The sequence below is a fragment of the Cibotium barometz genome, chromosome 61 (genome assembly GCF_041138505.1).
Source record: "Cibotium barometz isolate CiBa-2024 chromosome 61, ASM4113850v1, whole genome shotgun sequence".
Lineage (NCBI taxonomy): Eukaryota > Viridiplantae > Streptophyta > Polypodiopsida > Cyatheales > Cibotiaceae > Cibotium > Cibotium barometz.
The window spans coordinates 28,811,039-28,883,127 of NC_141106.1; the positions used below are offsets into that span (position 1 = coordinate 28,811,039).

General features: G+C 43.3%; 1 protein-coding gene across 1 annotated transcript; it reads left to right on the forward strand.

Annotated features, from left to right (window-relative positions):
- The first annotated feature begins 2,259 nt into the window (after nucleotides 1–2,259).
- Nucleotides 2,260–30,381, forward strand: LOC147604728 (uncharacterized). The gene is made up of 8 exons (XM_086794597.1): nucleotides 2,260–3,786; nucleotides 4,081–5,501; nucleotides 5,618–5,906; nucleotides 7,710–7,958; nucleotides 19,384–19,551; nucleotides 19,662–19,844; nucleotides 19,967–20,080; nucleotides 29,795–30,381. Exons 1-8 carry the CDS (start codon nucleotides 2,917–2,919, stop codon nucleotides 30,185–30,187), a joined length of 3,687 nt encoding a protein of 1,228 aa, XP_086650723.1. The 5' UTR covers nucleotides 2,260–2,916; the 3' UTR covers nucleotides 30,188–30,381.
- The last annotated feature ends 41,708 nt before the right edge of the window (nucleotides 30,382–72,089 follow it).

The window sequence follows — 72,089 nt, forward strand, 5'->3', positions numbered from 1 at the left end:
CCTCACTAGGAGGTTTTGTCCCCCGTGCGAATATACACCCTCTTATCTACTCATTTTGGGGTGTGTACTTATCTTTTGTATTTGGCACACATTTGTTCATTCTAATCTAGTGAGTTTGTGTGCTCTCAAGCTTCTCTATCTTGTGTGTGTACATTATTGCAACCCTAACCCTAATCCCAACATGAAAAGTTCAAGACACACTCTCCTTGGCCTCTTCTTCTTATTGCCAAGGTACCCTCACCATATATCTCACTACAACACTTGTATAAGAAATAGATGAATACTAGAATGCGATGAGAGTTAAACCACTTACAAGTTCAAGATAAACTCATGCTTATAGATTCACATTTCTATGTTCCATCATACTATCCAATAGCTTGTATTGTATAAGCATGATTGGCATAAGCATCTCATAGGCTCAAATCAAACAACAAAGAACCATTCCAAAAGCATTACATGCATTTCCACATAGTCATATAACATCAAGCTTTATGGCCTAATTATTCATGTAATGGTTCATGTTAGCACCCAAATGATGATAATTGTTCCAAATAGCAATCAAGTAAGCCCCAATGGCTTCAATATTACTCAAATGGCATGTGAATAGCCATGAATGATATGAGATGTCATGTGAGAGGTTATGTATGGCATTTAATGCTACCAAATGGCATGAAATTATCAAAACCCCCAATTTATTTAACTAGGTTTTGTTCAATGCCAAGTATGGATGCATGAACAAGCATTATAACACCATTGAAGCATTCCATAGTACACAGGCATGGTTAATAGCATGTGTAAATGGCCAATGTTTTGGAAATTAGGGTTTCTTTGAGGAAAGCCCCAAATCAAGTGATAGGCATGAAGACTCATCAAATGTTGCAAGAAATGGATATAGCAGCTCGCCGGAAGCAAGAGGGAAGCATTAATGCGTGAATGTTGGTGAAGAAGAACTCCATGGAAGCAAGATGATAGGTGCCCTTTTCTTCTTCAAGAATCCATGTTTTTCCTTCTCTTGACTTGTAGGAGAGAGCTAAAGGTGAATAGTGGCTTGCTTTCACCATGTTTTTGCTTCTCTTGACTTGTAGGAGAGAGCTAAATGCTAATAGTATCTTGCTTTCATCATTTCATAAGCTAAGGAAGCCATAGTAAGCATCAATTGTAGGTAATCTTGTTATATGAGACTTTCTACACATGGAATTCGATTTTTCGCCATTAGGCTGCAAGGAATTTGCCACCTGTTTTCTAGGGTTTTGGATGGTGCAAATCAAGTCAATGCTGCATAGTATCAAGTCTATGAAGCCCTAGATAGCTAATGTGTAGAGATTCAAGCCATATGATCAAGATTTCTAGGGTTTTTTCATGTGCAAGAAATCAAGAAAATCACTGATACCACAGAAAGAAAGGGGAACACTTGTAAACCGGAGGGCTCGCTCTTCTTGGCACTAGGCCCAAATAAACATGAGACTTTCCTTTTCATTATATCCATACATACATACAAATACACTTGGCTGATTCTCCACCAAGCATTGTGGACTAACGAGAAAGCTCACAGGATAGGCATCGGGGATGGGTAGTAAGATGTAGGATAAGCCAGGAAACCATCCCTCACTTGTTCATTTCTTGTCCATCAAACTCGGAGGTGCTTAAACTCATGGCCAACCTTATTGCCCCTGCCCACCCGCCGAAGGACCTAAACTGGAAGGAGCTACTCCTAGGAGAAAGCTATGGCATGTCCTCGGACTTGTGGAATTCTCTTAGAGCCACTTATCTCTGGACAGCTTAGGTCAATAGGAACCAGTGGGTCTTCCAATATGTACAAGGGGATATGGTCATCGGCCTGAAACAAGGTTTATATGTGTGCAGATGAGGATGGCATTAAAGGAGTCCAAGATAAAACTGCTGAAGGAGATCGCATAGCTCGAAACTCTTCAAATGGCAAGAATGGACGTGGAATTGATCAGCATGAGTAACAAAGAGGCGATAGAGGTAGCCAAAGAGACTGAGTTTAAAAAGAAAGAGTCGATGGCGTGGAACTTCATGGACAACAAGTTGATTCAGGTCATATTGGAACTAGTAGAGCTTCAAGCTGCTTTGTAACAAGTTAAGCTTCTTTATAAAAAGCTTTTTGTAAAACCCATTCCCCTTTTATAATATAATTTCAGCCCTTGAAAAAAAAAACAAATACATTTGGCAATGGAAGCATTAAATGCAACATGGTCTCCCTTTTCTTAATTGTGCCAAATGGGACAGTTACAAATTACACTATGAGAACTTGGCCTCCATAGCAAGAAATGTGGGAATGAAAAACATTGGTCTATTTAGTGCAAAAAGTGAATATTTTAATAGTTTGGGTTGGGAAGATGCCAAGGAGTAAGAAACAATTTTGGAAAAAAAAAACAAAATTTCCCTTCAAAGGAAACATGACCTTTGGTTAAAATTTTAAACATCAACGGTTCTATAATTAAAATTCCCCAAAATCTTAGTCTTTAATTTCAAGGCAAGCAAAAGTTTGAACCCATTTTTACCATGGTCTGAAAATCTGTGTTCGCCATAGCTTACACTCGTGCTGCTTTTTCCTGCTTTGCAAAACCCTCTCTTGCAATAGCCATTTCTGCTCATCGCCATAGACATTCCTGCTTATTTCCTCAATACATTTCTGCTCATCGCCATAGCCATTTGGGAATTTTTCTTATCCGTGTCTTCATAGCCAAGCCGATTGTCGATTGCCGCATTGAATCTCCATAGCCAGAAGCAGTGTGTCGCTGATTGCCATAGCCAGAAGCTCTTCTTGCATCGAGAAGCTCTTGTCACCCATCGCCATAGCAAGAAGCTTTTTGCTTCTCTTTCTTCGTTATGCTATATTTATTTTAACGATCATGCGACCCCCGAATTCGACCTAATTTTCCTGCTACAGCGATGGTGTTGGGACTGGGATCCCGATCCAAGAAGGACCGGGCGTCGGCCTCTGCGGCGTCGCAGCTCGTGGACCTTGATCTTCATCTACACGAGATCAAGCCATGGGAGTGCCATCAACGGTCTTCAAAAGCTCCTGCGTCGGTGATCCTGCGATGGAGCAGAGGGGAGAAACCCATCGCCAACAGCAGAAGCGTTAGCCCGGTCCCCGGCAGCGGCCCAGAGTGTGGGAAAATCGTCCTCGGCGAGTCTCTCTGTATATCTGTTGCTCCCAATGGCGATGTCTTGAAGCGTGCAAAGAAAACATCGCCTGAGTTAGACTGCCCCCTCGTCTTCTCCCTCCTGGAGACCACCAATCTCAAAGGGCAGCCTTTAGCCCAGGCTAAATTGGATTTGGCGGCTTTCGCAGCCCTTCCCGATTCCAAAAGCATCGCAATCCCGCTCACTGTTTCCAAGAAGTTCTCCTCTAAGGGCAACATTTCTTACCTGCATCTCACCGTGGGACGGCATCAAGAAGGCAGGCATTCTGGTGCAGCTGCTGCAGAGGGTCGCTTCCCTGCTTCTGCATCATCAGCCAATTCATTCTCCAGCAGAACATCTGACTCATTGTCTGTGCCGCCATTGGACGAGGAGACACAGCAGTCGCTGGTGGCAGCTCTCTTGAGTGAAGATGAGGAAGAGGGAGTTGGTAAAGGCGAGGAGATAGCACCCTTTACTGATGATGAGGATGATGACAATGAGGATGTTCATGTTCCTGGTGCTCCTCTGGGTTTGCACCAGCCTCGGGAGAATGTGAGTGTTGCAGCAGTTGCTTCGGTCTCCCAAATCATTGTTCAGAAGCAGACTAACTCACCAATGCAACAGATAGTGGAGGTGAGCTTTGCATCTCATGAACTCACTGCTGACTGTTATGCAAGTACACATTTTGCATCTTGCCTGCCACAGCATTGGGGCGCTGGTTTCCCATCACAACTGAACCAGTTCCACACACACACATGGGCGCCCCCCCCCCCCCCCCACCCCCACCCCGCCTACCGCTGCCCCCACCCCCCCAAAAAAAACCACCATACACACATGCACAATGGACCCTTCTTCCAGTGTATAGCGAACCATGATTAGGTGAAATCTTGTTCGACAACAATTAATTTGATATGTGTTATGATGCAGAAACAACCAGGAAAAGATGATGACTGGGTATCCAGACATGCCATATCTTCTCCACAAGCCTTACCTGTTAAGGCTGCTGCAATTGCAGCTGCAACTGCATACGCTGCAAAACGTTCTTTTCTAGCAAGGGATACAAGCTTGTTCATGGATGAGTCCAATGATTTGTATTCGGATCCTGATAGTGCTGGCGAGGATGATTTTCTTGCCCATACCTCTCTTGGAGCACGATCATCAAACTTTCTGGCAAAAGGGCCTCGAATGGCAGGCAGTTCTTCTTTTCTTACTCCATCTTCAATTAGTGGCTCAGAGTCTGTTTCCAGTGCTGCTGCTGATAAGGGCACAAAAGCAGCTGGTGAAAAAGCTGCTGTTGAAACTAAAGGAACAACAGGGACCAGTTCAATGGGTGGGAAGGATGTTCATAAGGGAGCGCACACAAATGATGATGGTGTGAACAAAGCTGTGATGAATAATGCACATTCTAAGTTGTCCTTAGAACGTTTGAGCATGTATGGGACACATGCTGGAAATAGCAGCAGTATCAATATGGCAAAGGCGTCTACTGAGTCAGCAATGAACAACCCTGTTGAGAGGAAAACCCCTGTGACAGGAAAGGCGGGAATACTTGGAGAGAAAGTGGGATTACCAAGTACCAGTATTATAACCACCACAGCAAACTCAAGCACCTCAAACTTAACTAAGGAAAGCAATGCCAGGCCTTCAGAAGTAAGGTTAGAGCCAAAGAAGGTTATGAAAGGAGATGTAGACAATGAGAAAATGTTGGACAAACTCAAATATTCCAATCGTAGAGTTGAGTTAGGGGAAGCATCCATAGTTGAATCAGGAAGAATAGTTGAGGATAAGTATCAGAGAAAAAACCTGGTTGAACCTAAGGCAAAAGTTGCAGTGAAGCCTTCCTTGAAACAGAAGGATGCTGTAGAAGAACCCAAGATGAGGGCCTCCAAGAGTCCAGATCAAATGAAAGGGAGGATTTCTCAGAGCTCAGGTCAGGTCCTAAAGACATCTAAAAGTGCAAATCAAGAAGGAAAAGCAAGGGCTTCTAAGAGCCCAGATAGGGGTAGTGAGAAGGTTGACAAGAAAGCAACAGAAGAAGCTAAACTTAAGGCGGCACTTGCTGAAGCCAAGACTGCAGCTGCAGAAACAAGAGTCCAGCATTTGGAAGTTGAAGTTGAGAATTTGAAAGGGGAACTCAGAGATGTTGCTGCTGTAGAGGCTGCCTTGTATTCAACTACAGCAGAACACAGTAGTTCGTCACTGAAGCTTCATGCTCCTGCACGGAGGCTTGCAAGAATGTATGTATATGCTTGTAAACATTGGAGCCAAGAGAGAAGGGCCAGCTGTGCAAGAAACACTGTTGCAGGGCTTGTTTTAGTTGCCAGAGCTTGTGGTAATGATGTTCCAAGGTCTGTATTGCTTCTCTGCTAGGCTCAATTATGGGTTTATGGAATGAGTGGTTGCATTTGGCACATCTTTCTGGGTTTTCTAAGTTTTTTTGTTAAGTCCGAAATCTTTATTGCAGGTTGACCTTCTGGTGGTCTAATGGTGCTGTATTGAGGGAAACCATCTCAAATGCATTCAATGTTTTGCCAGCATCTCCAAAGGTGGACACAGCCATACACACAGTTTTGCAGGCAAAAAGAGCTCATTTTACAAGTTTTCCAAAGGGCACGAAGCTCCATCAGCAGCAACAAGTTACTTCTCCTGTACTTAATTTTGAGGATTGGAGGGAGCCAAGCACCTTTACTGCAGCTTTAGAACGTTTGGAGGGATGGATTTATACCAAAGTAATGGAGTCAATATGGTGGCAGGTTTGTGATGTGCGGACACACTATGTTTGTATCTAGAAAAATCTGGACTATTTCTATGCTGTCTAAGTTGACACTTCTAAAGTGAGTTTGTGCATGTTATGTCCTTAGAGCCTTTTGACCCTTGGTGTGTGATCTTCGAAGTTAGGAGGCACGATACGTGGGCCCCCTTTTGGACCACCTGAGGACAGTGCTACATGTGGCCCGACAGATTGCCCTGCGGTGTTGTATGATGACATCAATTGCTTATGAATCAGCTGTATGCTAGTTTGTCTTGTTGACCAGCAGGTCATATAGTGCCTGCCATTTTTCATGGCACCTTGTTTGCTCTGTTCTCACTGTTGAGAGTGCTGTTCCACTACCTGCCATAGCTGGTCATGTGTTCTCTCACTGGAGTTTCACATCCGCCTGCCACGTGCCCGACTTCCCATGGCAATTTTCAATCATCGTTGATCCGTCTCTTGCACTCGTTCCAACCAAAATTTGGGCTCCTAGCAGCTTAACTGGCATCTTCTCATTAATGGGGTTTTTACAATGGAATATGGGCACATGTCAGAGGTTTTATAGATGAAGGTTATCTCTGATTCTCTTGGTGACGAGCATTTCAAGTTTTGTATGAGTCAAGGTGCCTATCAATAAGTAGCTTCTAGGGAAACATGATCAGGAGTTTGAGGACCTAGAAAAGCCCCATGTGACTGACCTGAACTTTTCAAGGGTGTTAGTGTGATGATGCACATGCCATACTATGCTAGAGAGAGGGATGCTCTTACTGATGCAACCAAGAAAGGCATAATGTATTGTGGCACACTAGTAGAGCAAGCCTGTTGTGAGAACTAAGTCTTTTTCCGGAATTTTCCTAAAACTTTACTTATATTTATTTATCATCCTGGCTTGGTCTACCCTTCATGACAGCATAGACTATGTGTGCTGCCATCTATGACATCCTTACGTCATCACTGTGCAGGTCTAGTGTAGGATCATTTATAAAGTTGTGTTCATCTGAGAGGTCAAATCATCATATTTGAATCACTGTTTTCAATTCTTAACTAGTGTGACAGTGCCCATCCCTTTCTTATGGTGCTCTTTTATCCTGGTCTGCCCATTCTCTTAGAATCCTCATTTTCAGCTACCGACTCTGTCCGTTATCAATATGGCTTACAATGGTGTAAAGCTCCTCTAAACTACCCTGTACATCCTCAGCAGTCTTGACACATGCATTCGAGGCCTGATGCATGTGATACAGGAGGTGCCCTGGCTTTAATCTGCGAGATGTTCAGGCTTTATGGGCTTTTCAAGAAGATAGAGACAGGGATTCAAAGTTCACATAAAGCTTTTGGAAAGCCTTGTTCTATGGTTTGGGGACTAAGTTGCAGTCCAGTACAGCCTTTCACCTGCATTTCAAGGGGTGAACAGAGAGCATGAACAAAACTGTGATTGCCACGTTGAGGTGTTACTGTGAGGTGCAGCAACTCTCTGGGAAGAGTTTCTACACTAGTTTAGCATGCCGTCAACGAGGGTCAATGGCTGCCCAGTTGTGAACCCAATGACCAAAGCAGTGGAGATTTACACAGAAGATGGACACATACACATACGGGTTTGAAGCTTTATGAGTAGACTATCACAATGTTAAAATTGCATTTTTGTCCTTGTTAAGTTTAGGAAATAATCTGAAGTCTGTGTTGAAATACGTTAAGGACATGAGTTACTTGCTCCATTTAGTTCAATCACATCCAATCTATTGTGTGTCAGCTTTGATACACTTGAGGCAACAACCGGGTGAAGTTCTTCAAATTGGGCCTTTTGCAGGTTTTGACTCCACAAATGCAGAAACCTATGGATGGCATTTCATCTGAAATTAATCAAAGGGATGTAGACACGAGGTCGTATGACAGGAAAAACGAGAAGACATCTTTTGGTTTGGAACTTGAGGATGCTAGGCAAGGAAACATTTCAGTAGAGATCTGGAAAAAAGCATTTCTTGATGCCTATGAAAGATTGTGTCCTGTTCGAAGGCTGGGTGTCGCGTGTGGATGCTTACCGATGCTCAACAAAATGGTAAACACGCTTTAAACTTTGTGATTTTCTTTCCTTTTTCATAAGGATAAGCTACTACTAGGCTTGATTTTCTTGCTTTAGAAACAATATTGTCTTCACACCTATGACCAACTTCATACCTATGTTCGGTATGCTGCCCATGGATCAAACTCCCCAGAGCCTTTCAAGATTTGACAAGCTCTCTCTTTGTTTCTGCAAGCCCCATTCTTAGAAATTTTACAGGCATGCATTCAGCTTCACAAGGGCGGACTTGGCTATCAAGAGCCATCAACATGAGCGATGCAAATGGATTTATTCATCTGCTAGAGGATTCAAGCAACCAAGGATTTCATCAACCTCCTCGTCGTCAGTGCTCACACAATGGATTCCAAGCAGAGGGACATTAGTATGTTACAATGTGAAGGATTTCTAGGTCATAGGAGCAGTCGCAACACCTATCAAAGTCAACACAAACATACCAAGGAAGGTGTCAGCAGCAACAAATAGTGATAAAGGGCTAAAGAGGTCCTTATCTGGTTGTCCACGACAGATTGGAACCAACCTTGCAAGGTCACCTGAGGTTAGCTATGCATAAAGAATAGGGCATCCAGGTCTAAAGATTTGGAAGGTTGAAGCATCAAGAGACATTACATGGAATAGGTTCAGGTGTTCCATACCACAAAGACATGGCCGACAGCAATCTCGAGGCCCACGAGGGTAGCTTCGTGGTGGTATGGGACGTCGCGAGGTGGAGATTGGTCGGTACATCAACCTAGTTAGCTCAGCTTGTGGCTCGGTGGGGACAGCCAAGACTGTGGGCTTGCCCACGGTTGTCATGGTTGGGAGGTGATTGTTTGTTCAACTCTAAACGTTTTTGGCTTGCATGATCTTCTCCGAGTTTATGGAGAAGTGAATGGCCATAGAATCCACATTCTTCTAGACCTTGGCAGCTCACATAATTTTGTTAACTACAAACTTGTGCAGAAGTTGAGTCTTGATATGATCCCCAGCGATCATACCTATGAGGTACGCCTACCTACGGGAAGGCAAGTATGGGATCGAAAGGTGGAGATGCTACCAATCTGGATTCAGGACTACAAAGATACTCTAGAATGCTATGTTATGCACCTAGAAAATGTAGACTTGTTATTAGGGATTGAGTGGTTTTAAGAGTCTTCAAGTCCAGATAGATTAGTCTAGTCATATTTTTTCTTTTCAGCATAGGAACACCCAGTATAGTATTTTAGGTCATTGTATACATCCCTCTCAGGGACCTCTTGTAAATACAGTCGATTTTGGTAATATAATGGATTCTTCTTTGTATACTGCTTTCCATTGTGTATTGATTCCACTTTCTTCATTTCTCATCCCTTCCATGGATGTCAATGAATTAAGTGTATTTGAAAGCAAAGAATTACAGAAGATACTTGATTCGTTTCAAGATGTATTTTCTAAGGAACTGCCATCGGGTTTACCACTTGAAAGGGCAGTAGATCATCGTATTGACTTGATCCCTGTTACTCATCCTGTCAGTATTCCACCTTATAGGATAAAGCCAAGTTGAGGAAGTTGAGTTGGCTAAACAACTCGAAGATTATTTGAGGATGGGCCAGATCCGTCCAAGTAAATCACCTTGGGGTGCACTTGTGTTGCTTAGGAGAAAGAAGGACAACACCTGGAGAATGTGTATAGATTACAAAAGATTGAACAAGCTAATAATTAAGAACCGTTATTCTCTCCCTAGATCAAATGACCTGATTGACTGGTTAGCAGGAGCGAAATATTTCACGAAGATAGATTTACGTACTGGCTATCACCAGATACGTATTCATGAAAGGCATGTCGAAAGAACCGCCTTTCGGACTAGGTATGGCCATTACGAGTTTCTCGTATTACCTTTTGAGTTGACCAATGCTCCAGCCACTTTCCAGCAAATGATAAATGATCTTTTTCGTGAACATTTGGGGAAATTTGTGGTGGTGTTCCTGGATGATATTTTGATATATAGTCGTACTCTTGAGGATCATGTTAGACACCTCACGATTGTCTTATCTATTTTAAGACAGAATCAACTATATGCTAAATTAAGTAAATGTGAGTTCTTTATGACAGAAATTATTTACTTGGGACACAAGATCACTAGAGATGGATTGAGCATTGACTATGACCGAGTTCAGAAGGTTTTGGATTGGCCTATACCGCGAACAGTGAAACAACTTCGTTCTTTTCTTGGTTTTGTTGTTTTTCTTCGAAAATCTGTGCGGGAGTACTCTCAGCTCACACTACCGATGACCGACCTATTGAAAGGTCGTGGACGTAAGTCAAATCAGCCTATCACTTGGAATAACGATTGGGATATGGCCTTCAGACTTTTGAAAGATAAAGTCAAGGAAGCACATATCTTAGCATTACCCGATCCTAGTCGGCCTTATGTTCTTGAAACTGATGCGAGTGACTATGCCATCGGGGTTGCTCTATTTCAAGATGGTAGACCGGTTGCTTTTCAAAGTAAAAAGCTAGGCGACACTCAATCTCGTTGGCCAACCCTTGAAGAGCTTTATGCTGTGATTCATGCTCTCAAGGATTGGAGACATTATTTATATGGCTCCAAGTTTGTGCTATTGACTGATCATCAGTCAATCAAGTATGTGTGTGATGCGGATGATTTGAGAGGAAGGAAAGCTCGTTGGGCCGAGTTAATGCGAGATTTTGATTTTGAGATTCACTATCGGAAAGGGTCCATGAATAGTGTTGCAGACGCGCTTAGTCGAATTAGAGAGGCGAATACTTTGTCGTTCACCAAGATTTCTACTGACTTATTTCAGTCATTGAGAGGGCTTTGCAGGACTGAAAGTTATTTTGGTCCATTTTGGCAGAAGATCCAGGACGGGAGCTCATTGATTGACCAAGACTCAATGACTTAACAGCCTACCATTCAGGCTGCAGGAGGCCAGTGGATGATTTGGAATGGTTTACTATTCCGTAATGATAAAATTTGTGTACCACAGATCCCGGACATTAGGTCCAAGATTCTTAAGGAGTGTCACGATGCCCCTTTTGCTGGACACCCTGAGGTACACAGGACGCTATCGTTAGTGAAACACACTTTTTATTGGCCAAAGATGAAAGGGTATGTAGAAGATTATGTTCTCAAGTGTCAAATTTGTCAGGCAAATAAAGCTGAACGCTTTAGACAGACTGGGTTGTTGCATCCTTTGCAAATCCCAGGTAATAAATGGGAAAGTATTTCCATGGATTTTATTACCGGATTGCCAAGAACACATCAAGGCCACGATTCTATTTGGGTTGTGGTAGATCGCTTGACAAAAATGGTTACATTTTTACCGACCCGGAAGACTATTACAGCTATGCAATTAGCACGGCAGTTTATCGAGCAATTGTTTAGACTGTACGGGTTACCGCAGGACATAGTCAGTGATAGGGACTCTTCGCGCATATGTATCCAAAAGACAGAGTTCATGGGAGGATTATCTTTCTATGTTAGAATTTTCTTATAACAGTACTAAGCATACGAGTACAAGTTTTAGTCCTTTCATGCTTATGTATGGTTTTCAACCTATACAGTAGGATTCTCAGGACTTCTGCATGATGCAGCACGTAATTTTTTGCAAGATATGCAAGAAATGTTACAAGTTACGAAGGAATCTATTAGAAGTGCTCAAGACCGAGACAGATTTTATTCTGATAGACATCGTTCACCCAGAGAGTTCTCTAAAGGAACGATGGTGTATTTTCGAGTTCTGAAAGATTCCGAGACTTTACGGACAAGTCGATCTTGGAAATTATCCCCTAGATACTGTGGACCATTTCGTATTACACGACGGATTGGTTCAGTCGCATATGAATTGGATTTGTCTTCTCATGTGAAAGTTCATCCTGTATTTCATGTCAGTAGACTTAAGGAAGTACTGGGTGGAACAGACCAGTTAGTTACTCCCTCAGGAAATCATAGATGTCGAGGACATGACATTTGTTCCGCACGAACCTAAAAAGATTCTTGGATTTCGTAAAAGAAGATTGCGTAATACGCTTATCACAGAATACAAGATCAAGTGGAAGGATCGTGTTGAGGAGGACGCTACATGAGAGACATTGGCTACTCTTCAGAGAGATTACCCTGGCTTTTTAGTGAGCTAAGGAGTGAGCTCTTAGAGGAAGGGGAGTATGTCATGTGCACAGTGTGTATCTACCGTGTGCTATACGCACACAAGACTAGCTTCGAGGTTTGGGGAAGCTTGGAGCTAGGCAGGCTGATTGGCTAGCTGAGTTAGGGATAGACTAACGGGAGGGCACCCAAGTATGGACAGGCGGGCGCCCAAGTGTGGATGCCCGATGACCGGCCAAGAGTCTATAAAAGGGTGGCCAAGGTTAGTCATTAGTCATATAGAGTCTCGCGTGATTTATGAGAGCTCTATGGTCTGGAGCCTGGATCAAGTGCAGACGTGCACCTTCTTTACGCAGCCGAGGCCGACAGCAATCTTGAGGCCCGCGAGAGTAGCTTCGTGGCGGTACGGGACGTCGCGAGGTGGAGATTGGTCGGTACGTCAACCTGGTGGGGACAGCCAAGACTGTGGCCTTGCCCACGGCTGTCATTGTTGGGCGGTGAGTCAGGCCTGCACCCCCTTGTTGTTTGTTTGTTTGCAGGTTTCGAGTCTTGTACCAGGAGCGTTCTACGAGGAGATCCTATGGGGTTTTGACAGACGATGAATGAAATCATATACAAGAGGACGTCTGATGTGAGGTGACTCTGAGTAGTAGACCGGTACAGAAGCACAGACGAGGTCAGAGCTGAAGCACGGTTGGTGACAAAGGCTTGCGTCAATGTGAGGCAAAGGCACTCCGAGAGGTGGTCGGTGTCGAAGGCTCGCGTCGATGGATGTAGAGGCACTCTGAGGTGGTAGATATCTGTAGTGGGTAGCAGAAGGTGAAGTGGTGCAGGCTCTGGTGACAAGGGTGCTGCGGTACCTGAGGGGTGATGAGGAGTAGAGAGGGCTCCCGTCTCGATGTCGAATGATGATGATGAGCAGAGAGGGTTGCTGTCCCGACGATGTGAGCTGATGAGCAGAGAGGGCTGCTGTCCCAGCGATGTGAGCTGTAGAGAAACGCTGATATGATGAAGCAGAGAGTGGGCTGGTGTCCCAAGATAAGCTGCAGTAGGAAAAACGTAGATATGGTGAATGCAGAGAGGGCTACTGTCCCGAGTTGTGTTGTAGGAGAAAATGCAGATTGCTGGATGCAGAGAGGGCTGCTGTCCCAAGGATGTGAGCTGTAGGAGAAAAAGTAGACTGTTGGATGCAGAGAGGGCTGTTGTTCCAAGATATGCTGTAGGAGAAAATGCTGGAGCTGATAACGATGATGATATTCTGATGTAGAGGAGGCACTTGCAGCAGAAATAGATGGTATTATTGTTTATGATGTGGTGAATTGCTGAATGATGAAGCGATGCATATATATGGGGTTGGGTTGCTGGTCGGCCGAGTACAGGGGCTCTCAGCCAGCAGCCAAGACCCAAAATCCTAAAATTAAATAAAACCCTTTTTTTGGGCTGGCTAAAATACCATTTTCACACATTCCATCCTGTCCCCTATTCCTTCATGCCCTATCCCTGAACACTTTCTCTGGTCTTCTTTTCGTGAGTATTGAGTCTTGGCACTCTCACAGTTCACTCCACCCCTTGGAGGATCATCCTCCCCTGGAACCGTCGCCTGAAAGCCTTTCCTGGTGTGCCCCAAGTGGCACCTGACTCATATAATTGCCATTCCCCTGGATCTTGTGGAACACCACCAACCAACCTCCTGGGAATTTCTTCCATGTCTTGTGTTCCTTTCCTTGGATTGTGCCTCTTCATCTGGGACTGAATCAGTGTTTAGCCTTGTTGAGCATGATGCTTTGATACCAATGTTACATGGGGAAGCTCTGGGAGTCTTCTTGCAGCCTTAAACACCATCCTGGAACCTGCTGATGCAAAACGCATACAGAAGAGAGAGAAGGGAGAGAGAGATAGCTGAGCATTCAATAAAATATTCATATAGTACAAAAAGGTTGTACTAGTCCTATAGCCATAGGCTGTCTTGGAAAAGGTAGAAATACCTAGTCTAGTTCTATTCTAGTGACTCAATCCAAGAAGGATTGAATGATCTTAACCTTGAGCCAAAGTGCCCTTTTATAGGGCTGAAAACACCTTATGGACTGGCTGCCCTACTGTTGGCCAGATCCAGGACACATATTCACATATATTGCTACAGCCGACAGAGAACAACTTTGTAACATGCAGCGGAATTATGCGTAATGAAGGATCTTGTCACACAAAGTCTCACACCGCCTTCTTTATCCAGAGTTGCGCGAGTCTTTAGCAATCCACTTTATCACTTTAAACTTTAAGAGATGAGAGAGAGAGAGAGAGATCTGGACACCTTATTAGGTCCCAAATTACTCACTGAAGAGCCCCCTCCTATTGCTAGGGGTATTATCTTTGAAGAGAATGACTTTATGACTGACTTGGGACTGTAGATAAGCCAAATGCAAGACCTTTGAAAGACCAAGAGTCGGGTTGAATTGTACACGGCTGTAGAAGCACCAATGATGCCCGATCTCAAGGCTATGCACTCTTCCAATGGAATGTAGGAAGGCTGCAAATCTGAGGCTGAGAGAAGGGGCTGATTAGGACTGTTCTAGGTTGTGTTATGCAGCACTAGGAATGAATGAATATGAAACGTTTTACCTTCACCATAGTGGCTGTAGCAAAACGATGATATGTAGGAGTGCTGAATTCTGCATGAAGGCTGAAAACGCAGGTTTTGAAGCGCTTCCTTCCTTGGCTGAATATGGGCTGATGCGTTTGTTGATGTATGCTCTATATGCTCAAGCGATGAAGCTCCAAGAGGCTGAAGACTGCTTATGAGATGATGAGTGAATGATGTGAAGCAATGCTATTTATATGCACTTTAGGTGCTGGTCGGCTGGTTTTGAAGCTGGCCGACTGGCTCAATAAAGCTACACGACTTGATAAATGGAATAATGGTAATAAATGCTATAAAATATGGTAAAAATACTGGATAATATTCTAAGGCTTCTGCAATGGTTTAGGTGGTCTATGTGCATATGGGATGAATGATATGCAATATGCAACCATGCTCTGATGCAAACCCTAAGGCTTTTTCTGACTCTATATGCATGAATGATTCTCTCCAAGTGGATTAAGGGACTTGATTGGCTGACTGACTGACTCTCTAAGGCTGAGGAATGATGTACGTAGCTCGTGCTTGGCATATCCTGGACTGAGGATTACAATGGGGTCACGACACGTACGACATATATCAAATTCTAAAGGGTTCTATTGCTGTACAGTGTTGCACTGATGATTAGCTATCTTGTCACCATGCACTATAGTGTAGAGTACATGTGACATTCCCTCCTGCTTAGCTTGGTGGCAGGTTCATAGCTTCCAATTAGTCCGTCAACAATTAGGGGTACTCTTGAAAGAACTCTTCGTCTAGCCAAACTGCTTCGTGGGTATCTCGATCTTGGAACTTCGTATAGAACTGACGGAGTCTTCGACTGGAACCATGCTTCCAACGATGAAGAAGGATCTGCTCAGGCTCAATGACTTCTGATTCGTCTATCACGTCTGGCTGTTGTTCATCTGAAACATCAAACACTTTTGGTCCAACATATGGTTTTAGCCAAGAAACATGGAAAACATCATGCATTGTCCAGCTGTTAGGCAACTTCAATTTCATGGGGACATCACTTAACTTTTTAACTTTCGGAAAGGATCCAAAACTACGGAAAGAAAGCTTGGGACAAAGTTTGCCCACCTGTTTCGTGATATGCAAATAGACCCTATCCCCTTCCTTGAAGTGGACATCTCGTGTATACTTATTTGCCTGTCTGTGAACTGAATAATGGCCAGGCTCAGAATTGAGGGCCAAACTGTATTGAATACCAAACTCTGCGGAATCGACATGTGGATTGGTCATGCTATCCAAGTCATTTCCAAAGATTTTGAGAATGGTAGACTCTTGAATGGTCTGGATGCGGGTCTTTCTACTAAGAGCATCGGCCACTGGGTAATGCTTACCAGGGATGTGCTTGTTCAGTTCTCCAAACTGGTGAAAGAGCTTGCTCCATCTGGTGTGTCGATTACTCCACTAGGCACGTGGCATCGTCAGGAGCCACTTGAGTGCTTGGTGGTCTGTGTTGACTGTGAAAACGCGTCCATAAGGAACATGTTTCAAATGTTTTAGTAGTATCGACTGCTGTTCTAGCTTTCCCTTGAAAGTCTTGGAAAGACGATAGGGAAACTTGCTAGGAGGTTCTGCCCTAGGGACCAAATTGATATGATGATTCTCAGGACGCGAGGGTGGGAGATCATCCTTAAGCAAAATGTCTGAATGAGAAAGGAGATTTGCCAATTGAGGGATTGAAGAAGAAGATGAGACAACTATTATCGATGAGATAGAAGCTGTTTGAGCATAAATCAATGCTCCTTCCGCTCCCTTGCGGATAGCTTGTCGGGCGTGGAGATGAGAAATCATAGGAATGCCAAGGATGCGCCTACTCCCACGAATCATGACAGGCTCAGGAAAACCTTTAGAGATAACAAAGGTGTCTTGTCCCCAATTTGAAATAGGTTCATACCGATGAAACCATTGGATTTCTAAGATCATGTCACATCCCAAAAGAGGAGAGACAATGAAATCTCGCTGGAATGAGGCCTTTTGAACATGAAAAGAAATCTGCTGTGCCCGTTGAGATATGTGGGTGCGGAGACCAGGTGTAAACCAGTCCGCCTCCAAATGATAGGGCACTAAGGTACAGCTCATGTTGGTAGTCAGCTGGGGAGAGATGGCGTCCTTAGAATTGCCCATGGCAAAAAGGGTGGCCCTTGGCAGAGCCATAAGCTCGGATCAGGCTTTTCTGTGTGGTTGTAGCCTCACCCTTCTGCTTAGCATCAAGCACCACGGATGGCATGGGATGCATAGAAGGTAGGAGCTGAACCGCATTGGTGGTAGCAGGCAGTTCTGGAGGAGCGGGAGATATTGCGGCAACTGTGGCAAAAGACTCTTTGGAGGCTTGCTTCGCTTGCCGTTTTTGATAATCCTTCTTACCATGCCCAATGGTATGACAGAAATAACATCTGTTGTCTGACTGGTACTTACTTTGCTCCCCTGGAGGAAGATATCCTCCAGTGATACCTCCTTTAGTCTTTTCCTCAGGGGTTTTCTTAAGCTTGGGTTTCTTACCCCCTAAACTAAAGCTAGGACTGTTGTCTGTCTTAGCGTCTTTAGAAGATGGAGTACCCTTCCCTGGTTGGGGTTTGGTACTAGAGTGCGGTTGTTTAGGCTTGCCTTCGTTCATTCTCATTTCTTCATTTTGAGCCAGAGTCAAAGCTTGGTCATATGTGTTGGGTTCAAAGTTACGAATTGTGAACCGGATGCTAGGATCTAATCCACGAATGAATTGATTCATCTTGGCTTGCTCAGATAATCCTAATGTTTGTGCTAAAGTTATAACCTTACTAGAAAACTGAAGCACGGGTGACGCATTCTGTTTGAGTCCATAGAACTCATCTGCTAGGTTAGTCAAATACTGGGGAGGGAGAAATCTGGTCTTAAGGTCATGGACAAAAGGTATCCCAGCGAAAAGGTGTGACACTTGTGATGTGGTGTCTATGGATACTAGAACAATGCTGCCACCAAATGACTACCTCACGCGTGAGGTGGGGAGTTGTTATGTGGACTTTGTCTTGAGGATCTGTTAGCTTTGCCAATGGAAAATAAGCATTAACCTGATGAATAAGACTGAAATGCTTATGAGATGATGAGTGAATGATGTGAAGCAATGCTATTTATATGCACTTTAGGTGCTGGTCTGTTGGCGGTAAAGTTGGCCGACTCGCTCAGTAAAGCTACATGACTTGATAAATGGAATAATGGTAATAAATGCTAGAAAAATGTTGTAAAAAATGCTATAAAATATGGTAAAAATACTGGATGATATTCTAAGGCTTCTGCAATGGTTTAGGTGGTCTATGTGCATATGGGATGAATGATATACAATATGCAACCATGCTCTGATGCAAACCCTAAGGCTTCTACTGACTCTATATGCATGAATGATTCTCTCCAAGTGGGTTAAGGGACTTGATTGACTTACTGACTCTCTAAGGTTGAGGAATGACCTACGTAGCTCGTGCTTGACATATCCTAGATTGAGGATTACAATGGGGTCATGGCGGACGACAAATATCAAATCCTAAAGGGTTCTACTGCTGTACAGTGTTGCATTGATGATGAGCTATCTTGTCACCATGCACTACAGTGCAGAGTGCATGCGACAAACTCCTCTAAAAACTGGCTGACAGCCCTCTTGTCCTCTCCACAAGGTCATCCTGGCCCAAATCAGTAACACAAGCTCCAAAATCTGGTTCTAGTCTGATTCTTTTATCTACTGCCCCTTCAGGGATTAGCCAGCACATGTCTTGCACATGATAATAGGCTCATGGAATCGCCCCTACAACTACCCGACCGCTGTCGGCCAGGTCCTTGGATAACAAAACACCAAAAATCCCATGAAAAAGGAAGTAGACCAAAACGTTGGCTGAATCATCAAGCAGTCTGCAGACAACTTAGAAACACTTTGGGAGCCAATATGCACACCCAGGGGCCAGATCTGCTGAGGGGATGTGGGACTGATGACTGAATGCTGAAGACGACTTCCTCTACAGCCTGTTGCCTTGGGCTGTAGCACAATGAAGTGCTCTTGCTGAAGATGTATGCACAATTCAGAAGACTTAGGCACACATGCTAGCTGCTGTTTTTCACTGTTGAAATGTGAAGGAATGAGATGACTGAAGGGCTGCTTATATATGATCACCTATACGCAAGTCGGTTTGTTGAATAGCTGTCGGCCTGTTGTCCCCTATCCCTGACATGCTGAAAATCACATTTTATGCAATCGCTTTTCCACACGTGTGGCTGGTGGGTCTTGTCCGTTGGCTGATAGGCCTATATGCTGGCCGATTGGGCTATGGGCTGCCCTAAAGGCTTGCCCCTATGCCGAGGGCTCATGGTAGCCCCTCTTGTCGTTCTTAGGCACCCCATATGGAAGCTCTTTTATGGCTGACCCTAAGGCTAGCCAAAATTATGATCCCTAATGCTTCTACAATGCAACTTCCCCATAAGTAAGCACGTTAAGTGACACATACCGCCTGGAGCTTGTCCTTGGGAACGAGATCGTCAAAGGCCAGAAACAGCTATGGGTGCTGTTTGGTTTCAGATTTGGAAGTGTCATGTAAAGACTTTCGTGGAGTTGCAATTATATTGTTCTTGTTTTCAAGTTAAGATTTCAGCTGAGGAATTTAATTGTTATTCAGAAATCTGTCTAGATGTTGACAACAGTTTTGTGCTTTGACATGACATAGGTTCTTGAGGCATGTGTAGCTAGACTGGATGTGGCAATGTTCAATGCAATTCTTCGTGATGATGACGCCCCCACTGATCCCATTTCTGACCCCATAAGTGATACTCGGGTTTTGCCTATCCCAACTAGCAGTTTGAGCTTCAGTGTTGGAGCACAGCTGAAAAATGCGGTAGAACCTACCTTACAAAGGAATCTCTCTTCTGTGTTATCGAGCTTCTTTCAACTTTTATTCAGCACGATCTAGTTTCATATCACTAATCCTCTTTCACAACTCTTCAGGTGGCTACTTTATCTTCGTGGCTTTCAAACTTAATGAGCAGAGATGGTGATAATGTCATGATGAGAACTGGCATAACAGAGGATGATGAAGAAAGCTTGATTATGTTTCCTTTGTTAAAAGCAATGGGAGGTTTGCTGATGCTTCCAAAAGACATGCTTACAGACAAGTCTCTTATAAAAGAGGTAAACATTCTTTGCGTTGAATTGTTTGATAAGCAACTTTTCTGGTGCTCCAAAGAAGAGTGGAGGGAGGGGGGTGAAGGGGGGGTTACCATTTGACATTCTTCTTGTTTGCTCTTAAACAGGTCTGCCCAACATTGAGCCTACCTTTCATAGGACGGATTCTTTCAAGATTCCAGCCAGATGAATTTTCTCCAGAGCCTGTCACACCCAAGTTGCTTGAGGTGATAGATTCCGAAGTAAGTCTTCATTCAAGAAGCCCCTCGTTTTCTGTTGTACATCATACTCTTTCTTTCTTGTTTTGAGTCACTTGCTTGTCTCTTTTTCTCTCCTATTATAAGCCGTCTATCTATCTATACATCCATCTCCATCTCTATCTGTCTTTGTCTCTATCCACATCTCCTATACCTTACCTCTATATTGATATCTATCTCTATCTATTCCCACCCGTCCACTCTACCTACAGTGTAATCTGTGAAGATCATATCGTCCTTAACTGGAGGACACAGTAGCTAGTGAGATTTGGCTCTTTGGTGATGAATCACAATGCTCAAACACTACTTGGGTTGCTTTTCTAAGTCTACCGCGTAGGCCTCCAGTTGACACTTTTATCTCCCAAAGAGCTTCATGACTTCTTTCTTCTGTGTACCCAAGAAGGCCCCTATAATGCGCGCGTGTGTGCATGTTTGTGTTTTTTTGTTTGTTTTCATATATTTAATATCCTCTTAATCAAAACCTTTCGCTTTTGTTTTAAGCATTTGAGACCTTATTATGCTCTATTTATATCTACCGATGTATGCTTCTAAAAATTCATCTTTCGTTATTTTTGTAGCCCTTTTTTTGTGTTTTTGTTCTGCTAGATTTTTGTTCTCTTTACATCTTTGAGAGTTTTAATGTCTTCAGATATTTCAGTAATGTTTTTTTTTGGGGAAAAAAATCCACTTCAAAAAATAAAATTTTAATGTATGAAAGAAAGAATCTTGTGTTTTTTGACAAAAGCACACTAGTGAATTTCTTATGGTAGAAAGCAAGAAGCTTGGACTTTTTAATAGGCACTGCGTTAGGACTTTTCATCCATAATTATAAGAGATTCAAATTGACGTTTGGATATGTAAATATTTTTTGGAGATAAAGGCAAGGTGCAAAGAGTTGTTCAGTCAACACTTGGAGCATCACAGGCCAAGCTGCTTGGGTGAAGTAAGTCTTGTCTAAGGCAGCCTGTGATTTTAGTTTTAGATCATCCTTTTTTTCTCACCATGAGGAAAGCAACAAAACCCCCTTAAATTGGGGCATTGAGATAACCCATTGTAAATGATCAGCCTACATGCCTGCCCAAATTTCAACAAGCGGTAATGTGTCCCTGACCATCCAAATTCCTTAAGTGGTAATGCTGTCCCTGTTTCCTCATGCTGATCTTTCGGAATCTAACTCCATCTTCTTCACAATTGATCAACTTTACCTACAGTACGGCCATGTCTCTGTTTCGAAGAATCTATATTGTCCTTGTATAGTGTGAGGAACAGTGATGCACTCTTGTTAACTTCCTGGCTGAGATACGATATACCATAAAGCTACAACTACTCTTTGAAATCTATTTATATTCTCCCAAATGTGATTTGCTTCTATCTCCATCATAAACAAACTCTCAAATATGCGATACCAAGAGCAAGGCAACATCCCCCAAATGTGATTTGCTTCTAACTCCTTCACCTAAACAAACTCTCAAATATGCAATACGAAGAGCAAGGCAACATCCCCTAAAATCCTAGAACCTCACCAGATGTGCGTGTCTCTTGCCTGAATGATAGTACCGACTCCCCTAAACCCATAACCCACTACTAATAGTCACCAGAATACTCTAGATCTACTGTGCATTCCCAGCTACAGCTTTCGATTGTCAACAAAATTCTGCAGATGTATTTGTTTTGCTTTCATATTGTACTGGAAGAGACAGGTGCTAGCCAGAGGAGAATCCCTGGGCACGTGTGAAGTTGTATCTGGAAGCAGACACCTTTTTGGTAATGCTAAGCATAAAGAGGGGGGGGAGGTGTCAGCTCATCTTTTGGCCCCTAGTGTGGTATACTGTGCAGATTTGCCATCTTCTTTTGTCTGGCATACTTATGTGTATTTTCAGTTTTCATGATTAATTAGATTTTAGTGTTACAATTGCCCTTCCGTTTACAGCAACTTTCCCCACTGACTGCGGAGGGTATGGATGATGTTGAGCCAAATGCTCGTGATGGCCTCCGCAGGTGGAGTGTGGGTACCCTCGATGGCTTCACTGCATCTAGCTTGCCATATGTGCCTGGCTGCAATGCTACTGCAAATCTCCCATCTCTGGCATGAGCCCGGTCTCTAGTCATCAATAGATGGGGCTGTGAGACTGGTACTGCCGAAATGCGGAGGCGAGAAACCTGAAGGCCTAGCCCCCCACCATTCTCCTCATAAGCCTTGACAACCTTAGCCTCTGTGGCCCAAGCGACGGTGCCCCATGTAGTGATCCGGGTCCAGGCCTTGTCCATCGTGAAGATGCAGAGAATCTGTTGCCAAACTTGCTGAGTCTTTGGGCAATCCCAAAGACGACGCCGATACTCCTGAGGGTGGCCGCACCTCGTGCAAGCTACTGGTGGAGACACATGGGAGGTTGGTTCTCCCATATCCATAGCCGCCAGAATCTCTCCCTGGCCACCTTGGCTGGTAGGGGGTCTATGTGCCACTTACGTGACTGAAATCCAATCACCCTCACCCGTGGTAAGGTGTAGCCGCTAAAATCCTCCAAGGGGGGCTCGGATCTCTCTAATGGGGACTAATAGAAAAAATGAGCAAACCACTATCCTCATCCACTTCGTGGACTACCAAAAGAATATCATGCCTAGTATACACACCTAGCCACAGAGAGGGGTAGGTGTTAGCCACTTTTGAGGAATAGTAGAGGCGATGTCAATGTTGAGCCTGTCTCTAACTCGAATCCTTGCCAGGCCTCTCTCCTGAAGCTTAGGGGGTAACTGCCTGTGTGCAAGCCAATCTCCAAGGGACCTGGTAGGTCCTATGCTCAATGCGCCCCATGATACATGAGGTCGGGCCCCCAACATATGGCCATTGGGTAAACTGATCAAGGGGTTCCAGATCAATGGTTGCCGCCCAGATGCTCCTATGAGGCAACCAGAGCTAGTTGCCTAAGGGCCGGCTTGGGATGATCCCAAGCTTGGAGTAAAGTGGTTGCAAATCTGTCTTCAAAAGCTGGGCTAAATCTGCGGGCTTGCTACTCTGTGAAGATCCATATGGTACTTTGCGGCCAAGGACCCCCTAGACTTAGGGTGTGGGCTGAAATCCAGGCCAAGAGGAAGCCCTTCCAAGGCTCACCACCGGGAAGAAGTCCTCTAACAATCAGCTTGCTTAGCAGGGCGCGGCTCTGAATAGCGATGCCTAGGCCCCCTCTACGTCGTGGCTTAATGATCACTCTCCATGCCACCTTGGCCCTGGCACTGGGCAGGCCTCCCGTCACTGTCGGCCCATAAGAAGTTCCGGATCAACCGTTGTACTTGACCAATACATGCTTGGGAGAAGGCCCAACAAGAAGTAATATACCACATGGTGGCAAAAAGGACCTAGTTCGCCACCGCCACTCTACCAGCTAGGGAGAGCCTTGCCTGACTCCAGTACAAAAGCTTCTTCCGAATGCTTAGAAGAAGAGGGGCGAGATGTTGCTCTGGAGAGATATCGATGCCCACACGACATCCAAGATAGTGAATTGGAGTGCCCCTCGGGATTCACTGGAAAGCCTAAAGTGGGCGCCAAGTCGGGGAAGGTGCAGAGCCTACCCAGAAACCACACGACTTGTGCTACTTGATCTGTGCTCCTGATGTGCGACAAAAGATCTCGATCGCCTTAGCAAATCTCTAGAGATTCCCCACATCTCCTGATAGGTAAGTTGTTGCGTCATCTGCAAACTCTGAGTCTAGCAGCTCCTCCTGAGTATGGAGGGGGAGACACAATCCCTGGAGCCTGTCACCTGAGTTGAGAGAAAATTGCTCATGGCCTTGGTGACGAATAGGAAAAGGTAAGGTGCTAGAGGACAGTCTTGCCGGACCGATCGGGAGAGGGGGGAATCTGTCGCCACGGGCTCCTTGAATGAGAACCTGAGTGTGAAAGGCTGAGTAAAGTCTTGAAACACCACGGATTCACTCTAGGGGAACCCCATCATGCTCATTATGCCCTCCAGAAAGCTCCAAACAACCCTATCATAAGCTTTCTCAAAGTCTAGGAGTAGCACTATGAGGTACTACTGCCGCATCCTGGCTGAAGCCGTCGCATCTGAGAAGGCGAAGATGTTTTCCAGAATACTCCGATCTTGAACAAAACTTGTCTGAGTGTCATGGATCAAGTCAGGGATGAAAGGCTGAAGTCTCATGTTGATGGCCTTGGCCAAGATCTTGTAGGTGGTCCCAAGAAGGGTGATGGGTCTCCAGTGTCGGATCTCCAATCTGTCACCACCCTCCTTACGAATCATGTGTATCAAGCCCTTTGAAAGCCTCTTTGGCATGGCACCTGTGATCATAATCTCATTGAAGCCAGCTCGAAGGCTGCCTTCCATGAGGTCCCAGTGGTGGCGAAGAAAGAAAGAAAGTGGAAGCCCGTCTATCCTCGGGCATTTGTCCCTAGGAAGAGCTGTCAATGCCTCCGCCAGCTCCTTTGCAGTGAAGGGAGTCAATAAGAAGGATTGAAGAGTGGGGGGAACCACCTCTTTCGTGTGCCGCCAGACCCTCTCGTGCGTGTCCATCACCTATGGGGATAATGGGGCACCCATGAGGAGAGATCAGAAAAAAGAAAAAAAAAATCAGTGGTGATGGCTCTAAAATGGGAGGGATCAGATACAATAGCTCCATCCTAGCCACGCAACTTGTGAATACCATCTCTCTTCTTGTGGGGGTCGGCTATCTCAAAGAAGTCCCCCGTGACTCTATCGTTGGCTTGGGTCCAAAAGGAAGCTCTGGCATGGTACCTGTACTCCACCCTCCTCTCCTTGATGGATTTGATCTCCATACGAGCGGCAGCAAGCCAACTCTCAATCCAAGGGCTATTGGGGGAACTCTCTTGAAGCTGCTAAAGGGAAGCAAGACCCCTTCTCAGACTCCTCTCTTGCTCACGAAATCCCTCCAATCTGCTCTGAGCTGCCTCCTGCAAAAAGCTGTTGATCGCACCAAGGCCTGCATCCAAGGTGCACGCGGCAGAGCCTGAAATAAAATCCAGTCCCGCCCATTTTTGCTCTATCATGTTGCAAATCTCGGGGTCCTGTACAAGGCTGTCCTATATATATATATATATATATATATATATATATATATATATATATATATATATTCATTCCTGTGGGGGTCGGCTATCTCAAAAAAGTCCCCTGTGACTCTATCGTCGGCCTGGGTCCAAAAGGAAGCGCTGGCATGGTACCTGTACTCCACCCTCCTCTCCTCGATGGATTTGATCTCCGTACGAGTGGCATCAAGCTGACTCTCAATCCAAGGGCTATCGGGGGAACTCTCTTGAAGCCGCTGAAGAGAAGCAAGACCCCTCCTCAGACTCCTCTCTTGCTCACGAAATCCCTCCAACCTGCTCTGAGTTGCCTCCTGCAAAAAGCTATCGATCGCACCAAGGCTTACATCCAAGGTGCACGCGATAGAGCCTAAAATAAAATCCAGTCCTGCCCATTTCTGCTCTATCCTGATGCAAATCTTGGGGTCCTGTGTAAGGTTGTCCGAAATCCTAGAGCTCGCGTGTCTGTCCTGCCTCTAGGGGTCGTTGAAGAACAGAATAACCGGAGTGTGATCTGAAAAAATAGTGCTTGCCAAGATGCCGATTATGCCCCCATGGCTGCATGCCCACTCATCCATATAAAACCTGTCAAGTCGAGAGAGGTTGGGGCCGGTGCTCCTCCTATCTGACCGCGAGAAGCACAGGCTCCCAGGGCTGCGCCCAAACTCTGGAAGATGCCGAGGATCCTGTTCCTTGAGTGCCAGTATGAGCTCCTCCCATGTAGAGTACTCCGCGTGTGACTGCGGCCATGCCTCCTCCGAATCTGACCTTTGCTGGCTCAATCATGTTAAAGTCTCCACCCATGCAACAAAAGTCAGCCTGTCACAAAATTCCTCAACTATTCATGTGTGGCATATGGAGCCTGACATGACATACATGTATGGTTGGTGGAGCCTGACAGGGTGTGTCTGTATGGCATATGGAGCTTAACATGACAGTACATGTATGGCTCATGGAGCCTGACATGATAGTACATGTTTGGCTTGTGAGGCCTGACATGATGTACATGTATGGCTCATGGAGCCTGACATGATGTGATTCCTTGGGACTAGCTATCCTGGTGATCTTTTGTATTTATGTTCTAGGAAGGTTCCGGAAGGATCATGAACCCTGGACATTTTACCTGATACATGGCCTTTTGAATCGAATTGAATTGAAGGGTGGCCCACCTGGGTAAAGTGGCACAAATCGATTGTCCTTCGGGTGGGTGGAGTTGGGTTTACCGCTTACGCACCATGGATGACTAGCTACACTCATGTGTTTCTGCCAGTCTAGCTACACTCGTGTGTGCATGACTTTGATTTTATATTTGGATGACTTGTTTTGTTTGCTTGGACAATGCCTGAGATCATTGCCTGTGTTGTCTATGGGCCGGGGACGCCTGGGTACCCTATGGACATGTATGTATGTGCACACCTGTTTGGGACTAACAGCTGGTGTACATGTGTTTTGCAGGTGGTAAGTTATTCACATTGGGCAAGACCAATCTAATACACGTGGCGGCCAATAGATGGGCACTAGACAAGATTTGGGCCAACTGCTTGTAGGCGTCTCCCTTTAGACTAGAAAAACACACGATTAAGCTATTTTCAGCGGGGAGACTCTATTAGTGGAGGGAACTCCAATTTTGGATAGGAGGAGGATCAGCCCATCTTTTGGCCCCTAGTGGTGTACTCTGCAGAGCTGACATCTTTCTTTTATCTGGCATGCTTGTGTGTTTATTCAGTTTTCATGAATGATAAGATTTCCGTGTTACAGTGGCCCTTCCATTACACAGCCTGAGGAAGAGCCTGACGGACTGTGCTCCTGAAGATGGCTCATCCTGCGGCGTTCGGGGCGTAAACATTGACGGAGCCCACGCAATCCTCTTCAATCATAATGGTAATCCACTGTGCTCGCCCAGAGACTATGACACTGGAGCCTGTCACTGCTGGCAAGAGCTGCTCACGTTTTGAAATAAAAACTCCTCCTTGCATCCCCCAGGGGCCGAAAGAGGGAGACCAAAAAGTGTGACTCTTGCCTGGTAAAATCTTCCCTCAGAAAGGTGGTGCTCTTGGAGGAAAAGAATGTCGATGGGTCCCCCAACTGTAGCTCTGTGAAGCTCTCCTCTGAGGACGCCTCACTTCTAAAAGCATTGAGGACCCCCTAAACCCGGAATGTTCCATGAGGCTATCCGCATATCCATCTTTGTGGGAGGTGGAACTATTGGAACTGCCCTCCACTCAAAGAGTTTTGGGTGTGGGTTTAGATGGGGAATAATCACAATCAGTCCTCGGGCGAAGGCACGCCAAGTGGGCGCGGATCTTGTCCTCCATGTGTCACCACTCTGTTCGAGTGGGAGGCGACACATGGAGGACAGTGCCCATGTGTACTTTCTCAATGTTGACATGCTTCTCACTGGACTTTGGCTTGTTGGCAATCGCGGCTGGCTTCTCAGGCCTATCCAAAGAGTAGTACGAGTTGCTTCCAGTGCTTGGGCATTCCCTTGGTCAGGTGTTCACGACCCCTCGGTTGATTACAGAAACTGTAGCTGGGGCGGTGGTCTCCGGACCACACAAGTGTTGGATCTTCTTCTTGGAGAACCTTCCACAACATCTCTTGATCCTCTTGTCTGGATGGTTCACACTTCTTGCAGAGGATCAAGTTTTTAGGTCTCCGGATAGTGTTTTGTCTGCTGCTTGATGGGCCACATTGGGCACAGCGCCGATCTGGCAATGGGTGTCCAGCACAATTGTTGGTAGGTGATGCCTCATGAAGCCCCAGCATGCTGCATGTGGGCAACCCTACCTACCTCCTCCTGCCCCCGCCCCCCCCCCCCCCCCCCCCCCCCCCCCCCCCCCCACACACACACACACACACACAAAAAAAAAAGAAACAAGAAAATAAAGTACGAGCAGCAGTGACAGCAACCATTCCTTGAGCTGGAGTGGGAGACTCTTGGTCACCATCAGCCATGGAGGTGTGCACGGTGTAGGGGCGTCATCACCTAGGCGCGCAGAGCCTGAGGTAATGTTTCTCATTGAGAACCATTACGTGCATTTATCTATGAACATATCCCATGAGCACACTTCAGATTCGGTGGGCGAGTCGGCCACCCTTGCAAGCCCCAAGGGGACCCACAGTACTGACCCTCTCCACCACCTCAAGGGCCGCTAGACCTAGGGGCCCATCCCGGGCCAGCCCTCTGGCAGAAGAGAATTCTTGCCCTGTCACAACGGGGTCCTCTGTCCCCTCCCCCTTGGTCCCCTCCACCCCCCCGTCCCCCCCTCCAGCTGCCCCCACCTCCTTCTGCCTCTCCATGTACAGCTTCTTCAGGTCCTCCACAGTTCCAAGCCACTGGCAACTCCCAACCCCTGTGAAATCCGTGAGGCGTTGCTGGATCCATCTCTTCTCTGACCTCGTGGTGCTTCCTCCCTGGTCTCAGATCACTTCCCAGAGATCCCTAGTTGCCGGCTCCCATCTGACTGGTGGACTACACCTTTTTTAGGTATCTGCCAGTCTAGATGAGCTCCTATGTCCATGTGGTGGGCCCCCTCTATGTGTGTGTGGTCCTGCACCACTCCTGTCCTAACCCGCATGGCGTAGGAGCTGTCCTGTTCTCCTTCCCACTGAGTGTGGCTCCCGAAAAGGAGTGGGATAGCGTGTCAATGGTTGCCACTATCCAAGAGCAGGCCATTGGCTTCTCACAGCGCGTTGGGGACCTTCACATATCATGGATGTCATCAGCCAGGCTTGGCGGGTGGTGAGGATGGAGCTAGATTGCTCTGGTTACAGAGAGCCAAAGGGCTCTTACTATGGGCTAGGGAGGCCTACCTTCTTGTCTTCTTCCACATCAACTTTGTAGCAAAGCAGGAGATGCTTGCACTGCAAGTGCAAGGATTGTCACCCAGCGGTTGCCTGGAGCAGGGCCGATGCAAATGGTCCTATGTGGAGGCACACACTCGTTCACACTTGGAGTGACTTTGCATTTGGATGGCATCCAAACCTGCACTGAAAGTCTAGCTTTCTGTTGCAACTGTTCGTGGGGCCCCTTCCTTGCCAATGCGACTGCAGCGTCGTTTGGCATTATAGGCCCCTGATGTGGCTTTTCCCTGCATTCCCCTGATGTAGCATTGTGCTGAGAGTGGCCAGCCATGGAGGAAGCGCCCCCCCCCTTTCCCCTTCCTTCCTTTTCTACATTGTATATTTGACTTCTCTGGAGGGCTGTAGTTAACTTGTAAGAGGACTTAAAAAAAAGAAAGAAAAGTCTTGTTTTCAACTAATAGATGGATCGTTTCTAGGGGGAAAAAGGCAGAGGTTCACTTATCGAAAGGCACTTTCTATTTGTGTGGCAAAGGACACACAAAGCAGAGAGCACAGATCTGTTATGTAATGCTTAGATGAAAGAGTATTCTAAATGTGGATTAGAGATACTTCGTAAAATTGGTACACTTGATGTGTGACCTCCATAGTCACCACGGGGATGGGGGAGAATAGCCTCCCCAAGGAAGAGGCACATACTATTTGTGTGGCAAAGGACAAAGCAGAGAGCACAGTTCTGCTATTATGTAATGTTTGGATAAAAGAGTATTCTAAATGTAGATAAGAGGTAACTTGTAAAAAAGTACATGTGGGTACGTGTTCTAACTTGTGTCATGTGACAGGTAGCTGCAGAGAGCCAAATACCAGGGGAGATGGATGGCAGTGTTACAACATTACAAATCGCATTGGCACCATCAGTCATCTATTCTCCTCCTCAGTCTAGCATGGTTAGACATTGGATAGGAGATGCTGCCAGCAGTAACAGTCCATTTGGCAGAAGTAATTCGTCGGTGCTTAGGAAAGGCCACACAAGTGATGATGAGATTGATGAACTCGAGTCTCCCATTTTGTGGCTTTTGGAGAATACGATGGGGTTAACTGCAGGAGGCCTCAGCTGGCCTTCCACCGGTCGTAAGGATGGCACTCAGGCCAAGGGGAAAGCTACCGACACCTCCAGAGAGGAAGGAACAAACTGTCGGTTTCAGTTGCTTCGTGAAGTTTGGAACACTGGCTGAACCAATCAATGAATATCCAACTAGTTTGCACACTACTGTAAGGTATAGAGGGCTTTGTAAGGTGAATATTACTCTACAGGCGAGGCTCAGTTCATTCTCTGCTGATTTGTATATATTCATGCACTGGTGGTCAAGAGTTTCAGTTTCTAGCCCACAGTCGTCATATAATGGCATATGGTGGCACTCTTTTTTTCTGTCCTTCCAGAACATGCAGAAGTCAGTCTAGGAATGCGTAGTGACCTGATGCACCTAGAGGGAGTGTTGTAAGAGTGGTTGTGTGTGGTGGTTTGGCTATAGTGGTAAGAGCTCTTTGAAGGTTGTAGTTGTGGAAAATTCCAGAAGGATGTGTACAGTAACATAATTAGAGGGGTTGGGGGGTTTGAAGATGCACATTGCCGCACGCCCATGTGTGTCTGGCCATTTAGGCAAAGCCTTTGTACTGAATGAAGGCAATGGGTCTTTTTGCCTTCATGAAAAAAGATCATCAGAGTGGGAAAGAGGACCTAAAAGCATTCTCTTTCCCATTCTTTATAAGTTTTTGCTCTTAAGGTTTGGAAAGTGACCTCAAGCTACACATTGAGAGTGCACATGTGGAACCCCCTCACCTTAGGTTAAGATGTTGCAGTTCTAGTTCTTATATCAACGTTCTCATATCCTCCATCACACAATCTACAGCCAGCATTCCTTAAACCATACCTCCTCCTTACAAATAAGACAACTATTGGCTTTTACTATGAGAGTTTAGGGATATCTGTGTAGGCAACAGAATACAGGGGCAAAGAATTAGAAAATAGAATTTAAAATGAATTGGCATATAAGCATGTGCGTCAATGCAGTTGATAAACTGAGCGATTGAAACTGAGCAACGGCGAAAACCGAGCAAAAATTGATGGATTTTCACTTCATAGATCTAGCAAGATTATTGTTCAACCTTGTAAATATTCAAATTCTTTATCCACTTCATTGCCCTTAGTATTATCTTATTAGCATTAGAGGTGTCACGCTTGCTCCAAGATTAATAAAATTATTTATCATAAATATTCACAGTTCTCCAGTAAATTCAAATTGAAATTCACTACGAACTATTGTAACACAATTATAGGCATAGTTTAAATGAAAATGTTTGTTTTTAAAATTATCACACTTTGACAATTATAGTAACTATCCTTATACAAGGTCAGCCACCAATATCTTGCAAGGAGTACCTTCGACAACCTTCACAAGAGGGACAAACAAGGCATCAACTATAGAGGCATCCACGTTGAAGGAGAAACATGGGCATCTTGAGTCCTGATAAGCTCTCATGAGGGGAGTTGTCTTGCACCCCATCTCTGATACAAAACCAGTTGCCACACATAATTTGAAGATGCAAGAAACAAAACTAGCCGAGCGCTCCAAGCTGCCTCAAATAGGTTGTGATGACGAGTCCTATGTACATTTGGTATATAATGTGTCAAGATGGATGATTTGATGCATATCAAATAGATGCTGATTATCTGAATTAAACATGGTGGGCCTCCCTCCACAAAGCTTCATAAATAACAACAGTGAAGCACACAATTGCACATAGTGATCATAACAATATCTAAGGATTCCATGTATTCTTAAAATGACGCTTGCTTCCATAACATCGCCTCATACACAAGTTATTTCAATCAAAACAATATTTATTAGGTAGGGCCTTCACTGTCAAGCGCTCTCCAATGCATGTGGCATATCCATAAGGGAGCTTGTCATGCATGACAACTTGCCTAGCCATCTCAAGGTCCTGCACTCTAATGTAGTGCTCCACCAAAGTATGGCAAGGACCTTCAAGATAATGCCACAATTTATGATTGGAATGCACCTAAATTTTCAAACTTAAAAAAGATATAATGCATGTTCATTCCTCACCAAATAAAGGACATAAAAGAACCAACCATCTACTATCTGCTAGGCTTGCCGCCGTTGTGATAGTCATGCCATGTTTGACATGCTCCTCGCTCAATCTATTCCATGGTGGAATCCCTCCTCTAGTCTGCATGAACTCACCATTGGGGAAGTCTAGCATCACAAAGTTTGTTGTCCATTTCACCTTTGTTCTTATCTTAATGTATTCATTTGCAAGAGGCACAATGGACATGAAGAACTCATGTATCTTGACATAAACATCGTTCTTGTTGAGAGAAATCATACCCCATCTCAATATAGTCTCCCACCACACAACCATATCTAGTGGGGGATCCATGAACCAATGCTACATTCGGAGATGGTGGGTAGCAATAAACATAATGGACCTTAATCCTTTCCAAGGCAGTAGTGTTTGCACAATACAATGCAAACATACAATATTCTATTGCATAACAATTGAAGGTATGGCATGCTTGCTAATTTTACCTAACAAATTCACCCTCAACCTCTGGCCATAAATGAGACCAAGAGGCCCTCGTTGCATCATCCACAACAATCTCATCTCCCTTACATGTACAAACCGATGCAATAAATCCACCCTTCTCCACCATGTACCCCTCATGCTGAAATGCAGATTTGAGGGCTGATACATCATTTCTCAACCCTCTCACACAAGCATAAATGATCAATCTACACAAAGGAACTTGAGGACATTGGTCAAACTCCACAAGCCTGCACTTTTTAATCACATCACCTCCACTTACCACTTGGAGGTCAAGATCACTAACTTGATGTTCCCCACTTTGCATATCTTCACTTTCCCTAAAATTAACCTGTAATGGCACCAAAGCACCTGGCCCCACATCATCAACCAACTCATCAACATGAAGAGTGTCGACACCCTCGATGGCCGTAGTTTTAGTAGTCTCCTGCAAGGCACCTCCACTGACAGAGGCGTGGCTTAGTGGAGGGCCCTTTTTCCTTTTCACTTTTCTTCTTGTAGCTAATGCTAATGTCTTTTTCATGGCCTAGCTCTCAACTCCTTTATCCATGTGACAAAACACAATGCACAAAGAAAGTATATTATTTACAAAGCACACATGAAGCTGTAGTCAATGCGAAATTAAATGTTGGCAGCACAAAGAAGCATAACTCTCATCTTGCATAGAAACATAAAATAAGAAGGGAATAGGAAGAGTATGAGGAAGGAATAACTAAGTAGTCCCAAAATCTAATCAAGCACGAAGCTCAACAAACTGATCAAGCCTCAAAGGAAGAGGAAACGACTGTTTAGGATTTCCGTCAACATTTCTGTCCATGATTTCTATCTTGCAGTCTGGCTCTTCCTCATCATCGGGCGCTCCCTAAGTGTCGGAGAGTTGGACCCGAGTCGGAGTCGGAGTCGGAGTCGGATCGGATATGCCCTAGACTCAAATCCACCAAGTGTAATGTGCATACAGTCACATACAAGGAGATATAAAGCATCATTCAACACACATTAGGATGGATGTCTTGTTCATGTATATTCAGGTTTTTTTAGGGTGTATATTAATTAATTAATGTATCGTGACTTTGATAAAGAAAGGTTTCAACTTAATACTAAAGTAAATAATTTACTGAACATTGATTGAAAACAAAAGGTTTAAAAACTAACGACACGAAAGTTGAAAGATAAGTTACAAATTTATCAAACAAATTACAATTATGAAGAACTGCATATTATATTATATCGACGAGCCAAAATACAAGAAAATTCTGAGAAATACATAGTTGGAAAACTATTGATCATATTCATGAGGACAGTATAAAAGTCATCTTCGTTGTGAACAGTAGAGTATGTTACGAACTCCAAAGCAAGTGATAGGCGGGACAAACTCTTCACCATCCACGATAGCTTTTTTGAAGTTATATGTTTTCTCACAAACAGAGAGATAAGATTGACTGTAATTTGGCTGTGCTTCGAAACCTCCATCATTATCATCTACAATAATAGGGTTGTTTTGACCCCTAGGCTGCATGTCAGCATCTGTTCCTTCATTCCTGGGATTTTCATCTTCATCACTGTCTGGATGTTGGTATATTGGATCAAAATATCTCCCTCTACCCTCTGGGTTCTCTACAAAAAAATCTCATCTGTTTCCATACATTGTGTTAGGTGAGGCAATTTCATTACCTTCCAAATCGCTGCTGACCTCCTCCTGCTCATCCCATTTCCTGTCTTTGGAATTATCCAGGACGCAGCAGGGTAGTCAACAAACTTTGTTTTTAAGATCTGCCTGTCCGTACAGTGCGTAAAGCTGTCTGCCTCTAGTTATTTCTTCTGCTGATACATTGTGCGAGAAGAATTTGAAGTGTGCCTTGTGAAGATCTTTCATGCAATAACTGACAATGTATTCGAATGTGTGCATTCGAATCTGTCATAGCCCTCTGCACATGACTATGGCTCCTTCTGGTTTGCAGAACTCCCATCGTAGGTATCGTCTGATGGTTTTACCAATACTAATGAGTGAAGGAGCCATGATAGTTATCACCATCTGGAAATGGAGGTGATTTAGAGTACCTCCCTTTTCAAGGACAAACAAATCCTTGAGGCATTCCATCCTAACAAATTCTTCTAGTGGTTCCCAGGAGCGAACATCAATATCTCTATTTCCTATAGCAAATGTCACAGAGACTTCAAACAATTTAGCTTTTTTCTCAGATGGATATTTAGGGATTTTCTGAATAGAAGGTTTAGACTCTGTATTCTTATCATTGGTGGGCAGAGGGGCAATAGAAGGTGTCATTAGCTTTTTATCTTTTTTGGAAGCTTTAGATGAACCTGCAACACAAACAGGATTGAAATGTAGTAATAAACTATCAAGTGACATGAAAAAAAGATAGCAGTACACTACTTCATGGGTTACTTCCACACCTGAAGACCGGGCTTTCTGCTTCACCGCACGCAGATTGCAAATAACGAGGAATCCTTATGGTGGCGTCATGATTTTGGACATTGCACTCAGCTCTTGGAACAGTCGATACGAAGGGTTGAGCCTTATCACAAAGTAACGGCGTACAAGATGGACTAGGGTCCATGCGTTGACATAACATAGACGAAGAGCAAGGGCCTCGATCTATCTTCCTTATATTAGTAATGTTATTGAAGGGCTTTCTTCTGGGAGGCATCACGGGGGTTACATAACAGAAGCATAAGCAATGCTATGTCTAGAATAAGAAACCCACAGGACACAGTATGGGTTGAATGATTCTTACAGCATACCAGAAAAATAAATCTATACTTCCAGAAAAAAGATGAACAAAAGAAGAAACATCGTGGAGATAGAACTACTTGCACACTTGTCCAAGTTTTAAAGTATCTATAGACACGTGTCCGTTGCATGTACAAAGAAATAGAATCCAAAAGGCAAAACAATTAGAAGGCACTACAGTTAGCAGCAGTAAGAAATAGCATGTGTCCTATGCACGTGGCAAAGCTTTAAATAGACACGTGTTCGTTGCATGCTAGAATGTGCATAGAATCCAAAAGGCAGAACAGTTAGAAGGTAGTACGGTAAGAAATAACATGTGTCGTTTTGATGCTTGCATGTGCTATCATGGTTGCATGCATATGATGTAGCCTCACCACCATAATTTACTACATATCCAAAAAGGGAAATAAAATAAATTAAAAAAATTACCACAGTTCAGGAGTGAACGAAATTATCACACTTGAGGGTTGTTCGTCGATATGGCAAAAATCGCCACAGTTCAAATAAAATAAAATAAAAATATTACCCACAGTTAAATAATAAAAAACAACACAGCAAGTTACCACCATTCCATATGATAGAGAAACTTACCCAAAGCAGGCCATCGTCTTTGGTTGATGGCACGATGACATGGAACAACACAACTCTAGGCGGTAGAAAGTTCATGAATACAGAAATTGCCACAGTTCAATTGGTAGGGAAATTAGCTTTGTTAAATAATAAAAAACAACACAGCAAGTTACCACCATTCCACGACAGAGCAAGTTACCACCATTCCATGAGAGATGCGTTTAGAGGACCCGTCTTTCACTGTTGGCAAGATGAGATGGAACAACAAAACTCTAGCAGTCAATAGCATTGGTCGAACAAAGGGAGCGTTTAAGACGAGGCATGATGACACACGAACACACGAGCAAGAGGGATATCAAACGAGCATACGACGAGCATGGCAAACGAAGAGACGAGCATGGAAAATGAGACGAGCACACGACTAGAGCAAGTTACCACCATTCCACAACATTCAGAGGAGCCGTCTTTCCACAACATTCAGAGGAGCCGTCTTTCGCTGTGGCAAGATGAGACGGAACAAACTCCAGCAGTCACAGCAAGTTTAGGACGAGGCATGATGGCACACGAACAGACGAGCGAGGGTGTAATAGCAAACGAGCAGACAGCATGGTAAACGAGAATGGCAAATGAGAGGAGCACACTCCATGCAAAAAGAAAACGCCACACACACAACTTAACTCCGCATGTGCTGAAATGTGCGAGCACGTGAAATGAGCACATGTGTTAGGTGGCCTTACAAAAGAAAATCAAGCGACATGTGTTAGCAGTGTTGAGAAATTCATTCCATGCGTCCAAAAAATTATTTTGGATGCATATTATGCCTTGTTCATGTATTATGCGAATAGACTTGTACCCATAATAATATCCTATGGTATTTCTTAGTGCCCCCTTGTAGATGCTGATTATCATGGTAGACTCGGTTGATACTAAAAAGCATATTTTCCAACTCTCCTCCCATCTCGAGTCCATATCTTGGATGATGTATGCCTTAACCACTTTTAATTGAGGCATAACCACTTTTAATCGATCCTCTTGATATTAAAAACCATATATAGGCCATACACACTGTGCTTTGATTATTAGGGGCATAAGGCAAGAGAAAGGGGGGCAAGAAGGGCAAAAAAGAAGCCCCATCAGCCCATAGCAGTAAATGCAATGCCATGTTTACTACTGTGGGCTGATGGGGCTTCTTTTTTTCCCTTGCCCTCCTCTCTCTTGCCTAATGGCCTTGATAAGCAAAGCACATGGACCATAAGTAAATCTAGCATAAGAGTGTAAATAATTAGAGATGTGTGGTGTGAATCCATGTGTTATGTAACACCTGATGTAAAGACACTTTGTAACTATTGGGGATGACCAGTGTTGAGCATTTCACATGCAGTAGCTCACTCCCTAAACAGTATTCAAATTTTAAATTTGGAATGTGATAGAATAATTAGTTTTAAATGCTTTTATTCAAATTGACTTAGGTATGTCTTTAAAATAAGATTGTTGAGCATTTAAAGGAAAAAAAATTAAGGACATCATAACCACTATTCAATTTCGCACTTCTTCATATTTTGAATGAATAATTTACATAAAGGTAAGCCTTGTGTCTCTTCTTTTCACTTATTTGATGTATGTTGGTAATAAATAACTAAAAATGTCAATAAATTATGATATATAATGTGTTGACTTATACACTAATCAATTATTAAATTTACTTGATGTATACTAAACTATGCACAAACTTTGAAACAATTATTACTATCAATTTATGCTTAATCAACAGCATATATCAGTCGTTTGTTTGCATTTTTTCATTGCATTATTCCTATAGTTATGCCTTCAGTTGTTATTAGATATGGCAAGGACAAGTGTTTGTCAATTAGGTGTGATATAGAGTTCTGTGAGGTTACATTGAAAGATTTGAAAGATTATTTTGATCTTGTTGATGTCAATATAGCTCTTCAACAAGAAACTGGTAGGGAGAATATTACAAATTATGATGCCTATAGTTGATCTTGAAGATGGTGAAGGTCCTTACAAGTTAGATGGGAGACTGCATCAAACACTCACTCTTATTACAACACTAAAAAAGGGAAATAAGAGCTAGAAAACTATAGCTCATGATTAGAATCAGGTAATGTTATCTCTTTGCTGCCATTGCACGGTTCCCTTCATGTGGCATTGGCTTCAACAGTGGAGAGAGTTACGGAATCGCCTATGAGTTACAATGGCTGCATTGTTTTTGAGGTGCCTCCCTCACCAAATGGGTCTCTAGACCCTAGGAATTTGATGGCCACGTGTGGACATAATACACATGGTCAATGGACACATTCAATGGGGTGGTTAGAATGAGAAGATGTGGTGGTTACTTGAGGTGTATCAATGTTGATTATGCCTTCCTTGAACTGAGAGGGCTAGTAAATGAAACTCTTTGGAAGGGAAAGTTAAGGACAATGTGCCCACCAGGCCTAATTACATATGATACAGTTCCCTGGTGTGTTTTCATTGTAGTGCTTGATTGTGTTCTGTCATGCCCTTCATTAATATATTATTGTATTCCTAATGAGAGACTTCACAACAAGGTGTGCTATACATTTGGGGGTCCATGGCCACCCTGTTAACAACATGACTTTTAAGGGCACGAGGAAAGCAAGTAAATGAGATAGTGTCAACACGTGCTAAACTAAACCCATATGCTATTGCCAAAAACATTGAGATAGATGAACAAAGGACTTGGTGATGGAGATGCTACTGGTAAATAATGATGAAACATTGGAGGAAGTAGATGAAACTCGCCTTTAAGAGGTACTGGAATCAATTACACCTTTGGCTTAAAGAAGAAAACTTCAAAGGGCTATGCAATTTGCAAGAAGAGGTATACAGAGGGGTGACACATGTTTGGACTCATTGCTTAACTTGAAGAGAAATTATAAGCATCCTTTCTTACAAAGCATATTATTCCCTGGTGGGGCAATTGGGAGATGATAGTAGCCAGCCTCATGTTTTTAAGATCTTTGGTATTGGGCCCGATTCTGGGGTTGATCTAGTTAAAGGGATGTGTTCAGGAGGAAACTTGGGAGTGAAATAGGTACATTTTGATCATATGTATCGTGTGAAAGGTTGGTTAACAATGGGAGCCCAAGTTTATGACTCTTTCATTCAGGAACTTCTTACAATTGCAACATGTGAATTCAAATGTGAGCATAAAGAGGCACATGTAGAGTTTTGGAGAATGCTACATGCACAGATGTTGAAGAATGAATATCCAATACCAAAATTTTGAGGATTTATGGTGTTGGTTGATGAGGCAAGTGCTAATTGGCTTGCATTGAGAATTGTGTATACAATGGGGACCCTAGGAAAAAACTAATTGGCGAAGAGGGATCATGTTTTTTCATTGGGAAATGAACATGGTGAATCACACCAAACGATGCATCAAACCTGAGTTTCTAGAGAAAGTGCTTTGTAGAAAGTGGAAGAATGCATATTCAAAAGCCTCTGTGGAAATATGTAAGGAGGATTATCAGAAAGCGGTGGAATAAAAAACATGGGAGGGAAGGTGAGTTGCAAGCCCTGCAAACATGGTTGGCTTGGTGGGATGTGAAAGTATCACATTCGGGAGGTATGTTCTTGCAACAAACAAAGTATGTAGGTTTTTTTCCCTTGATTAACCTCTCTAAAAACAAGCACTCTAGTAGTCCATGGTCATTTAAAGTATATCTCATTGTATGAAGCATCGGCTTCAGATCTGGCAATGGCAGTCCTACAAAGTGTCCACTACAATGCATTTTTGACAGGGAAACACCTTAGAACATGCCCAAGCTTGACAGGGAAACACCTTAGAACATGCCCAAGCTTGAACAGGGAAACAACTTAGAATAGGCCCAAGCAAACTTTGAGAGAGAACTCTTGCATGAGAATCAACTTCAACCAACGAAGAAGAATATAGTTTGACATATATAGTTATTGAAGAGGCAAGTATAAAATCACTTGAAATGAATTGGCCATCAACATAAGAGAGAAGTGTGAGATGAAAAAGAGGTACAAGGAATCCACATGTTATTCTAGACAATGACAATCATAGGCCATAGTATGTAACGGCCACAACATAGATAAATGACAAGGACGAGAAAAAAAAATTGAGGAGGGTGGATGATGACAATGTTATTTGTAGTGAGTACAAGCTGCATGAAGCAAATTGGGCTATAAGAAGAACATAACCACACAATATAGTGACATGGTTTGGTTTTATATCATCAACAAGATTGCATTGTGGAGGTCTTATAAATGAGTTGGAACCAGCTCTATGCTTTAGAGGGGCAGGAGGCAGCACCCAAATGGGATTTGTGAACAATTTGTTTAGTTCTCTAATACTAATGTCTCACACACTTGGAATATTGATTGATCAATACTTGGTATTCTTGGTGATGCACGTGGCGTATGGAAGATTGTAGAAGGGAACTCTATAAAAAAGGAAGAGCATGCAACCCTATTAGCTACCAGAGTTATCTTGAGTAATGTGAGTGTGGGTTGATTTGAGCCACCAAGATAGAGAGCTTTACGACCTGCAAGAAGGGATAGAAAATTGGTAACATGGCAATCAAAACTTAACAAATATTGTCACGAAAGGATTCAGAGATCTAAAGAATTGCAAGGTGAGCTGCTAGGGAGAATATTGTGAAACCCAATGAGTGCATGTCTTTCACTTGCACACTGCAAGATTGTTAGAGAAGGGATTGACATACTCTGTTACAATTGTCGAGATCCCTCAATGCTCATGCCTGGATTTTAGTCGGAGAGAATCCAAAAAGGGAGTCTATATGCCATGCAATCACATTTACTTTATGTTCATTATGGCCTTGGGTTTGAATGAAAAGGTACATGAGTTTATGCGCCAAGAAGCTTTGACAAAAGTTGAGTTGTTCTAGGCTTTGAGTGGTAGGAAAAACCATACTATGTTGGGTTAGGAAAAAAATTACAACTTCCATGCTGGGTGGTGTAGCAATTTTATTGCCATTAACATATGTGCGGTAGCTTCATTTTTTGTAACTATTGATATGTGCTACCGAGATGCTTCAATTTGGGGAACTACTTTTGTAAGAAATACATGCTTACTCTAGAAGGAACAATGTAATTATTGTTAGAAGGGATCCCATCTACGTATGTGTTATTGCTATGGTTTATCATCTATTTCATTGTTGAAAGAGGGAATACTAAGAATTAAGTTGAACCATTGTAAATAAATGTTTAAGTAAATTAAGACATGTTTGGTGAGTAGATTGCATAGCTTGAATAGTGCTACTTTCTTGCATAGGCTCACATGTTCATTATAAAAATATTATATATTATTTGAAACTAAATTATAAAGTATTAAAATATTAATATAATATTGGTTTATTAACATTCAATTTTGTATTTATAGGGTTATTAAAGGCACATGTACATAAATAGTTGCTCCGTTCAAAAATTACATTTTCAACAAGAGTCGCTTAGTTTTCTCTCGCTCGGTTTCAACTGCATGGTCTTTGGTTTCTTGCCAGAGTTCACATCCTCTATTGATAAAAGTAGGAAACCCCATCTACTTTGTCACATGGTTTGTGAACTTGAGTCTCATTGAATTTTTTTTTGATTTGGTTTGAGAACGAGAAAAATGTCAAGGCTTGGACACATTCAAATGACCTCCTTAAGTAGGGGCAAGAAGATATGTGATCAAAGATGAGTCTATTACACTTGTCAAGGTTTGTCATGTTAAACCTTGTGTGACCATGGAATTGCAATGAACTAGCTAAAAATTGTATGCCATAACCAGAGATGTCACCAATTTGGACAAAATGATGCAATGTATGCTAGAGAACAGGAAAGCTTAATCATGTTTTTAGCCTACATTCAATAGAAATACTTTGAGCTCTGAGAGATGTGAAGGTGAGCCTTATCAAGCTGATAAGTTAGGACCATAAAGCGGTAAAGGATGGAACATCTCAATGCTGACAAGGCCATGGAGTTAGTGATTGGAGAAGGGCACGTTGATGGGCAATGACGTTTAACGGCCATGGTAGCCCAAAAACAATGGCATGGAAAGGAGATGGTTTGTAAACTTGTTTCTCTCAACTGTGTTGATCAATTTCCAATTGCAAAAGATGTATATTCTTTATCTTTGGGGCAATTGCAATAGACTAAAAGCTTTAGATGACGTGTAAATGCCCAAAAATTTAATTATAAATAAATAATTTTGGAGAAAAGCATGCTAAGTGACCATAGGTGAAGGTTACGCTTGAAGGTTTTCTTAGTGTATCCCCCCAAAAGAAGTTATCTACTTTTTAATTGATTTCACTTGAGTCTCCTATTGGAAAGGAGGGTCTCCTATTTGCTCTTTTTAATTAATTACTTGTTTGAGGTATTTATTCTAAGGTTTAATGTTGTTCTAAGGGATTAAACCCTGGACCATTATTGTGTGCCTACACATGATCCTCCTTTTTGTCGCGCTTCTCCTCCTCCCATGCCCTCTTGTCCTCTCCCACTCCTCTTCACCAGCGTAACCCTCTCCCACTCCTCTTCACCTCAGAGCCATCCTCCTCTCTCTGTTCGCATGCCTATGACTCTGTGGATACGACCATCCTATGTACCTTGCTTGAACCAGAGATAGACAGAGATTCAAATCATATTGCAGCCTTTGAACCTCTGCCCATATTGCATGTCCTACTGGCATGCTCTCCCTCATTGCCATCACCAAGAAAAACACGTTGCAGACACCTATTTCCCTCCTCTGTGGTGCTGAAGATCGCCCCCTCATCTATGATTCATAGACACGAAGAGGCTTCACAGAGAGGCCTTCCTCCTTTATCCCTGTGAGAGATGTAGTGATGAAAAACAGGTAGAGAGAGAGAGGAGACACACACACAGGAGAAACCCTAATGTATTAATGAAACCCTAACCATAGAAAGAAGCCATATCCCTACTCACACAATGCATAAAATTATAATCCATAATCTACAACACACTTCTTGTGTTGTGTCCACACACAACTAACCCTAGCTAATGTCCACACTCTATGACTAGCTGGACGCGGTCATTTATGTCTCACACATGTTACTATCTAACGTGCTAGCACATAGTGCAACTGGCACAAGCTGACATTGAGCTTGAATCTCAACAACCCCTCTCAAGCTCATGATGTACTGCCATAGATGAAGATGTAGATGAGCTTGGGCTATCAAAGCTCTCAACACTCCCCCTCAAGCTCATCCCTTGTACTCCCAACATAGTATGGAAGTACTCAAACTTCTCCCTGCTAAGTGGCTTTGTAAAGATGTCGGTGGCCACCTGCTCTTCAGTCTTCATGTACTGCAAATCCAATGTACCATCCAACACTTTCTCTCTGACAAAATGATAGTGGACCTCTATATGTTTGGTCCGCGCCGCATGAAAAATTGGATTCTTGGCCAACTGTATGTTGCTCATGTTGTCACAACGAATGACAACCTTGCCATCAATATGCTGCTCATGCAACGAATGAATACCTTGCCATTAATAGGCTCACCCAAATCAGCCACCAAGAGACTCTTTAACAATACTCCTTCAGATGTAGCAATGGCTGCACCCCTGTATTCAGCCTCTATACTAGATACAACCTCTGTACTAGATAAAGCAACAGTAGGTTGCTTCTTACGGCTCCAACTCACCCCACTGCACTTCCAAATGTAAAGGCATAACCACTAGTAGACCTCCTGTCATACGAGCTACCTGCCCAATCTGCGTTTGTGTAGCCATGTACATCCAAGCCTTTACCATGCTCATAAAGAAGACCATAATGTACAGTGGTCTTTACATAGCAAGCATAATGCATCTCACTGCATCCAAATGAGGTTTTCTGGGACTTTGCATAAATTGGCTTACTAGCCCCACAACATAATTGAGATCCGGTCGTGTGATAGTCATGTAAATAAGACTGCCAACCATCTTTCTATACATAGATGGATCATCCAACTCCACCAAAATCAGCCTGCAGCTTCACATTCTGCTCCAAAGGTGTACTCATTGGCTTACACCCTGTCATCCCATATTTTGCCAACATATCCAATGCATATTGGCATTGCACTAACCATGTCCTTGCATGGTCTTTGATCACTTCAATCCCAAGAAAATATCTCAATTCACCCAAGTCTTTCATATCAAACTGCCCACTCAATGCCTTCTTGACATGCATAACATCTGCAGAATGATCTCCTGTGACAATCAGGTCATCTACATAGATGACAAGCAAGACAATCCCATGATCTGTTTTCTTCACATAGAGTGAAGAATCTGTTGAAGAAACCTGAAATCCAAGGGAGATAAGATATCGGCTTATCTTATCACTCCAAGCACGAGGTGCTTGCTTCAAACCATATAATACTTTCTTTAATCTGCATACATGAGTGGGGTACCTCGGGTATACATATCCTTCTGGCTGTTCCATATAAACTTCCTCTTGTAAATCACCATTTAGAAATGCATTTTTCACATCCATTTGATGCATTTCCCAACCATTTGCTGTGCAGCCATAGCAATGACTGCTCTCACTGTTCCCATCTTTGCAAACAACTGGACTAAATGTTTCATCATAGTCCAAGCCTTGGGTTTGTGCATAACCCTTAGCTACCAACCGCGCTTTATGGTGCTCAATGGAACCATCTGATTTGCATTTCACCTTATAAACCCATTTGCAACCAATGCCATTTTTGGCCTTGTGGTAAGGCAACCAAATCCCAAGTTTCATTATGGACCAATGCATCCATCTCAACATCCATTGCCTTCTCCCATACATGCTTCCCAATAGCTTCTGTATAGCATGTAGGTTCCACATGCTTCACCAAAGAGGTCATATATGCGTAATGCATAGCAAAGTCACGATATGTCAACCTGTCACACAACTGGATACCTGACCCTTTGGGACCTCCGCAATGTATGCGGATCACTATGAACACCTGCCACTCTAGCATGTGGAGGCACATATCTATCCTGCCTTGCACCTGGTGTGTGTAAAACTGGTATGCCAAGTTCCTCATCTAAACTTTCTGAACTTGACGACTCATAACCTATAATGCTAATTCCTTCAACCTTCTTTTTCCCTTTATCCACAGCATTACTCCCAGTGCTCACACTCTCATGTCTCAAAAGTGTCCTGACCATGGACGTATAGTGCTACTCTCAAACTCTGCTGGCCTAGACATAGAAATAGAACTTGCTTGTGGCAAGTTCACATGCACATCAGCATCAAACAACGGAATCAATGACACCCTCATCCTTTGCCTTGTACCAACTAGCAAGTTCATCAAATACCACATCTCGTGAGATAACCACTTGCCTAGTATGTGGATTGTAACATTTATATGCCTTGCGATCGTGTGCATACCCAACAAAAAATGCACTTTTCTGCCTTAGGATCCAACTTCTTCCTTCTCTCATGTGGCACATGCACATAAGCTATGCTACTAAACACTTTGAGGTGTCCAATGTCTGGCCTAAAACCTGTAAGATGCATCTCTGCTGGTGTACTTCCATGTATGGCTGCTGTGGGTGTCTTATTAAGTACATACACCGCTGTGGCACATGCTTCTGCCCAATAATAGTCTGGCATGCTCTTTTCATTGAGCATTGCCCTAGCCACATCACAAATGACTCTATTTTTCCTCTCAGCAACACCATTTTGTTGAGGTGTGTACCTGCAAGTTAGCTGCCTTCTTATGCCATGCTTTCTCAAGAAATTCTCAAAAGCATGTGAGGTGTATTCACCACCTCCATCTATCCTCAAACATTTTATCCAAGAGCCATATTGCTTCTCTACAAAAGCTTTGAAGTCCATAAACTTTCCCAGCACTTCACTTTTCTCTCTGAGAAAGTAAATCCAAGTCATTCTGCTGAAATCATCAATGAATGTCACATAATACAAGCTGCCTTTAATGGATGGGTTTTGAGTAGGACCCCATACATCACTATGAACTATCTCAAGTGGCCTGCTACTCATGTTGCCTTCTTTAGGAAATGGCAACCTTGCTTGCTTTCCAAACTGGCAAGCATCACAGACATGCATATTCCCATCATACTTGAATCTAGGCAGCCCACTAACAAATGCCTCTTGCCTGCATGTTCTTTGTATGTTCACATGTCCAATCCTTTTATGCCATATGTCAATGTCCTCCTGTACCACATTTTGGCTTTTAGAGAACATGGCTGATTTCAATTCAGGAATCCTAGCATCTAACTTAAATAACATGCCTTCTTTCTTGCCTTTGGCAATGACTCTACATCCATTTTTGAAATCCTCAACGAAGCAACTATGCTCGTTGAACCGAACCTGTAAACCTTATTCAACCATTTGACCAACTGAGGCCAAACTTTTTGTAATAGAAGACACATATAAGACATCTGCCATAGACTTTGTTTCACCATTGTGCATCACCAATGGGACACTTCCAACATGAGTGATAGCATGTTGGGAATCATCACTTGTTTCCACATAGCCTTTCACATCCATTGGCTTCATATGTTCAAACCATTCACTATGATAAGTTATATGGTTTGATGCTCCGGAGTCCATATACCAAGTCTCATCACTGTCACCATTTGTCATCATAGATCCCACGACATGTTTCATGGCAAACAAGTGATTTGCGCTGCCATCACTGCTTGATGCAAAATTTCCACCATTTCCATAATTTCCACCATGTTGTGCATAATGTCCACCATGTTGTACCCCCTCTCAAATCATTTTGTTTGCGGTAACAATCACGTGCCATATGACCAAGCTTTCCATAGTAACGGCATTCCACATTTTGCATAGATGCTTGTTGGCCTTGCCAACGTCCTCTTCCACGAGGATTACCTCTGCCTCTCTGAGGTGTATATCCACGACCACCTCTAGCACCATATGTAGGTTGAAAATTGATGACCTATATATCCTGCCATCCACGACCATTACCACGACCTCGTGATGCAAATCTCCCCCTGCCTCTGAATCCCCTTTGTGAATATAGAAAGCTTGATTCCTGCCATTATCATCATTGTGGCTAGTAGATGCATCATGAAAAGAGATTGAGTTTGATTTCCTCAACAAGCAAGAGTGAAACCAACTCATCAAAATCTGGTAAACCTGTACTCTGAACAGAGATAGATGTATCAAAAGACTTGTACTCCTTGCCAAGACCACGCAAGGTAATGTCTACCAAATCATCATGAGGCATGGGGGCAGGCATGGGGGCATTGATAGTCACCAATGTATCTGCATACTTCTTTGTCTCTTGTACATAATCATGAATACTCCTTCCTTTCTCTTCACATTATGAATCTGTTGTCTCAAAATTGAGACTTACGAGCACTAGTATCTGTATCAAAAATAGCTTTACCAACATATCCCATGCATCATTGGGATTCTCAGCATCATGTATATGTATGAGTATAGTATCTGAGATACATATAGACAGGTAATGCAAAACTTTGTATGCTCTCTTTGACCACTGTTTATGAGCTACAACCTGTTATTGTGTAGCTTGTCGAGGTAGTTCCGGCTCTGGCTCCGCACTTGTGTAATAAGGTTCCAAAATCCTTTTCCTTTCAGAAAGCTTTTAATCCTATACTTCCATGCCTGGAAGTTCTTTCTATCCAACTTCTCACCCATGTACTGGGTTGTCTGACATATTTGCTCAATGATGCAAATGCACCTTTCGCACTCATCCAATTCTGTAAATGAGCCTTCCTCAACTCAACCACACTCTAATAAGTGTTCCAGATACTCCAAAGTACTCAACGAACTTCACTGTTGATGTAGAAAATCACTCTAATTGCATTCAAATTGAACTGGCATACGCAGTCCAAAGTACCCTGCTTTGGCGCGCCTTCCAAGACTTCAAATTTCAATGTAGTGGTTCAATAAAGTGTGGATAACTTGCATTGAAACCTAAACAAGATCAATGTTGCATATTAACACCAACCAAGGTCCGTACATACCAAAAATATCAAATCAATAACCAATAAAAACCAGTAGGAAAAGTGCTCTAATCACTTCAATTCTTGTCCAAATTGAGAGACCACGCATTCATTAGCTTAGCAATGATGTCTACTAACTCCATGTAAAAGGAATTAGACCAATTGTAAAGGTTGAGAGAGTAATTAGCCAATTAATGACTCTCTATCCAAATTGAGAGACTATGCATTCATTAGCTTAGCAATGATGTCTACTAACTCCATGTAAAAGGAATTAGACCAATTGTAAAGGTTGAGAGAGGAATTAGCCAATTAATGACTGTCTGTTTCACTAATCACTATATATAGCCTATTTAATCAGCTCATAATCAGCTCCAAAATGCATAATTGCTCCAACCAACCACATAGAAACCTTCTCATATGTGTGTATCAAAAAATTGCTAAGAAAATTTTGAAGTTAATCAAGCACCAAGTTTGAATTTGGCCTCCACTTTGCAATGTAATGTATTTTTTGCTCTATTTTTGGCCTTCAGACTGCGCTGCCTACTGTAGGAGTGATTTGAGTGGTTTGTTATGGCTATTGAATGCATATGTAGGTTCCCAACACTCCTAGGCATGCACACAATCCATTAATATGTTGATTTTTACAAAAGACTGGCTCCAATTGCATCAAAAGTGAACCTCTATTCTTTGTTTTTGTAAGGGCTTTAAAACAGTGAATTTTCAATCACTCCAATGCATCAAACTTGCTCCAAATTCATTGTCGGGCTTGCACATGAGTTGCCAATACATTCCCATTTGCCAGATACATGATTCTTTATCAGATTTGCATCCATTTGCCTCATACATTCACCACACTCAAGCTTCAATGGAGAGCTTGCAAAATAGAAATTTTTCTTTGCTTTGGGCAACTCAAATCTGATGTTGTTTGTGTTTTTTTGCACCTGCAATTTGCTCAAGGATGTTTAGTAGTCCTTACCTGGTAGGCCAAGCTCTCAAATTTGGTGAAAATTGGTGTGCTCCAAGCTTCACAGCTCCAATGGCAAGCTCCACAGCTTCTTCTCCCTCTTCTCTCACTCACTCATAAACCCTAATAGAGAGCACCAGGCTTTGATACCATGATGAAAAATAGGTAGAGGGAGAGGAGACACACATAGGACCAAACCCTAATGTATTAATCAAGTCCTAACCATAGAGAGAAGCCATATCCCTACTCACACAATGCATAAAGCCATAATCCATAATCTACAACACACTTCTTGTGTTGTGTCCACACACAACTAACCCTAGCTAATGTCCACACTCTATGACTAGGTGGAAGCGGTCATTTATGTCTCACACATGTTACTATCTAACGTGCCAGCACATAGTGTAACTGGCACAAGCTGACATCGAGCTTGAATCTCAACATGTAGTTCTCTAATATGATGATGATATATATATATGTATCATCGTCATCTCAATATATATATATCATCATCATCTCAGAGCTCCATATATCACAGAGATAGAGAAGGAAGGCCTACAACTGGTTTAGGGTTTAGAAAGAGAGAGAGAGAGGGAGAGGGACAGGACGGAGGCCAAAAAATTATTGTTCTAATTAGGCACACCCATCCCACTACCATATGTCACCCTATCATTAAAATCTAATCATTATTAAAAAAATCTAATCATCTCTAAAATCTAATCATTAAAAAATCTTTTAAGACACTTACAATTTTAAACTTGAAAAAAAATGTAAATCGCCTTTCCCTATACTGAGATAGCCTAAGGTCTCCCCACACACAAAATAAGGAAACGTAAGAAATTAATGCAAAAAATGAGGTTGGGTGTCTATTTGATTTTGCAAACTATTCTCTTCTTTTACATGCTATTCAGGAAAGTTTTGTACTAGACTATAGATTTTGTACTCAGCAAGAAATCCTTGATTATAGGGAGAGCTCCATCTAAATCTTTAAAAGAATTAATGTTGCCGGCAAGCTAGCCCGTTTGGCCACGACCCAGATCACTGCGGGACTGACCGTTGTGTGCAACAAACCGGGTCTTCTTGTTTTGTAATAAACTTGTAACAGCTTCTTGATGAACGAGTAGTACCCGTGGTTGTGAGGTAAAAAGGGGGATTAGTTGGATAAGGGGACATATGAGTGAGAGTGGATCTAGCCTACCTAATTGAGATTGTAGAAGAGGGTGCATCATTGTTTGGATAGAGATATACATGTCAAGTCTACTCAGGCTTTGAGGAGAGGAACAATACCAAATAGGGACACAGGAGAGTTGAGAGAGTAGTTCATGGGAAGAGTTTTGCACCTCTGTCCATATTGCACATCCAGCCCAAAAACAATGGCATGGCAAGGAGATGGTTTGTAAACTTGTTTCTCTCAACTATGTTGATCAATTCCCAATTGCAAAAGATGTATATTCTTTATTGTTGGGGCAATTGCAATAGACTAAAAGCTTTAGATGATGTGTAAATGCCCAAAAATTTAATTATAAATAAATAATTTTGGAGAAAAGCATGCTAAGTGACCATAGGTGAAGATGATGCTTGAAGGTTTTCTTAGTGTATCCCCAAAAGAAGTTACCTACTTTTTAATTGATTTCACTTGAGTCCTATTGGATAGGAGGGTCTCCTATTCGCTCTTTTTAATTAATTACCTATTTGAGGTATTTATTCTAAGGTTTAATGTCATTCTAAGGTATTAAACCCTAGACCATTATTGTGTGCCTACACATGATCCTCCTTTTTGCCGCGCTTCTCCTCCTCCCATGCCCTCTTGTCCTCTCCCATTCCTCTTCACCTGCGTAACCCTCACCCACTCCTCTTCACCTACAGAGCCATCCTCCTCTTCTTGGTCACATGCTTATGACTCTGTAGATACGACCATCCTATGTACCTTGCTTGAACTAGAGATAGACATAGATTCAAATCATATTGCAGCCTCTGAACCTCTGCCCATATTGCGCGTCCTACTGGCATGCTCTCCCTCATTGCCATCGCCAAGAAAAACACACTGAAGACACCTATTTCCCTCCTCTATGTGCTAAAGATCGGCCCCCTCCTCTATGATTCATAGACACGAAGTGGCTTCACAGAGAGGCCTTCCTCCTCTATCCCTGTGAGAGGTGGAGCTTTGAGATGATGATGATATATATATATCATCATCATCATCTTAGAGCTCCATCCCTCACATAGACAGAGGAGGAAGGCCTACAACTGGTTTAGGGTTTAGGGTTTAGAAAGAGAGAGAGAGAGAGAGGGAGGGAGAGGACGGAGGCCAAAAATTTGTTGTTCTAAATTAGGCACACCCACCCCACTACCTCATGTCACCCCATCCTTAAAATTCATTATTTAAGAAAATCTAATCATTAAAAAAACTCTTTTAAGACACAATTTTAAACTTTAAAAAAAAATATAAATCGCCTTTCCCTATATTGAGATAGCCTAAGGTCTCCCCACACACAAAATAAGGAAACGTAAGAAATTAATGCAAAAAATGAGGTTGGGTGTTTATTTGACTTTGCAAACTATTCTCTTCTTACATGCTATTCAAGAAAGTTTTGTACTAGACTATAGATTTCTATAGTCGATTCATTCGTCTTTGTGTTTTAGATGCCAAGGGCTTGTAAGGCGGAAAGCAAGGTGATTCTTTAGATTGGAAGCTACTACAATGTTGAACATCTCATAGATTTGGCTACTCCACAAGAATGAGTAAGCTATATAACTTAATTTATAAAGTGTGCTATTAACATGAAATCTACTCTATGTAAATTGTGATCTAAGATGAAGTGTGAGACAAGCAAGAGGAATCTAGAAACTAGTTATGAAGATTGTCATACATGAAGAAGAGAGAATAGGTAGTACTCGTCGGCAAGAAATCCTTGATTCTAGGGAGAGCTCCATCTAAATCTTTAAAAGAATTAATGTTGCCGGCCAGTTAGCCTGTTTGGCCACCACGCCCAGATCACTGCGGGAGTGACCATTGTGCAATAAACCGGGTCTTCTTGTTTTAAAACAAACTTGTAACAGTTTCTTGAACGGGTAGTACCCATGGTTGTTGTTGTGAGGGTAAAAAAGGGGGATTAGTTGGATAAGGGGACATATGAGTGAGAGTGGATCTAGCCTACCCGGTTGTGAGGTAAAAAGGGGGATTAGTTGGATAAGGGGACATATGAGAGAGTGGATCTAGCCTACCCGAGTGAGATTATAGAAGAGGGTGCATCACTATTTGGATAGAGATATACATGTCGATTCTACTCAGGCTCTGAGGAGACGAACAATACCAAATAGGGACAGAGGAGAGTTGAGAGAGAAGTTAATGGGAAGAGTTCTTCTAAGGCATTGTACTGTAATACTCAAGATTGGATTGGAACTTGCTTTTTCTATCTATTCATCTCTATCTATGTAGTGCTCAATCTTGTGTTAAGTCATTCCTATGTGGATGTGGTAGTCTTTCTAGAATTTGGATAGCCATAGGAACTTGCATTCATGCTCAATCTCCCCGCACTTAGCTAGATGGTAGCACAACATTCTTGTGTTGGCTTATTGCATTGGGCAGCTACATTAGTTGCGTCGCAACTCCTCTGGAGCTGACTAGGTAATTTGGAATCATGTAAGTGCGGGGTCCTGACCAGACTTTGACACTTTTGGTGTTCTGTTTGGGAGCTGGTGCGCCAGGTAGGGGAGTAGGAAATATAGGTTAGTCCTAGGTCAGTCCTGCGCATAGTTAGTTAGGAGAGTTAGGCCAGTTGAAATAAATCAAAAAAGGGAGTGCACACACATTGGTGTTAGGTATGTTTAAGAGAGAGACATAAGAGCACAATGGATCATGCATGGAGAATGAAGGTAGCTCAAACAGAGCAATGTGGCAACGCCGAAGATAGGCCAAAGCTCTATAGCACGAAGGGCAATTGCATTGTCCAAGAAGACTAATAGAAGGGATTCCACGTCAGCTACTACAAAGATAGATTCACGAACCACTGAGGAATCTGGAAGAAGATCACCACCATGAGCCACAAAATAGGAGGCAAGAAGCTCACGAAGAAGAATAACTGGAAGGTGTGGAAAGGATCTCTCAAGTATCCTAAATTCAAAGGCAAGAGCAAGGAGGATCCAGACGCCCACATCTTTGCCTTTCGAAACGACGTTCTTGGGGGGCCACCACCAGAGCTCCATTGCCGCAAAAGACATAGTATTTTGCAACAACGTTGGGTGGCAAAGCCACTAGCTGGTATGAACATTATGGTCTGGAGCACTTTGAGACATTTGAAGAACTGAAGAAGGTCTTCTTGAAAAGATTCAGGAAAGACAAGACCATAACGAAGGTGCTGGAAAAGTTGCAGAGGCTAACATAGAAAAAGAGACCAATAGAAGACTATGCAGCAGAATATCGAGCAATGGTGATGGGCTTGAATCAGCCCAACTGACTTTCTCCAACCACGCTGAGCCAGTGGTTTGTGAGAGGACTGAGGGAAAATCTCTAGACAACAGTAGCCTCATATGACTTGGATGCCCTTACCTTTGAACAAGTGGTGGTAGGAGCTTCTAGAGCTAAAGGAATCCTAAAGCAAAACAAGCAAGGACCCCAAGAAGAAGAAGAAGGACAAAAAGAAGAAGAAGAAGGAGGAGGAAGAAACTTCATAATTAGATTCTGGAGAAGACACCTTAGAATCAGAGTCCAATCAGGAAATCAGATATCAAAGAGTGGGAAGCAGGTAGTGAATGTTCAGGAAGAATTAAAGGCTACCCTAGCTAAGATTGTTGGAGGACATGCAAGATATCTGGACTCAGACCAGACGTCTGGTGTACACAAGGTGTAACAATCAAGGGCACATGAAGGAGGAGTGCCAGTTAAGGAAAACTCAGGAGATATGTACTATTTGCAAGAGGAACAATCACACTGCAAAAACGTGTTACTATAATACTCGAAACATGAATCCAAGGGTGATGGAAATGCAAGAACCAACCGTTAAACTAGGTCACCATAGGACCTCAAGTCAACAGACCTTATGGAAGAGGAGGTGATAGATTTGGACCAAGGGGAGCATGTGTCTATTGCAATGGTCTAGGACGTAGGCAAAATGACTGCCCATTTGAGTGCCATCAGCAAGAATTGCAAGAGGCAAGGCCACAATGGGAGGCAAACCCGGCAGGAGATGATGCAGCTATGAACATGGTAAAAGTGGACCGTGGGGCAAGAAAAGAACAAGAAAAGCCACTAGAGGTGATGGTTGTTGGCCTTTGTGTGTGGGCTCTGGGATGCAGGTGGGGCAAACCAAGGGAAGTTGAACTATAATTTGGGGTTCTCCTTTTGCTCTCCTCGAAACAAGTCCCTGGCCCAACATTGTGGGAGATGGGGAGGTACGTGGGATTAATCTGGAGTGCACAAGGGGCCTTCCAGTACTCCATCTAGACGTAGGGATTGAGGAGGAATGGGAATTGCCAAACTGGCTGCTTGCTCATGAGTTTGAAGGTGATGGGTCAAGCATCGGAGTGGGGCCTTTTATAACTACCACATTGTTGGTGTGGATGTTGGCACTTCCAAGGCAGTGTGTTTGGCGCAGGTAGGGTTGAAGGACATGGATGTCCAGGTAGTTTGCCGTGAGTGTGGTGATGGGTGTCTGCGAGAGCAGCTAAGCAGGATTTGGATGGCGTGCTCGAACTTCGTATGGTCCAAAGGGTCACACCACCAATTGAATGGGTTGAGGAGGAGATCCACCGCTTCGTGCTCTTGCAGGGGCTACGATGGGATCTTACCTTCCTCTAGCGGGGTGGGTGAAGGGAGGTTGGAAAGAAGATGTGGTGGAGATGGAGCAATTGATGAAGAGGGAATGGTGTCAAGGGAGGCATCGAGGAAAGGAGTGGGATGTGCTGATGGAGAGGGTAGATCTTTGGGGGGTACGAGCAGTCCCAATCCCAGATGGAGGGTTGAAGGGGGTGATGGTGGTGTGGGTGATGGGGGTGGAAAGCGAACATGAGGAGGTGTGGTAGAAGGTGAGGGAAAAAGGGATAAGGTGGTGGTTTGATGAGGCTAAAGGAGGGAAACTGGTGCCTGAGAGGGTTTTGGTGTGGAGAGTGGGGGGTTCCAAGGAGTGGGGGGTTTTGGTGTGGAGAGTGGGGGGTTCCAATGAGTAGTGGTGGGCACTAGTGTGGGGTGGGTGGGGTGGGGTTGAGAGCTGGGCCGGAGTGGGAGTGGGGATGTTTTGGGGGTTGAGGGTGATGAGGAGGAGATTGGGATGTGGGGGGATCGCTCGGGGATCAGTGCTGGCACGTGGCTCATTGGTGTCATCCTCGTGATCATCATTGTTGTTGTCATCCTCGTCGGGGTTGTGGGCTGATCATTTGGAGAAGAAGAAGTTTATGGTCTCCCTTGCCTTGTTGATGGAGATGTATATGTGATGAAGGCAACATGAGAGTCGTCGAATTGCATGATGTCAGCAACAATGACTTGCAGCTTGAGGTAGTAGAGTTGGTAGAGGAATAAGAGCCCATAGGGGGGGTCTCAACGTGGCGAAGTGCTTTGTACGCATAGTAGATGGTCGACCAGCCGAGCCTTTCCAAGAAGCCAAGGGTGGTGAGGGATTTGGAGGAGTCATATGGGTATGGATATAGAGGCCATGTGGAACAACAAGATCAATGTGGCATCGTCATTGGTGGCATGCCCATACTTTAGAAGCGTTACCCACCAGTTGATGAGGTTTGCTACGATGGGGTGTACATGGAGCATGAAGAAGGTAGTGGGGTTGGCAAAGGAGGTTGATGGAGAGGTGGGGGAGTTTGTTGAGGAGGTAGGAGAGTGTTAGGGCATGGGTGGCTATTTGGGCTTCTTCTCTAGCCGCTTGGAGATCTTCTTGTGTTTATTTTGGTGATCGGCTTTGGCCACAAGTATGGCGTGCTTGGCTGCTGTCACTTGTTCATGCTAGTGCTGCATATAATAGGTGATGGAAGTGACCAGTTCTCAGGCGAGGTTTGAAAAGCCTTCCATGAAATTGGGAATGGACTGAACGCCCTCTGAATAAGCATGTTGGGAGCAGAAGCACCCAGAATGCTTATTCATAGAGGAAGCACCCAACATGCTTATTGCATTGGGTCCAAGTGGAAGCACCCCGCTTGGACCTAATGCAAGGTATCCATGGTGTGTCACTGTGATGTAGAGGGTGATGATGATGGGCCTTCTTCAAGAAAAATGGGGGGGTGGAGAAGGCAAGTGTTGGCTCCCGGGGCTAGGGGTTTGGACGAGGTTCTCTTCAAAAAATTGGACGATTCGGTGAAGGTCTTCCTCCTCTTCAGCTTTACGCGAGACAGGCTTCCTCTTCCTGTTTAGCTTTGCATCAGGCTCCCTCCTACTGATGGAGTATCCACATGGTGGCATTTGGAGGATGGAGAGGTTGGGGAGGGCTTGGGGTTCGGGATAGGGGGCGGAATGGAGGTGGTGCTGTGTATGCGGACGGGTTGCGGTAGCTCCTCCCATCCCACGGCATGATAGATGCCATTGCTAAGGAGGGATGATGCCACATGGGGGTGGTTCAAGCATATGGCATGGAGCTCTTTATGTAGGTATTCTACCAATTGACTTGTATGCGGGCTAAGATGGAAAGGTTGCATCGGTGAGAGGAATGTTAGGGCATCAGCAGGCATCACGAGTTCTGGGCGAGTGATGTTTTTTCGTTCCACTCCATCCTTAGTGGAAAACCCTTGGAAAGCATCGTGAACATGGGGTATGACTTGATGTACGTGATGTAAGGTTGCTCAACTCGTGGGAGGTGCAGTACATCCCTAACGAGATTGAGGATGAGATGTATTGTATGAAGACCACCCTCATTACCTAGCACTTGCCCTGTGGCTTGTTTGGCATCGTAGTTTTCAAGGAAATATAAGTAGTTAAGGAGGTCAGGCCCCCAAGGCTATAGTGTGGGCAAGCCGTCAAGCCTTATCTGGTCCAGGAAAGTGACTATGGCAAGGTCTGCTATGGCGGCCCGATAACAAGATTTTGTGTAATAGAGCAACTTGTGCTTGACCTTGTGGATATTCTTCATAAAGCTTGGTGGTGTGGCCATCAACCTACTTCATGAGTGCCTCACCCAAGTGGGAAAGCTGAGTGGGATGCTTCCCATATTCCTTGAAGTAGTAGCCGGTATGCCTTCTCTTCTTTTGTGGGGTATGAGTAAGGACCTCATAGGATGAATCAGAATGCTCAGGGGCGGCCATGAGGGCTGTGGGTGAGCAAGCAAGTAGGAAGCTATGAAGAATTTGGGGGAAAGACCAGCAATAGTTTTGCTAGAGTGCAAGAAGAAAGTGAGTGAAATGAATGGGAGTGGGCCCATTTTATAGATTGTCAAGGAAGGTATGGTCGTGGCTTCCTAGAGGAATGGGCATACACTTGTGGAGGAACAATCCTGGCTACATAGGTATGGCCATGGCTTTTGGGAGGTACGACCATGGATTTTGAAATAATAACTATGGATAGACAAGCGAACGGCCGTGGCTTAAGTAGAGAATGGCCATGGATTTCTGAGGGAACGTTTGTGGCTTTTTTTGAGGGAACGGCCATGGCTTTTTAAAATGAATGGTCATGGCTTCTAGAAGTGAACGGCCATGGCCTCTTCTAGGAGTGAACGATCAAGGCTTTTTGTGTTGAGGAAACGACTATGGCTTTAGTGAATGAATGAACATGGCTCTTTAGAGGGAATGACCATGGGTTTTGTAGGTAATGGCTGTATGTTTGGACTTGGTTTTTTTTAAGGGCACCCTATGAACATGTTTTGTACCCAAAGACTGTATACATGTTTAGCACCCCATTTATGGGTTTTGTACTGACTCCTTGCCCAATTGGCGATAGCAAGAAGATGGGTCCAATTAGGTCTGGGCAAGGTCAGCAGCTCATCATGAAGCTCTAGTGCTTCACAGGAGGGAGCTGCTATAGGATAAGGGGTTGGAGAGGCAAGAAGTTGAGTAGGGATGCAGCAGGAGAGTCGGGTGATAAGGGAAGGTGGGGTAGCCGAGGTTGATGGGATATCATTAGTGGAGACAGTGGGCGAGGGTTGCATAGCCTTGGCTTCCTACTGGATCTTCGCTTTCCCTTTATCCTGCAAAAAGTGGTAGTGGTGGCAATAGCTAGGGCTAGCTTTGGCCTCCATTGAAATTATTGTAGTGTGAGGAGCTTGAAAAGAGGGGGGGTGTCCATCAATAGTTGTAGTAACCAAATTTTCCAAATGCCCTCATATAACTTTTGGGCAGTGAGAAGAGGTTTACATACCCACCTATAGGTAGTGCGGGTTGAGGATGAGGTGGGTGGGGATGACCTTTTTGCGGGGGGAGGGCCTTTGTTCTCCTGATTTTGTGGGCTTGTGATTTTCTTATTGGAGGCCATCGTGAGAGGGCCCATATGATGAGGGATAGGAGCGTTTAGGTTTACTGAAGCTTTGGGTTTAGCCAAGGTTTGAGGGGAGAGATTTGATCTTCGGAGAATCCATAGAGTTTTAACACCCTCATAATAACATCGGGCAATGAGGATCTTCTTGGGCACCCAATAGTGAGAATCAGTGGCTTGGGTGCAATGAAGGTTAGTGGGTTCCTGCTGGCAGTTTACTAGTGTTAGGAGAGCTAGCAGTGTTAGTGGCAAGGTTTGAGTTGCTGTGGAAGATTGGTGTGGATGAGGCTCTTTGAGTAGATGTGGTATGAAGGAAAAGGAGAGGCCTATTTTTGGGTGGCATAGTTCTATGTTTGTTGAGAAGTAGGGTGATTGTGGCTAGTGATAAAGAGTGTGGTCACCTTGTGGAAGGGAATTGGGTGGCCTAGGCTCTTCATCTATCATAAGGACTATAAATTGCCTTCAGGCTAGTTGTAGTGTTGCCATCCTTGTGTCCCAATCAATTTTACACCGGTTGTGTCCCACCCATCCATGTCCCAAAAGGATATCTTCGTGCATTGTTCCTGCTGTAGGCATAACATAGAACTTGCCTTCTAGGGGGTTATTCCCAATGTGAAACAGAATTGTAAAAAATGCCTAAACATTGGACTGAATGTGAAGAAACAATAGTGAAAATGGCTAGGGTGTTTAATAAGGTAGGCCTCCCAAGAGAGTGCTATGTATCATAAGACATTTAGCACATATATCAACAAGTGCTAGTTTTTGTGTGAAACGCATCGGAATAGTCATTCCCAACCATAAGCGCATCGGAGTAGTCATTCCCAACCATAAGCGCATAGGTTTCACTTCCCAATCCTCTTCTTCAAGGTCAACTACCTGGTCCATGTTTACTATGATTTGTTTGCCCCTAAGCTTACCATTCCTTGGCTTCACATTGTGCCATGTTTTTCATCTTTTTGTATTGATGTTTTTTCTGCTTCTTGAGGTGAATGGCCCTTAAGGTGTTTTGCGTGAGTGGGATGTAGTAGCGTTTTCATTTTCTACCATTGAAATATCCAGCCATCTTGACATCGTCGAGGGTCTCGATGCGTAATGTGCCTTGTGGGGTTATTTCACTCACTAGGAAAGGTCCTAGTCCTCTATATTTGAGTTTCTTTTTGTGATTTTTAGTGTTGTAGAGGAGGACCATATCCCCCTCATTCATTTATTTTTCCTTGAGGTTGGTCATAAAACCACTGCTTGCACCTCAGTTTTTCTACCAACATTCCATACACAGTTGTGAGACATGTTTCATCAAGCTTTTCAAGTTCCATAAGCCAGTTGCTTAGGACATTCCCAGTGAGTTTTTCTTGTACAACCACTCTCAAGCTTGGCACCAAGAATTCCATAGGCATAACCGCTTTAGTGCCATAGGTTAAGCTGAAGGGTGTTGCATTAATGGCCACTGTATATGTGGTGTGATAAGCCTAGAGTCCTACTAGTAACATTTGTTCCAAGTCATTGTGGCTTGCCTCTAGAGTCTTGGTCCAGATAGTGTATAGGGTCTTATTTGTGCCTTCGGCTTGGCCGTTGGCTTGGGGGTAGTAGGGAGAGGATTTTCGGTGTGTGACCAAGAATTCTTGTGATAAGAATTGTATAAATTCATTAATGACGTGTGTACCATTGCCACTCACTAGCTTAAGAGGGCACCCAAAGCGAGTGATCACATACCCAAAGCGAGTGATCACATACTCATAAAGGAATTTTACCATGAACCTTGCATCAGCGTTTATGACGGCCCTAGCTTCAACTTATTTTGTGTAATAGTCCATTGGATGATATGATGTACTGTGCCTAGGTGTGTTAGGTAGCTGACTAATGGGTCCCACAAAATTGATGCCCCATTTCTTAAATGGTTGTAAGGATACGACATGATTTAGGGGCATTATGTCATTATTGAGTGTCATTGCTACCTGTTGGCATTCATCACATCGTTTAACGTATTCAGTGGCATATCTTCAAACAAGGTGGGCTGCCACAACAGTCCTACCAGTACGATTTTTAGAGTAGTGATATCTGCTCTACAAACTATCCTCCTACGATTCCAGAGTGGGCTTGCTCAAAAATAGAGATGTATTCATCCTCCTGACACATTGCTTCATGATCAGGTCTGCTCCTTGCTTGTAGAGTTGCCCTACCATCAAGCGATAGGGGGTATCTTTTTTGATGAGGCGCGCCTTGCTTGGTCCTTGTTAATTGGTGCTTTGATGGGTAGGCCATTAGCTAGGAAGTGTGCAACTTCTTCTCCCCATTCTCAGGAATTAAACATAGCTAGAATAGGGGGCATCTGGCAGGTCATCATCAACACCCCCACGAGTGGCTCTCCATTAGGGATGCACGACATATGGTCGGCCAATACATGTGAGTATTTTTATACTATGATGGTAAAAGCAAATTCTAGCAGAATTAGGAGCTATTTGGTAATTCTACCAGTGGTACAAGGTTTACCACATAAAGAAGATCCTAGTCAATAAAGAAAATGAACTTGGTCGCCTAAAAGGTAATGGCAAAACTTTTTAAACAGTGTAGACCATGTCCAACACTTCTCTTTCTATGGTGGTATAGTTTCATTGTGCTTTGTTTAATTGTTGGCAACACGAGTTGACACTCATGACGTGCCTACCATTCCACATTTACACCACTTGTGTGCTTGGTAGGCTGACATGATGGATCTTTACTAAGTGATTCTACAGTTGGACTACACCTACCTAGTCTAACGGAGTTATGGCATACTTATCTTGCCAACTCACCTACTTAGCATGTTCAATTATGCACCACTTGTACATAGTACTCTAGTACTTATTTTTGTTTTTACTTATCTTTTGGTAGACGTCTTTTGAGAGCAACAAGGAGAAGAAGATTTCAACCTTTCATCTTTGTGTGTGTTTTATATCCATTGTGAGTGTGTGTGTGTGTGCTTGCAAGGGCTCAAGTTCTCTTGGTCATACCAATTATCAAAGGACTGACCTTCCACCCAAAACAATTCCGCATCTAGCAACCCAACTAATCTGACACTCCTGGTGTCTCTTGTGAATTCTCTAGCCTACTAAGATAATCCGCCACCGAATGCTTATTTCCAGGAGTATGCAACACTCTATAATTGAATTCCTACAACAAAAGCATCCACATGGCAAGTCTTCCTTCCAGATTTGGCTTCTTCACCAAGAATATCAGCGCCTGATTGGTCAACATGAAAGACTACTTTGTTCCCCAACAGATAATGCCTAAACTTTTCAAATGCAAAAATCATCCCTAAAGCTTCTCGTTCTATAATGGTGTAGTTCTTCTCTGCTGGCTTCAACATCCTGGTGGCATAATAGACTGGTCGGAACCATCCTCGAATCTTCTCCTACATCAAAACCGCTCCAACAGCCATATTTGATGCATCTACAAATACATGAAAAGGTAACTCCCAATCGGGTGGTTGGAGAATAGGAGATACTTCCTGCAGTTCTTAAAATAGAGTTCTGCATAGAATCGATGACTTACCTGCAATGCTTGAAATCGCCTGTTTTCTGAAAAACGGAGGTCCTAACGTGTATTCAGCCCCGAAAATTCTATCCAATAGCTTTACTCCCGCGAAGAAAGCTCCTCAATTAGAGATCATTTGCCAGTGCCTCCCGTAGAGCTCCCAAAGGGTGTAGTCACCAGCACAAACAGGGAAGCGTAGATGAAGCTCTTACCCTCATACCACTTCATGTGCTTCTCTTGCTTGCAGCTCTGCCCTTAGCATGGACTAGGCTCTGATACCATGAAAAGATACAGGGGAGAAGAGAGCTTGAGCTCTTGCAAAAAAGCACACACACACACTCAAAAAACCCTAAAAGAGAACACACAAGGTGAAAGGCTGAAAATCTTCTTCTTCTTCAAACAACACTCAACACACCATATACAAAGATAAGAGTACACACAACATGAAGAGGTACTCAACCAAATACATACTAGGGTTCTCTATAGTGTGAACCCAACTAAAATGAGCTGGCGCTATAACTATGCCAATCTCTAGAATTGCTATCACACAGCTTGTCATCCCACTAGCCGCATATCACCCATGATCTCACCAACCATGCCAGTGGTGTAAGTGTGAGGCCTATCCCCCAGGCGGGTCATCAGTGTCCACCGTCTCACTAGATGAGCTCGATATCTCAACAAAGAACACATGACAATGATCCGAAGAACGCACGACAATGATCTGAAGAACACACAACAACGATATGAAGAACGCACGACAACAATCTGAAGAGCACATGACAATGATCTAAAGAACACACGACAATGGTCTGAAGAACGCATGAAAAAATTTCATTCAATTGGTCATGAATGTGGGTAGCTACACTTTATGTAACAATCTTACATATGGCACTCATGCATTGGCCGTCGCCTTATGTAATCTTCCACACGTGTTGGAGTCACGTGTCAAGGACATGTGTCACATATGCATTGGTTGCAATCATTTCGTGTCATTACTATGTACATTTGTCATTCTTCTTCTCGCTTTTGCTACTTTGACTATTCTATCTCGTATACTTTTCTTGTTCTACACTCTATCTACAATTCACAGGCTCCACTTCTTCATCCTTAGCACTTACTTCGATCAAGGTAACTACAAACAAGTCGTCACAATGTGAGATAATACTTTCAATGTTTTTTGAATTTGCTTTTTGTGTTACAATGTGTCCATTCATTTTATGCATTTTGATAAATTTATCTTTGGCATATTTTTTCTGTCTGTCATATATTTAATACATTTGTGCCAATCACTACAACGCAAAGTGAGTGGCATGATTCTACCTAACCTACACCTTGCATTATTTTTATCTTATAAATATTACCAATTACCACAAAGCGGTAGATATTTTTTTCTTACATTTGTGCATTAATTTGTTTGAACTCTGCGTGAGAGATGGCTACAATGTAAGGATTGCATGGTGGTTTTCTGACGTGCCCATGTCAAAAATCAGTACTCCATAACAAATCACTACAAAGCAAGACAAGCCCTTAGAATTGTTTTGAATACAGTCTTTGCATTGTAGTGAGTCGTACAAGTTTGTGCATACGTTATACTTTCTTGATTGTTGGTTAAGTTATTTAAGCTTTTGCTTAGTCATTTTGTGGAATGAAGAACTCTACCTGAGAAATCACTGTAACTTAAAAGCTTATTTAAATTTTTAGATGGCACGTATGAATTAGATTGCAAGGGGCTCATCAAACGACAATCTTAAAGTAGGGAAAAGAACTTCAAAATCTAAGAAGGCTGGTCCTGGAAAAAATATGTCCACACTCTCAAAACAATGAGGAGAATGTTGAGATATCGAGCTCATCTAGTGAGGCAGTGGACACTGATGACCCACCTGGGGGATAGGCCCCACACACTTACACCACTAGCATGGTTGGTGAGATCTTGGGTGATATGCAGCCAGTGGGATGACAGGCTGTGTGACAGCCATTCTAGAGACTGGCATAGTTATAGCGCCAGCGCATTTAGTCGGGTTCACACTATAGAGAACCCGTGTATGTATTGGTTGAGTACCTTTCATATTATGTGTACTCTTATCTTGTATATGGTGTGTTGAGTGTTGAGTGAAGAAGAAGAAGATTTCAGTCTCTCACCTTGTGTGTTCTCTATTAGGGTTTTGTGAGTGTGTGTGTGTGTGCTTGCAAGAGCTCAAGCTCTCTTCCCCCCTGCATCTTTTCATGGTATCACAGCCTGGTTCGTGCTAAGGGCTGAGCTGCAAGTAAGAGAACCACAGGAAGCGGTACGAGGGTAAGAGCTTCAACTACTCTTCCCTATTGTATTGGTGACTACACCCTTGTCGGGAGCTCTACGGGAGGCACCGACAAACGGTCTCTGATTGAGGAGCTTTCTTCGCAGGAGTAAAGCTATAGGGAAACTATATAGTCCTAGCGGACTGAGGTTTTCGGGCCGGAAACGCATTTCGGGCGCGTCTGGACCTCCGTTTTTCAGAAAGCAGGCGATTTTGAGCACTGCGGGTAAGTCATCGATTCTCTGCAGAACTCTGTTTTAAGAACTGCAGGAAGACATATTGACTATGCAGACACTGTGGGTGCTGCAAAGAGGTCTACAGTTGCCATTGGGTGTATGTATGCACATTGAAGTCACTGGTTGTGACATTGACAGATTGACTGTGCAGACACTGTGGGTGCTACAAAGAGGTCTACAGTTGCCATTGGGTGTATGTATGCACATTGAAGTCACTGGTTGTGACATTGACAGATTGACTGTGCAGACACTGTGGGTGCTACAAAGAGGTCTACAGTTGCCATTGGGTGTATGTATGCACATTGAAGTCACTGGTTGTGACATTTGAGAGTACTACAGTACCGCTGCAGAAAATATAGCATTTGTGCAGGAAAAACCAGAGTGCAGTTTCTGGTAAAATTGTGTGTTTGGCAAGATGTCTAATGATGGCATAACACAGATTGTGGCTGACAAGCTGGATAAGAATAACTTCCATGCTTGGAGGTTCACGTTGACGAATTTCTTGATGGGAAAAGGCTATTGGGACTACATAGAAGGTGAGCATGAAGAGGCACTGGAGATATCGGATATAAATCCGACTGCTGCAGATGTGAAAGAGTTTAAAGACTGGAACCAAGGAGCCAGGAAGGTTATGTATTGGCTATCCATTAGTATACAGGACACCATGATTGGGCACATTCAGGATGCCAAGTCCCCCAAGGAGGCGTGGACACCTTGGTAAAGCTCTATGAAACAAATACCAAGGCACGTAAGATACAGTTGAAGAATGAACTTCATACTGTGGAGAAAAAGAGCATGTCTGTGAATGACTATGCGTTGAAGATAAAGGGTATTGTGGAATCCCTTGCATCTATTGGTGTGTCAGTAGATGATGATGACAAGGTGGAAGTCTGTCTACGTGGTCTCGGGCCACAATACAAGGCGTTCAAGACGTCCATTCAGACTCGGGAAAACATTCCCAACTTTATAGATTTGGTGTCTATGCTGATTATCGACACGAAGAGAAGAGCTTGGGTTAAGACCAACAGTCTTCACAAAGCAAAAACAGTTCAGAGCAATAGGCCTTCTACACGAGTTCAGGAAGAGGACGAGGTAGAGGAGGCCGTGGACGCGGTCAAGGAGGTGGCCGAACAGGTAATCAGAATTATGGTCAACAGCAGTAGCAACAACAACAGTCCCAGAATCAACAACAACAACAACAACACGCAGGTGGAAGAGGCAAATTCAGAGGCAGGGGGAGTCAAAGAGGCCGTTGAAATTGGCAAAGGCAATATAATGATGCACGTGAATGCTATTATTGTGGTAAGCCTGGACATGTGCAAGCAGAATGTTATAAGAAGCAGGCTGACATGCAAAATGGGAAAGTACAGCAAAACAACTATGCATCCTCAAGCAGAAATAATGAGGATAATGAAAGGTTGTTTGTTATGCAGCATGTCGTGAATGCCATGTCTGAAAATGTTGATGCAGCACAAAAAGATAATGTATGGTATGTGGATTCAGGCGCTTCGAACCACATGACGAGTCATGGGGAGTGGTTCAAGGAGATGAAAAACCCGAAAAGACCAGGTTTTGTGGAAACAGGGGATGACATTGCTCATCCAATTGCCCACGTTGGAGATGTGCCATTGTCTATGCAGGATGGCAAAGTGAAGTACCTTGCAGATGTACTTCATGTATCGAACATAACAAAGAATTTGGTTTCAGTTGGCCAGATGATTGAGCAGGGTTTGTAGGTTCGGTTTAACCCTGATGGGTGTTATGTTGAAGATTTCAAAGACAAGTGCAGGTTGGTTGCAAAAGGCAACAGAGTGGGCAGAATGTTTACATTAAATATAGACATGCCTGAAATGAGTGCTGTGATGTTTGCAAATGGTTCAGGAATTGTTGCAGACACAGACATTTGGCATAAAAGGATTGGACATGTAAATGTGCAGAGATTGAAGTCTATGCAGACAAAAGAAATTGTGACAGGGCTGCCAAAATTTAAAGTGGAAGGTATGCAGAAAATATGTGAAGCATGCCAATTTGGGAAGCAAACAAAGCATGTGTTTCCACGTAACAGATATGTGAGCACAAATGCACTAGATGTTGTGCATTCAGATGTATGGGGTCCTACGAAGACCATATCTATGGGAGGCTGCAGGTATTATGTGACTTTCATTGATGACCACACAAGGAAAGTGTGGGTATATTTCATGAAGGAGAAGAGTGAGGTGTTCACTCACTTTCAAAATTTCAGAGTTTTGGTTTAAAAGCAAACAGGAAAATATGTAAAGTGTCTAAGGTCAGATGGAGGGGGAGAGTACTTCTCCAATGAGTTCTCTGAATTTTTGAAGAAGAATGGTATTCGGAGACTGTTTACATGCAGATACACTCCGCAGCAAAATGGAGTTGCTGAGCGGAAAAACAGGCACATTGCAGAGATTGCGCGAGCATTGATGGAAGAGAAGAATATGCCGCATTGCTATTGGGCTGAGGCTGTTTCTACAGCAGTATACATCATGAACAGGACTCCAACTGCAGCCATACATGATGTAACTCCAGAGGAGAGGTTTACTGGCAGAAAGCTAGATTTGTCTCATCTGAAAGTCTTTGGATGCATTGCATATGTGCATGTGCCAGATGAGCTGAGAACTAAGTTGGATCCAAAAGCTAAAAAATGTGTGTTTATTGGATACTCCCTTGAGCAAAAGGGATACAGGTGTTATAACCCTGCTACACGTGAGTTGAGGGTAAGCAGGGATATTGTCTTTGATGAGATGAGCAGCTGGTATGCTGCTGAAAAAGAAGCTGTTGGGGCTGATGTGAGTGGAAGTGTGGTTGCACAGAATGCAGGTCAGCAATCACAGTCTTTGAGTGGACCAGGAGAGTCCTCATCTAGTGGGTCTGTTTTGATAGACCATGGAGTGGCAGGCTGCGTCATAATACCAGCCCTGCAAATGTGATTACTACATCACGTAAAGGAAAAGAGAAAGTGGTTGAGCCCCTTGGTATGCCTGACATTTTTGCAGGGCATTCTCATGTTGATGGAGAGTCTAGTGGCTCAGATATGAGCCTTGATGAGGAGCTTGGGATCCCAGCTATGAGAACACCTGGTGTAAAGAAGGCTATGGAAGCCATGAATGAAAAGCTGCGAAGATCTGAGAGAGTGAAAAATCCTGTGCAGAGATTTACCTATGATGGTTATGTGGCATATCACTATGCATATATGGCAAAGGTTGTGCAGGTTGTTGAGCCCACATGCATTGATGAGGCTATTGGAAATGTGTGTTGGGAGAAAGCTATGGATGAGGAGATGAATGCACTATATGGAAATGAGACTTGGGATTTAGTGCAATTGCCTGAAGGCAAGAAAGCCATTGGATGCAAGTGGGTGTCCAAAGTTAAACATAACAGTGATGGAAGCATAAACAGTAACAAGGCTAGATTGGTAGCCAAAGGATATGCGCAGACATATGGGATTGATTATGAGGAAACTTTCAGCCCAGTTGCCAAGATGGCAACGGTGAGAGTTGTGATAGCAGTGGCTGCGTCAAAGCAATGGTCTTTACATCAGATGGATGTAAAGAATGCATTCTTGCATGGGGATTTGCAAGAAGAGGTGTATATGTTGCAGCCACCTGGATATGAGGATGTGGGTCACCCCAAGCATGTTTGCAGGTTGAAGAAAGCCTTGTATGACTTAAAACAAGCACCAAGAGCATGGTCTGACAAGATTTCTGAATATCTTGTCACTATTGGCTTTCATGTAGCCAATGCAGATTTCTCGCTGTATGTGAGACATGGTGATAGAGGAGTTGTGCTTGTTGTCATATATGTAGATGACTTGATCATTACGGGGGACTATGATGCAGAGATCTTTGATGTAAAGATCTTGCTAAGACAGAAGTTTGAGATGAAGGATCTGGGGGAGCTCAGATATTTCTTTGGCATTGAGGTGATTAGGTCACCACATGGTATTGGATTACTGCAGAGACAGTATAGCTTGGACATGTTGTCCAAGTATGGTATGACAGGCTTTAAGCCTATTTCTGTGCCATTGGATCAGAATGGCAAGTTGAGTGCAGATTCAGGAGAGATCTTGGAGGATCCTACTATGTACAGGACCATAGTAGGAAGTTTGATCTACATGACGATCACCAGACCAGATTTGAGCTATGCTGTTGGGTTGGTGAGTCAGTTTATGCAGGTTCCATGGAAACTGCATTTGGATGCAGTGAGACACATACTGAGGTATGTGAAGTCTACTTTGCATTGTGGACTATTCTATGAGACTGGGACAGAGATATGTGTACATGGGTACACAGATGCTGATTGGGCTGGTAGTATCTCAGATAGAAGATCTACCAGTGGATTCATGTTTTCTTTGGGGAGTGCTGTTGTGACTTGGAGCAGCAAGAAGCAGCCTACGGTTTCTCTATCGAGTACAGAGGCCGAGTACAGAGGAGCTGCTATGGCAGCATGTGAGGTAGCTTGGTTGAGAAAGCTACTTGCAGATTTGGGTCTATCAGTGGATAGACAAGTTGTCATTTTCTGTGACAACATTAGTAGTATACAGTTGGCCAAGAACCCAGTCTTTCATGCTCGTACGAAGCACATAGAGGTCCACTACCACTTCGTCAGAGAGAAGGTCTTGGCAGGAGATCTCGACCTTGTTTATGTTAGCACAGAGGATCAGGTAGCTGACATCTTCACCAAAGCATTGGGTACAGAGAAGCTCCGCAGATTCAGGGCTTTGCTTGGTGTACATGAGATGGAGTTGAGCTCGAGGGGGAGTGTTGAGATATCAAGCTCATCTAGTGAGACGGTGGACACTGATGACCCGCCTGGGGGATAGACCCCACACTTACACCACTGGCATGGTTGGTGAGATCTTGGGTGATATGCAGCCAGTGGGATGACAGGCTGTGTGACAGCCATTCTAGAGACTGGCATAGTTATAGCGCCAGCTCATTTAGTCGGGTTCACACTATAGAGAACCCGTGTATGTATTGGTTGAGTACCTTTCATATTATGTGTACTCTTATCTTGTATATGGTGTGTTGAGTGTTGAGTGAAGAAGAAGAAGATTTCAGCCTCTCACCTTGTGTGTTCTCTGTTAGGGTTTTGTGAGTGTGTGTGTGTGCTTGCAAGAGCTCAAGCTCTCTTCCCCCCTGCATCTTTTCAGAGAAGGAGGTATGAGTAGCATAGGTCCGTCCTCCTTGACCTAAGGAAGGTGCAAAGACACATGCAAAACATCATCCCGAAACTCCCTTTTCAATGCCTCATAAGATCCATTTGCGATAGATTCAAGATCGATATGTGTTGTAGGCTTTTGCCCTAGGTTGCCTGTAAGAAGTTGCAGAGGACTTTCTTATCTAATTCTTTCAAGATAGTTATGTATTTGCTACCCATGCGCACAGAGTCACAATGATGCCAAGGGATATGAACTCCCTTTGGCTTGTTAGATTTCATTATGACAAAAGACTCTTGAGCCTGTGCTTCTTTCTGACACGACGATGAAAGAGATTCTTGAACTCCCTCCTTTGAGGGGAAATGTTAAGGTCACAGATGTGACAAATGTCACTCATTCTCATGACACATGGATCAATTCACAAACTAGAGGCAACGAAGCCAAGGATCAAGAGCTGGAAGAAAGTAGGAGGAGGGGTGTTGATGTTGAAGATGCTTGTCAAGTGATTACACATAATATTGTTGAACCATTGTATCTTAGGCCCCTCCTTTTATGTCAAACTTCTAATATGAAACAATCCGCAATAATTTCCTTTTGATATGGAGGAGATTTGGACTCTTTTGAATCTGCACAAGGATGTTAACGATAAAGTTTTGCTAGAGCTGTTCTATGGTTTGCTATATTATTATCATCATCTTGATTCTAAAGTATTTTGCTTGCTTCAAGTGACTAATATTAAAATGTTGTTTTGCTTGCTTAAAGTGACTAATATTAAAATGTTATTTTGTTATGCAGCCTGGTTTTATCATAAGTTCAAGAGAAAGTTTTGATTGTAGATTCCCTCCTTTTGACTGTTCTGACCTCACAGCAGCAGACCTCCCTCGTGGATGTATGCTCGTGGTAGCTCCATTAATTTTAAGGTAGCTCAGCTCCTCCTAATGGCATATCATCACTCAAGAGTAAGTGATATGCATTCTTAGTATAGTGATATGCATTCTTAGTATAGTGATATTGATTTACTTTGAATATGTTGTCTTTTTTTCTTCCCTTATTTCTCCTATGCTTAATTTTCTTATGTAGTTTTCACTCAAGTTTAATTGCTCACGATATGGAATCGAAGTGTTGTTACTTGGCCAATTCAGTCGAAGGCTATCATGGCACCATTGGACAATAAGTCTACACAATCATTTTTGATATATTGGGGGGAGGAGGGAGAGAGAGAGAGAGTGTGTGTGTGTGTATGTGTTAAAGGCATAGTTCTCTTAGGTTGAATGTTGCTAAGTTGGATATGTAGTAAGTCGAATATGTGCTAAGTCGGAATTATAAGAAGGTGGTAGGAATGTATGATGAATTTCTTGGGATCTTGGAAGTTAAGATATGTAACGGTTATTCAAGAATAACGTTTTGGGGAAAGAGTAATGTTTTTGAGCAAGGTAGAAAAGAAGGGGAAGCAATGTAATGTGGGGAGAGAATGAGTGTTTTATCTCTTGTGTGACTTTACTCTGTCGAATTTCTGTCTGCGCATTACGTTTCTGCTATGTCTGAATTTCTGTTTTTGCCTAATCAACATGTTTCTTGTTGAGAAATTGTGTTTGCTTGTTGTATTTGTGTTTGTGCTGATGAACCCCAACACAATTTATGTGTTGAAGGCATAGTTCTCTTAGGTTGAATGTTGCTAAGTCGGATATTTAGTAAGTTGGATATGTGCTAAGTCAAAATTATAAGGTGGTAGGAATGTATGATGAATTTCTTGGGATCTTGGAAGTTAAGATATGTAACGGTTATTCAAGAATAACGTTTTGGGGAAAGAGTAATGTTTTTGAGCAAGGTAGAAAAGAAGGGGAAGCAATATAATGTGGGGAGAGAATGAAGCAGATTTTTGAGTGTTTTATCTCTTGTATGACCTTACTCTGTCGAATTTCTATCTACGCATTACATTTCTGTTGTGTCTGAATTTTTGTTTTTGCCTAATCAACATGTTTTTGCCTAATCAACATGTACTCTTGTTTGATCTGCCATCTTCACCTGAAAAGGTGCTAGGGCCAACTTTCCCAAGCCCATTTGTGTATAAACAACTTCAGATAAAATGTTTACTCTGGATCCTCCATCCAACAATACATCTTCAAAAATCCTGCCCTCAAACTGAACTTTGATTACAGGCACAACAAAATCAACATGTGCTGGATCAATGTTGTTTACTACTATGTTGGGGACCCTATTTGATGAACCAATAATTGATCATCCTGATCCTGAAGTTTCCTCAACAACCTCTCCTTAAAAGCTGGCACCAAGCATAATAACTGATCCAATGACAATTGTAAGGGAGAGTTAATGAGTACCTCAATCCAATCTTTGTCCTGATTCACCTCAAGTTTAATGTTGTCCTTTTGTTGCTGTTGGTCAGACTGACTTTCTGACTCTGATGCAGGCATAGCCTGCTTCCTCTGCTCCTTCTAAATTCGCTTCTATACCTGATCCCTAATTTCCTTTCTGCTCCTTCCAATCTATTGGCCCCTTTGCTTTGGATCTAGTGATAGCCATGACTTCAACATCATCAACTTGCATGCATTCATTACAATCACAAACCCACTCTTCCTTATCTTCTTGCTTGTGCTGCTCCTGAGTTGGTTGACTAACACCATCATACTCTTTCTGATCTGAG

Bases quoted from the DNA above. Each gene is read 5' to 3' on its own strand.
- LOC147604728 (XM_086794597.1), top strand. From the start codon at position 2,917: ATGGTGTTGGGACTGGGATCCCGATCCAAGAAGGACCGGGCGTCGGCC. The intron at 3,787-4,080 runs GTGAGCTTTGCA...GTTATGATGCAG, and splicing joins CAATGCAACAGATAGTGGAG to AAACAACCAGGAAAAGATGA. The intron at 20,081-29,794 runs GTAAGTCTTCAT...GTCATGTGACAG, and splicing joins TTGAGGTGATAGATTCCGAA to GTAGCTGCAGAGAGCCAAAT.